At 36.0% G+C, this 72,089-nt stretch overlaps 1 protein-coding gene and 1 long non-coding RNA gene across 5 annotated transcripts; one reads left to right on the forward strand and one right to left on the reverse strand.

Annotated features, from left to right (window-relative positions):
- The first annotated feature begins 13,304 nt into the window (after positions 1-13,304).
- Positions 13,305-50,127, forward strand: ESP1 (hydroxyproline-rich glycoprotein family protein). Of its 4 annotated transcripts, none has more exons than XM_006842236.4 (7): positions 13,305-13,730; positions 29,619-29,745; positions 29,843-29,920; positions 36,889-36,927; positions 37,019-37,537; positions 48,365-48,616; positions 49,532-50,127. In XM_006842236.4, the coding sequence occupies exons 2-7, from the start codon at positions 29,623-29,625 to the stop codon at positions 49,649-49,651; spliced, it is 1,131 nt and encodes a 376-aa protein (XP_006842299.1). In that variant the 5' UTR covers positions 13,305-13,730; positions 29,619-29,622; the 3' UTR covers positions 49,652-50,127. The 4 variants fall into 4 exon arrangements, with proteins under 4 accessions (XP_006842299.1, XP_088712122.1, XP_088712123.1 ...); XM_011624279.3 differs by having other exon boundaries at positions 13,499-13,730; positions 29,649-29,745; XM_088855996.1 differs by lacking the exon at positions 48,365-48,616 and having other exon boundaries at positions 13,307-13,730.
- A 7,291-nt stretch (positions 50,128-57,418) lies between these two features.
- LOC148779034 (uncharacterized) lies at positions 57,419-60,960 on the reverse strand. Its single transcript, XR_016047704.1, has 2 exons — positions 60,002-60,960; positions 57,419-57,653 (listed from the first exon to the last, which is right to left on the reverse strand). It is a non-coding gene; the product is annotated as an uncharacterized LOC148779034 (long non-coding RNA).
- Between the last annotated feature and the right edge of the window lie 11,129 nt (positions 60,961-72,089).

The following is a 72,089-nucleotide window of genomic DNA, read 5'->3' on the forward strand; positions in this document are numbered from 1 at the left end:
TGAAGAAAATACCTGGGCAAGTTCCGTATGAAAACCTAAATAGTCTTTCAGAATATATTAATATAATGAAAAGACAAAACCCTGAGGCCACTAAGGAATAACTAAAAAGACAACTGCTGGAAATTCTTGAAAAAAAGACAGACGATGCAGCCATGTCTTCTCAAAATGAAGAAGAAGGATACAGAATGAGCGATGATGAATTCTCCCAGAGACCAGAATAAGAAACCCGAGGCCCAAAAAGCCCGATAATCCAAAAGATTCTTATAATCCTGCACAGTACTCCCACTTACCAAAAGCAAATACCTACCGACAAAATAGTGACAGCCACCAATGCCTCCAAAGATACCGCCTAATCTACTTAGCAGGTGCCACCTGTCCCTGTCGACATTACTGTAGCATACATGATAGCTACCAGTCCACCTGTCCCTACGGACACTAGAGACGCAGCCACCTATCAAAAAGAAGATAGCTACCAGTCCACTTGTCCCTATCAACACCAGAAAAGCAGCCACCTGTCAAAAGAAGACAAGACTAATACAAAATCATGCAATGCAATCTGGAATTCGGCGATTATAAATAGAAGGAAGGCCTCCCAGTGAGGAGCAGGCTGGGGAACTCGTCTTCTCTTTTCTCTAAGCCTTTTCTCTAAGCCTCTCTCTTGTGTATCTTAGTCTCAAAAGTTTTCTAGGAAGGCTATATGCCTGTGCTCTTTCAGTTCTTCATATTTTCCACGTAACTGTTTCGAATCCACTTCTCTGTAAGATCGCTACTCTCTGTTCTCTGTAAAATTTTACTATTTCTCGTTGTGTCATGGTACATTATAAACCACATAGAGTGATATTAAATGTGTGGCTGTAATATCACCTCTCTTCCGAGCTTTTGCTATGAAGAATGGAAACTATTTACTAGTTTCTGTATCTGTAACCAGTAAGTCCTGTAACCTTTTTCTATTAATAAATACTTGTTCTGTATTGATTGAGATGCAATTAAAATTTATATTTAGCATTAAGATACGAGGAACTAAGTACACTAGTTGGATAACTCTTGATATCTCTCCTTTTTCTGTATTTGCTATAATCTTAGTTTTATTATATTTAGGATTGGTTAAAATATTTATTTAGATGAATAATTGAGATGAATAATTGTTAGAAAATAGATTGCTGAATTTCTGAAAATAGACTTAAAATCTGAAGATAGACTGAAGATAGATTGTTGGGACAATTAGTGGTATCTGAGCCATTTGTTCAGTTGGTTATAAAATCCTAAGAAGATTGGCAACTTAATAAAAATTTTCATTAGAGAGTTAGTCCGAGAGTTGAGACTTTTGACACCCAGTCTTTTACTGTTAAGGCCAGGAGGAGCCATTGAGCTAGTTGTGACATAAGAGGTTGTCTAGGATTCTCATCCGTAACTCCAAATAGAAAATTTCATTAGGAACCTATCCAATAGGACTTTATCCCCAACAAATAGTACATTAAGGATAAAAAAATAAGGAGGAGATACTAATTGAAAACATAGAAAAATAAATACAAAATTGGAATATACCAAAAGTTCCTATAACAGATATATATAAAAAAGGAACCTTTGAGTTTAAGACAGGATATGCTATTAAAACCGGAGAGCAAAGCCTCTCTGTTAATAGCGAACAAGAAAGCTTTCACTTACTATCTAACAAAATGATCCAGTCCCATAAGAATAAAGATTATAAATATCTACATGTAGGCCTAATACAAATAGCTATTAAGCCTCTTACAAGGTTAGGATTAAACAATTCAATATTATTGTGTTTGCGTGATAGTCGACACAATAAGTTTACTGACTCAGTATTAGGAATAGTTGAATCAAGTTTATGTAGTGGTCTAGTCTACTTTAATTACTTTCCAAATTTTTCAGTTTTTCTTAGTGACCCAAACCTACTCAAAGTACTTACACTAAACCTGAAAACACAAGGATTTGACATGAACCCAGGGTCACAGAATATAGCATTAATATATGGAATTTGCTATAAGGTTATGAACACGCTTAGTCCGAATGTATTAATATTGATACTAAAGGACAAACAGTATTTTTCCAAACCAACATGGAAATATCCAATATTGTAATACCTAAATCTATAGATTGGTCCCAAATAAATTTACCAGAAACCTGGTCCATTCATAATGAAAATCAGCACTATAGGACTCCTATAAATACAACCCCAATACAAATAATTGAGTTCCCAGATGGGGAGATTGAATTACAACTTAATAGTAATCGCAGAACTAGATTAAGTATTTCAGATGACAATAAGATAAAACCACAAAAGAAAGTGTCTGCCCCTGCAAGACACTCTACTTCAACAATAGGAAATGAATTTATAATACATGGGCTGACTAGAACAAAGGACAATAGTCACATACCTGAATACAAAGCTACAGATGCTTGTTCTTCTAGAACTGAGCTTACGTATTTGGACTTAGACTTCCAGGTCCTGACACTACAAAAAAGACAGAGGGTAGACTTAGAATTCATAAAAAATGACTACTTATCAGAACAAAATGAAAACATAAAAAATTGGTACTTAAAAAAAATTTCAACAGAACTAGTAGATGCTTGTCGTAAATGATATAATAAGTTCTTAACAAAGTATAAGCAAAATATCGGGTTCTTTGAATGGCTTAAAGCAACCCTCAAAGAAACGGGATATCAGATACCTAATTTTGAAATAAACACCCTTGAAAGTCAATATCAAACCTTTTATACAACTAAAGGAGAGGAGGTTCAGAGTATACATCCTCTAGAATGGGCTCTCCAAATAAATGGAACATTAAAGGGAAAATTAGAAACCCAGGCATCTCCCTATAAGGTAATCCCAAGTGAACATACTCATAAGCTAGAAATAATTCCACATATAGTAGAACAAAACAATTATACTAATATGTATCTTCAATCTCTTGGAAAACAAGCTACTATGATAGAAAACATTATTAGCCAACGTCAAAGAAAAATAGAAGAAAAAAAGAAGGCAATAATGTTCAAACCACCTCCAACAATAAATAAAGACCGATTTAATCTAAATGAAGATAATAAAGATTTAATGAATGAATTAGTAAAATGACTATCACAGTTAAATTTGAAGGAATCAAAGGGGAAAAGAATAGTAGTAGAATCAGAAGCCCTGGTTCTTCAAGAAGAACCAATAAAACTCGATGAAATAGCGAACATAGAACAAGCTTTTAAAGAGGAAAATATTGAAATTAACATAATAGATTATGGAGAAAAATTGAGACCTACATCTCTCGCAAGAATGTACCATACTAGACCTGCACCCATAGACATACAATTTGAAGAAGATCTGATTTCTCATACAATGTCATACTCAGGAAGAACCATAGTTAATTGGAATATAAATGGAATGTCAGATCATCAGATATTAGATACCATGAGACATATGACCATGTATGCTACAGCATGTAAAGTCTCAGGCAGCCATGATCAAGATGTTGCTAAAGCCATTATCTGTGGCTTTACTGGCTGGTTAAGGAGCTGTTAGGACTTCCATATGAGTGAAATTACTAAAAATCAAATATTAAATGCAACTCGTCAATGGGTTGTAAAAAATGAACATAATCAAGATATACCGCATAGTGAGAGCGATGCGGTGAATATACTCATATACACGATAACCCTTTATTTTGTAGGCAGCACTGCCCTACTAGATGCCAGGTCTGAAGATTTGCTTTCTAATCTTAGATGTCCCACACTTTCTTATTATAAATGGTATAAGGATGTCTTTTTCTCAAGACTCTTATTAAGAGAAGACTCCAGTGCTGACCATTAGAAAGAAAAATTCATAGTTGGTCTTCCTTATCTTTTTGCAGAAAAGGTTAAGAATAGGATAAAAAATAAAAAAAACGGAATAATCCCATATTCTCAGTATACATTAGGAGAACTTTCTGCAAAAATATGTGCAGAAGGATTAGCTCTTTGTACTTATCTAAAATTAAAAAAGCAGCTAGATAAGCAACGAATGACAGGAAAGAAAGAATTAGGAGATTTCTGTGAACATTTTGGTTATAATATAATTCCTTCATCTAATAAAGACTACAGGAAAAAGAATAAAAAATAAAGACCTTCAAATAAACCCTCGAAAAAAGACCAAAGGAATAAATTTATTAAAAAATTTGCCCTTAAAAATAAATTTAAATCAGGGAAAAAGAAACTTCCAGTTTGTTATAGATGTGGAAAAGTTGGCCACTACAAGAGTACTTGTAGAGTAAAAAAGAAAATAGATGCTTTAGAACTTGAAGAAACTATAAAAGGTCAAATATATGACATTATCCAAATTAATGAAACCGATATGACTATTCAGAATCCGATACAGAATCATTAATAGGTAAAATAGAAGATGAAAACTTCCTATGGAGTAGTTCGGAATCAAATCAAGATTCAGACTCTGATGTAAAAATGAATGATTGCTTCTGTAACACCCTTACTAAAAAAGAAAATTTGATTCTTAACCTCATAGATAAAATCTCTGACCCAAGAGAAAAAAGAGAAGCAATAACTCAATATATACAAGTAACTAAAGCAAAAAATAAAACTCCGCAACTAGTAAAACCTCATGATGATTATAGTCTGTCTAAAATACTTAAAAGAATAAATAAAAGAAATAATACAACAAAAGAACCAACTATAGCAGAATTAAAACAAGAGATTAATGAAGTAAAAACTGAAATACAACAATCGAAAAACAGAATTAGAATACTAGAAATGAATACTGAATTTTCGGAAGACAGTTCTGAGGAAGAGTTAGAATTTGATGAACTACTTTCTGGTAGTAAAATTGATAAAATTGAATCATCGGGTGAAAGCCATTTAAACATAATAGATAAAGGTTTTACCTAAAAATGGTATACTTTAGTACGAATAGTGGTAAAAAACGATTACCGTTTTCAATCTCTTGCCCTTATAGACTCTAGAGCCGATCTAAATTGCATAAATGAGGGATTAGTACCAACAAAATATTTTGATAAGACTACTCAAATACTCAACACTGCTGATGGTAGCAAGCTTCTAATAAACTATAAATTAACAGATGCAGCTGTTTGGACTAATGGCAGTTGTTTTGACACACCTTTTATCATGGTCAGAGGATTGAGCCAAGCAGTCACATTAGGAACTCCATTTTTAAATCTGCTCTATCTTTTAAAGATAGATAATACAGGAATAGAGACAAATCTAAATAGTCATAGAATTAAGTTTGACTTTATAGACAAACCAAAGGTAAAAGGAATTAATAATGTCAAACAAACTATTAATAATAAAGAAAAATTATTATGCCATCTAAAAACTGAAATAAGGTATAAACAAATAGAAGATGAGCTGTTACTCCGTGAAGTTCAAAAGAAAATTGAAAATATTAAATTCCAAATAGAAGAAGAAGTCTACAGCGAATTGCCAAACGCATTCTGGAACAGAAAGAAACATATGGTAAGTTTGCCATATGAAGAAGGATTTACAAAAAATAAAATTCCTACAAAAGCAAGACCAATACAGATGAATTCAAAATTACTAGAAATATGTAAAAAAGAAATAGATGAATTACTTCAAAAAAATTTAATAAGGAAAAGCTCATCTCCTTAGAGTTGTGCGGCTTTCTATGTAGAGAAAGCCTCAGAAAAAGAAAGAGGAGTACCTAGATTAGTAATAAACTATAAATCTTTAAATAAAGTACTGAAATGGATAAGATATCCAATACCCAATAAAAGAGACCTACTAGATAGGCTACTCAATGCTTATATATTCTCAAAATTCAACTTAAAATTCGGATACTGGCAGATCCAAATAGATGAAAAGGACAGATATAAAACAGCTTTTAATGTCCCTTTTGGTCAGTATGAATGGATTGTTATGCCGTTTGGCCTTAAAAGTGCCCCTTCTGAATTTCAGAAAATAATGAATGATGTGTTTAATCCCTATATTAAATTTATGATTGTCTATATAGATGATGTTTTAATCTTTTCAAAAAATCTTCATCAGCACTTCAAGCATATCAATGCCTTCCTGAGCACAGTAAAAAATGCAGGTTTGGTTGTTTTTGCTAAAAAAATTCATTTATGCCAAACTAAGATTATATTCTTAGGGCATAATATATGTCAAGGAACTATCATCCCAATTGATAGGGCAATAGAATTTGCAAGCAAATTTCCTGATATAATCTTAAATAAAACAGAGCTTCAAAGATTTTTAGGATGCTTAAACTATATTTCTGATTTCCTTGAACAATTGGCAATTATAGCAAAGCCTTTATATGAAAGGTTGAAAAAGAATCCTCCTAAGTGGACCTATGAGCATACGCTTGCAGTCCAAAAGCTCAAGAGTAAAGCTAAAGAACTTTCTTGTCTAGGATTATCCGACCCAGATGCTTTCAAAATAATAGAGTGTGATGCCTCCGAACTTGGACTAGGAGGAATATTAAAACAAAAAATTGGCAATACAGAACAACTAGTCCGTTATACCTCAAAAGCATGGAATACTACACAACAAAATTATTCTACTGTTAAAAAAGAAAATTTTTGCTATTGTCCATTATGTTACTAAATTTTAGAGTGATATCTTAAATACTACCTTTTTAATACGTACTGACTCTAAAGCCGCTACAGAAATCTTACAAAAAGATGTCAAGAATCTCGTCTCTAAGCAAATTTTTGCCCGTTGGCAAGTTATTCTTTCCTCTTTTGATTTTACTATTGAACACCTTCATGGTCCCTCTAATTCTCTTCTTGACTTTCTCACTCGCGAATTTTTGCATGGGGGGAGAGATCTTGCAGCCAGCCAGCAAACTAGCCGGTAGCAAATATTAAATAGGAATATACAAAATAAAGGTTTTTTTCATATTTTTATTATTTTTATTATTTTTATTAGGTGCGCCTCACTAAGATGTACACACGCACCAAATTTCAAATCATTCGGATCAAAAAAAAAATTGAAAATTGAAACACTATCAGATAACTGTGTCCATGCAATGAAGTTTGGATGGTGAGGGTAAGCGAAATCATTGTTCATTTTCACCTATATGTGTTTTGTAGTATCTTCCATATATATATATATATATATATATATATATATATATATATATATATATATATATGGGAAAAGATAAGATTAGCTCACTTGTTCATATGAACATATGAGCCCAACGTCCCAGATTGATTCTAGGCTGATTTGACGATCACGGGTGTCTGATAGTATTTGAATTTTAGTTTTTTTATACAAATCTAAATCACTTGAAATTTTAAATGTGTGTTCATAAAGAATAGGTGAATCTTCAAAAAATATCAAAAAAATATTTTACATGAAGTAAATTGACCAAAATACCCCCAAAATGCTTTGAGGGTATTTTAGTTATTTTGTTATTTTCCAAATACTTGTTTTTATATTTTTATTAAGTGCACCTTGATGAGAAAAACATACAACTAAAATTTCAAGTGATTTGAATTCGTAAAAAATAAAATAAAATTCAAGCACTACTAGACATCTGTGATCGTCAGATTGGCCCAGAATCAATCAGAGCCGTTGGGTTCATATGAGCTAGTGAGCTAATCTTATATATATATATATATATATATATATATATATATATATATATATATATATATATATATATATATATATATATATATATATATAAATGATAAAACTACAATTATTTATAACATGCGTGTTTCTTTTCTTTTTTGGGGACAGATGTACAAAGTATGTATTCCTGCCTATAATTCACTCTGCGACAAAGTTATTACATAAGCAAATAATATACAATATTATAATACATATTAATATTTTGATTATGATAATCTATTTAGTATCATAACTTTACTTTGTTTATGATAACAATTAGAATGACATCTTATTTTAATTTATTGTAGTTATTTAATAATCATCATCATCATTTAAGTCGTTTCCAATTTAGTTGGGGTCGGCTACATGAATATTGGTCCTCAATTCATCTCTATTAAAGGCATAGTTATATAATGATAATTGCGTAAATTAATTGAGTAGTATCACTCGTCAATAATAATAAATTATAGATTTGATTGTTTATTTAATAATTTATTATTAAATAACTACTTAGTATTATCAATTAAGTATCAATATTTCAATGAAATATTACTTAATCTATTATGATCTTATAGTGATAAATATATAAATTTAAGGATAAATAATGAAACTTTATATTTTTATATTTTATATGAATTGATAGTATTCATAAAAAATAGTTAACATGAATATAATTAATTAATCATTTTAATTCTATTAAAAATAACTTAATAATCAAATAATGCCTTTTCAAATATATTATTTTAAATGAAAATTTATTCAGTTATAACTATATCATATCACCTGCAATGCACATGTATAACACAGTTAACGTAAGGGCCTTTTAATAGTAAAATTAATGAAAAATAAGATATTTAAAATTTATAGGTTAATAAATGTCCAACTCTTAAGATTACCATTGGTAATGTTTGATGCATTGAAATAATAAAGTATACGCTGGAAAAATATTAATAAAGTATACGATAGAAAAATATTTCAAATGTTTGTGTACGTTCTACCATAGAAAACATATAAAGTATACGTCCCCATAGGATAAATATATTTGAGTTGGAAAAATTCGAAACAGTATTGTTAGGCCTCAACCTTAAACAATCGAGTTAAGGCGCACCTATAAATCATGTCGAAAGATTTTTCTTTTTTTGCGTTAAAAATACTTGTGATGGTCTAAAAATATATTTTCAATAATAAAAAAAAAATAAAACTCCTAAAATTGTACCGATCAAGCATATCTATAAATAAATCTAAAAAATGGACTGTCCAGATAATGAGTTTAATGATGCACTATTTCATATCAATTTTTTCATATCCATAGATCTCAACGCACAAATAGTCAATTTTTTTTTGAGGTGTGCCTTGCTTTCTATAGTATAAGGCTAGCACCTTACATAAACATTTTCCATAATTCCAAGGAATGTTTGCAAGACACCTTATTTTCCCCATGATTGTTTTGTTAAATGCATCATTGGATTCAATAAGGAGCAATTTTCTTTACTTCAATATTCAATCCGATAACTCCCAAGAAAGCTTACTATGTGCCAAATTTTATTATTTTAAAATAAAAAATTATTTGAGAAATTATATGGGCTTCCCTGTTAGATTATTCGGTTGACCATCAATGGCGTGAAAATTAAGAGTTTTATGGACTAAAACATTATGGTATTGTAACAAAAAGTCACAGTCAACATTAACATAAGGTATGCGATATTGTTGCTTATTGTTTTTTTTTTTTTTTCAATTTACGTTTTCAAATTTGATTGGATTTCTCTAATCTTTATAGAATATATTAAATTATTTTTGGTCCTGCTAACAAATTGGAGAAGTTTTACTAGAAATACTAAAAAAACCAAAAAATATTATCCCAAGTGAGAAAAAAGGCTAAAAAAATAAAAAATAAAAAAAAATCACGAAAATGCCTTATAGGCATAATAATTTCGCAATTGGTATAAAAGGCCCCAGAAACCTGCAAATAAAGTAAAAGAACCTAAAAAAGGCCGAATCAACAATAAAAAACCACTCCACTTGAAAGGCCTCATGAGCAAAATTGGTTATTAAACGGTTTGGCAATTCGTCCAAAAGGCCCATAAAAACTACAGATAATGGGAATGTCAGGTTGTGATCCAAAAGTGTAGAAATCTGGGTTGATATTTTTAAGAAATTGTAAGCAAAGAAAAATCAAGGCTTGGTCCTCCAAGTAACAAACTAAAAAAAAATTCACTAAAAAACTTCCAAAATTTAATCAAAATAGTTTAAATTACAAACAAATCCTAAAAATAATCAAGGAAGCTCACCTGTGATAGGAAACCCTACGTAAAAAAACTCAAGTCTTGGTCCTCCAAGTAACAAAGTCAAAAAACAAATCGCTAAAAATTCCCAAATATGATGGGTGAACATGCTGATCAAGAAAATTAAAAAACCTATGCTAAAATTAAATAAGTTGAAGAAAAAATGCCGTCAAGAGGTAGGTTGTGATAGGAAACCTATGTATGAGAGAGGGTAAGAGAAATAGGATGACCTAGAGAGTGCAGCATAGAGAGAATGAGAAGAGAGAGTAGAACTCGGCTATAAGTTTTAAACATTGCATCTTCGCCAACCCACGTACAAGGGAAACAAAAATAAATAAAAATAAAGAAAAATGAGCTTAGCCAACTTTGCAAGAAATTGAAAGAGTAAGAAGCTGATTTAAAGTGCTACCAAGGTCAATTGCTTTGCCTTTGGAAGGAATGGCATTAGAAAGAAGAAATTAAAAAGCATGTTTTTGCTTTGCCAAGGGATAAATCCTCAGGTCTTGATGGATTTTCGGTGGTTTTCTTTCAAAAAATTTGGGATCTCATAAACTAAATTTGATGTTTATGGTTAATGAGTTTCTTTCAAAAGAAGTAGTGAATAAAGCCATAAACTCAACCTATATTGCTCTGATCCCAAAGAAGCAAGGTACAACAGGAATGTCGGATATCAGACCTATCAGTCTTCTGACTTGTCTGTATAAATTTTTAGCAAAGTTACTGGCATATAGACTTAAGAGAGTCCTTAATTTGGTCATTTTTGAAACACATTCGGCCTCATTAAAGAGAGAATTATCCCAGATGGAGTCTTAATTGTACAAGAATATTTCATTCGAGAAAGTTGGAAAGGAAGCCAGGAGTATTGCTTAAATTAAATATGGAAAAGGCTTATGACCGGGTCGATTGGAATGTTTTGCTGGAGGCGTTGAGATGTATGGGTTTTGGGGGAAAATGGAAAATGTGGATAAAATGGTGTATTTCTTCGATGCATTTTGCAGTGATGGTTAATGAAAGCCCGAAAGGCTATTCTAGGGCCTCAAGCGGATTGAGGCAGGGAGACCTGCTTTCTCTATTCCTTTTCACAATTGTTGATGAAGTTATGACTTTGATGATAAGGAATGTAGAAGGGAGGGGAAAATTTTATGGATTTAAGGTATCTGAAACATCTCTTTCGATAGTGACTCATTTGCGATATGAAGATGAAACTTCGATGTTTTGTGATGCAGAGGTGGATTAGATAATTAATGCAATAAGGTTTATGTGTTGTTGTGAAGAGGTGCTCGGCTTCAAAGTCAATTTTGAGAAAACGTCCTTAGTGGGGGTAGAGTATTTGAATGTAATGCTAAAGCGGTTGGCTTTTCATTTGGGATATGAAGTAGGGAAGTTTCCAATTAGTTATCTTGACCTGCCAATCTCATATGGAAAAATGCCCAAGTCGGTGTGAGATCCGATTTTAAAAAGAGTAATCACAAAACTAGACTTGTGGAAAGTTAAACATTTATCCATTGGAGGGAAGAGTTACTCTAATTCAGTCATCGATGGCGAATTTATTGGTATACCAAATGTCCTTTTAAGTAATATCGAGTTTAGTGTCAAAAAAGATTGAACAGATGATGTGTAACTTTTTATGGGGTTCAAGAGATTTTGGCAATAAATATCATTTGGTAAGTTGGGAGAGGATTTGCCTACCAAAAAGAGAAGGTGGTGTGCGAATTAGAAAACTAAAATTGTGAATCAAGCTTTGCTTTCTAAATCGTAGTGGAGATTAATGAGACATGATGGGATGTTTTGGAAAGATATATTAATAGCCAAGTATGGAGTGGACCAGCATAATCTTTGGATAGGCAGCGGGAGAAGGTATGTTCTTAAATCACCTATATGGAAAAGAGTTCTTCAAAACAAGTTTTTTATGATTGGTGGTTGTAGGTGGATTTTGGGTGATGGGGAAATATATCTTTTTGACATAGTAAGTGGGTGGGAGATTGTTGCTTGAAATCAGCGTATCCACTGGTTTTTGGAGCGACAAATCAACAAGATATCATGGCGTCTCAGATCTTTAATTGAGATGCAAATGTTTGGCCTTTAAACTGTAGGTACAATATAGTTTCAGACTAAATGATTGATCAATATACTTCGCTACTTGGGGATATTTATGGGTTTATGCCGCACAGAAAGAGGCAAGATGAGCTGCTTTGGGAGGCTAAGAAGGACGGTATTTTTTCAGTTAAATTAGCGTATAGTTAGCTGTTTCATAATAGGATTTGGTGGAGTAGACCATTATTGAAGAGAATATGGTGTTGGAAGGTCCCTTTCAAAATTCAAAATTTCATATAGATTTTGTTTCAAAGAAAGTTGCTTACTACGGATAAGATCATAAAAGGGGCAAGATTATTACGAATGTTTGCATTCTTTGTAAGGAAAATGATGAGAATGGAGATCATCTTTTCCTTCATTGTCCTTTCTCTTCTCACATCTGGATATGACTTTTTCAAAAAATTGGACATACGATGGAGGTGCCGAGTAGTCATATTAATATTTTGGGTAGCATGGAGTTGGATTATTTACCAATGGTGGGCAAGATGATTTGGGAGATGGTAAGAGCTATTGTTCTTTGGGGGATCTGGATGGAGCGCAATAGGAAGACATTTGATAACAAATCTCTGGAGGTGGAATTAGTTAAAAAAAAGATTCAGCATTCAGTTTGGAGTTGGTTTTCCGTGACAAAAAAAGGATTTGGGTGGTCAAAGCGGATGTTGAGATTAATTTGCATAATTTGATGCTTTAAAAAATAATGAAAGTAAGACCAAAAGGTAGGTGGAGCTTACCTATGCTAGGGAGTATTAAACTTAACTTCGATGGAAGCTCATTAGGAAACCCAAGCCTATCTGGAGTTGGAGGAATTTTGCGAAATGCATTTGGAGATGTAACGGCTAATGAAGCGGAATTGGCTACATTAGAGTATTTAGAGATTAGATTGTGAGTCAGAAGAATATCAAAATTCCATGTATTGTTGAAGGGGACTATCTGAATGTGATAAATTGGTGTAATAAGATATCTAGGCCATCATGGAGCTTGAGGAAGAAATGGTTAAATATTATGGATATGTGTGAGGGTCTCCAAATCTCATTTCAGCATGTGTATAAGGAGGCTAATAACATTGATGATGGATTAGCAAAACAAGTGATGTCTATACAGTATTTGTTTATTTAAGATATTTTTCCTTTCTGATTGGCTATAACCTTTGACTGATTACTAAAAACTTTAGTAACATGGTAAAAATAAAATAATAAAAAATAAAAAATAAAAAAGATTGAGAAGCTGATTCAAGTCTGAAGATCAAGATCTGAGTAGAGCAATTTAATAATAAAAAAATCAATAAGAATTCAACAACCTTTATAAGAAAGTATTGGATACCAACCACGAGTGAAAAAAACACCCTAAACATAACTAAGACTAGAATCTCCCTTCCTCCTAATGAATCGTTAGGAAACCATCTATACCCCAAAACGAGTTTTTAAAAAATCTAGTTTTGACTCAAAATAGGGTTTGGCTCAATGAAAAGGCTCCAAAAGAGTTTCCACGTGTCTCCAAAATGACATGGAAGCATGATAAAGATTTACCCCCAAAATACGTGGATTACTTTTATTTCAGTTTTTGTTAGTTCCCGTGTTTGCAGAGCCCTCTTCCGCCACTGAGAAGCAGTTCGCAGAGCCCTCTCTCCGCCATCTCTCGCACATATTTTTATTAAGAGCTCGAAAAATTTATTGTTGGTGGGAATCAGTAGGTCGAGCTCGATTGTTCCTGGGTTTTTTCGAGAATCACCAACCTCCCATCCTCCATTAACATCAGGTATGGTTTTTTTTTTCTATATACCTATTTCTCTTGCTAGGGTTTCTCTGGGAGAAATTCTAGGTTGCCCCTATTATGGAATCATAGAGTTTCCTTATTTTTTGGCATTATTCCGTTTTTCTGTGTTTATTTGTTATTCATTTGATTTTATGAGTTCCTTCTCCATGGTCCTGCTTTTTGTAGAAGTCCCATTTGTAAATTGTGAATTTTGGCAAAAGCCCTAAATTTCATTGGACCGGTGTTTGTTTGTATATACGGTTTCACTTCTGCTCATTCGTTCTATCAAAATGTTTTAAACTTCTGCTGCAATATAATATTCTTGTTTTCTGTATATGTTTTTGTTTTTAAAAAAAGAAAAAAAAAGGACAGGGTGTCTGGATTAAAGGAATTTGTTTAGTGGTTTTGTATCAGCCCCTTTCAATTTATTTGGTTGAAAATCTATGTTTTACAGTGATTTTGAGTTATTTTTATGATTTTTGCTTGCCATTTTGTTTGTTTCTGGAGATACTAGGGATTTGGTGTTGGTTTACGGTGGTGAAAGCTGTAGGTTTCCTTGTTATTCTGAATGTATGATTCCTATCATCTTGCTTAATTGATTTCCAAATAGTTTTGTGTTTTTTGATAGAAAGTCGTTTTGTTGTAAACGTTAGGACTAATTCTCTATATGGGCATGTGTTGCTTGCAAAGAATCCATGGCATTCCTCTATGCATCCTTAAAATGTACTCCCTTCTCTATATGGGCATGGTATTACATTTTGGTGTTTCTTAATTTTTATTATTATTTTAATTATCTTCTGTTTCTTAAGCATATGTGTAATTCTATGGGCTTAAAATTAACTGAATATTGCATTACTGAATCAGTGATAGCTTTGATTTATTTGGCTAGTTTCCTTTTTGTGGTATATGAATTGCTTTCAGTGATGTGGTAATGCATTTTGGTGTTTCTTAAATTTATTTATTTATTAATATTTTTTATCTTCTGTTTTTTAATCCTTTTTATAGTTCTATGGGCTTAAGATTAGCTGAATATTGCATTATTGAATCAGTTATAGCTTTGATTTATGTGGCTAGTTTCCTTTTTGTGGTATATGAATTGCTTTTAGTGATGTAGTACCTTGATATTGCATTTTGGTGTTTCTTTTTTGGTGAATACCTTTTCTGTGGTTTATGTTAATACTCGGAGGATGGAACAATTTGTTTAAGTTCAGCGGGTATTAATTTATGGTAAAAGCAACATTATTGGCATTTGGCAACTCCATATATGATTTCCATGCGGTGTTCTTTATTGACAATTTCTATCAGAATTTTTGAATCTGGTATGGCCTTTCATACTGTTCCATGCTTTGTTACTCATTCCATTCTTGTTTATTAATGGATGTGTTTCTTGGTTTTGCCGATCAATATTATTGATTTTATTTCTTGGATTAATGTTCAATATGTTGGTGTGAAGTATTTATTTGCTTTACTTGAGTTATTGCTTGGATGGTGGTTGATAGTGGCAGTCTTAGCCAAAGACTTTTGGGTTGCGATGACTCGGTTCTCCTTTTAAATTTTTTTCGATTCTTTCTTTCTTGATGGATAACTGCATGGATATGTGGTTGTTGTAAACTTGATCCTCGTGTTGTTTAAGTGTGAGAATTTCGAGAAATTGTTTATACAGTTTTGTGCTTTTTCTTTCTTTTTGGCAAGACTTTGGACGGCTATCCATTATCTTTGTTGGTGCTGCTCCTATTGGCATGGTGCATACCCTTTAGATTGGCTTTGGCATGTACTTTGTGCTTGTATATATGATTGTGATGGTTCTTGTGTCTTGTTTATTTCCATGCTTGGGATAATTAGTGCCATCATTATCGGTGAACAATGATTGACTGCATCTGGAAATATGATGCATGTATAACGAAGTGGTGGTTCGAATGCTGTTCCTAGTTGTAAGTGTGGGACCCATGTGCCCTTCAAGATGCAATTGCATCTGAAAATGAAGGGTGAACAGAAAGATGCATTGTGTGGGTCTGTGGAATAGCTTTATTGTCATGTTTTGATCACCCAATTGGTTTTCTGATCCTAGGGATAGGCAATAATTTTAGTAAATATTCTTAAAGTTATCTTTGATCCGATTGGAAAGGCAACTCAAAGCCTGTACATAAATGTGTGGCCAACTGATGGGTGCAAGATTCTTAATTGGGTCAGCTATTCATTGAGGGCTCTTCTGCCAATATCACTAGTTGGTTTGAGCCTAGCAGATAGTGCTTTGAGCCTAGCAGATTTTGTGGGTGAAGTCGTTTACCCATTATGATGGCAAGTTTAATCTCTGATGAACTTTGGCACATGAATTATTTGATGGTGGATATGTAGAAAGCTTGTGATCTCTAAATTGTGATGAGGTGGGTAATGGCAATGTGTGGTACTAGATTGAACAAGAGGAAGCATGTTTGGGTTTTGTCAGTAATTATAGAGTACGAGGCGGTTAGAACTTTAACAAATCTTGGTTCCTAGATTGAGTCATTTAGAATTATTTGTTGTTATATACTTAAATTGGGCCACACATATCATTAACATGTGGCATTACTTAAATTGAGCCACACATATTATCAATTAGATGTAGCATGCTTAGATCTGGCAACCAAATTTGTATCCATCCAACAGTGAATTGTTTTTCTTTTCAAAAGGCAAACTTGTGCCTAATAGAGCCAAATGACAAGAGTGCTCTTAAGTTGTTAGGTCAAAGTTTGTATGGCTGTTGCTTAGCTGGTGGATGGGAATTTGAATTCGCTGATAAAGACTGCTGTGAGCTACTCCTGGTGAGTGAGAAGGTTAGAATTAATGATCATTGTCATCTTTTTTGTATTCTAACATGAGCGTGTCCTAGTTGTAGTGCACACCCCATTAGTATATTGGGGATAATTGTAGTGTCGTGCATTAACAATAATTGATATCCGAACCGTCTAATTTATTTATTACATGATGGATAACTTACTCCCAAAAAATAGTTTTAATTGGCCATGTATTACTACAAAATCATGAACGTTAAGAATCAACTGCTAAATTGCATTAATAGAAAACAACCAAGAACTAGTTTTCATCTTCATGGTGCCAAACAAGGTGACGTACCATCATATATATATATATATATATATATATATATATATATTCTGGGTTCTTCCTGCAACCAGCCAAACAACATTGTGCTCAAAACCAGCTTTTATATATACTAGAATCAACAAAAACAGGAATTAGTAAAAACTCGATTTGGGGTATACAGGGTTCCCAAACGACTCATAAAGGAATGAATGATGATTGAACTCATCTATTTCCAAGATGAAGTGCAAAAACACCACCGACTCTTCTTCTTCTCCTCCTCTTTCTTCATCTTCTTCCAAAAAAGAGAAAATAAAAAGAAAATAATAAAAAAAACACGAGGAAAGAAAAAAAATCCGTCGGCCTGAAAATCCAAAAGAACCTTGAGCGTTGGAAAAAAGGTCACTAGGCTGAACACCTGAAGGGGACCATCGGGGCGATAAAAAAACAAAAAAAAAGAGGAAAAACAAGATCTCTCTTTTCATCTCTTCTCCAATATCTCTAAAAATTCTTCTGAACTTCTCTTCCTAAGTTGGAATGGTGTCAGAAAGCAAATTAATATGAAGGCATCAGTCTAAGTAAACAAGAGCCTCGACTATCTGAACTTCAAAAGGATAGGTAGTGGAGGAATAAAAATTGGAAGTACAAGGAGATTCTAAGCACTTAGGGGTAGTATCCAATATTATCCAAGACATCGATTTGCTTGGAATACTTTAGAAAACTCTCCCTTGAGTTGTGACACAAGATCCAAAGATCGAAAGATGAAGAGTACTTGATGATTCTTTGTCTTGAAGATCCCAAGCAAAGGCTCGAAAGCTCGTATCTGGAAAAAAAAAGGGCTTCATGGTAGCATGAGCCTAAACTGCTTACCAACCTATCTTTCAAAATTCTCTCTTTTAAAAAGAGCACTCAATTATTCCTTGTCCTAAAGGTCCCAAGCAAAGGCTCAACAAGCTTGTATCCAAACAAAAAAAAAAAGGGCTCCATGGTAGCATGAGCCTAAACTGCTCACCAACCTATTTTTAAAAATTCTCTCTTTTAAAAATTTTTCACCTATGTGTTCGTGATTTTGTTGGTGGTATAAGACCAATGGGCTAGAAACGTAATCTTTTAAATCTTTTCCATTGTATTAAAACTCATGGGTTTAAATGCATGAATATCTCAATACAAAACCATAATTCATATATTGTAGTCTACAAACATGGTTTATACACATTTGAATAATAAAAATTCAACCCTAATAGGTCTCTTACAAATCCCTTACCAAAAAATACAATTAAACTCAATACAATATCCAAATACTCACAATGTACATCTCGACAATATATTACATGAATTGCACTCGTAATTCCTCATTATATCAAAATTACATGATAATTCCATCTTCATTCTTTATCCTGAGCATACATCACAATGTCTCATACACATCATACACTCGATCATAATAATCTAATGAGATTTTAATTCACATAAACAATGAAGCATAATATTAAAGTTCATACCGCAAGATTAAAGAACAATCTCAATATTTAAATAACATACAAAATTCTATCAATCATGAATCATTAAATAACTGTAAATATATCAAATTAACATGCAAACATGCATGGGGGAAGCCATGGATCGAACCCCTTGTGCCTGGGCCACGAACGGGCCTTTTGAGGACTTAATTTTGTCCTATTATCTAAGGAACAGGTGATAATAATGACTCAAAGAGATCAATCCAATGGGAAACAAATGATCACTTTTATTTCATTTAATAGGGATCAAATCATGAGAGTGACACGTATCAAAATAGTCCTTCAAAGTTTTAGAGAGACACTACACAAAATAAGGAAGTTATGGTGAAAGTATACCATGTGGTCCATAAGGGACCACAAGAACTTTTCAACATTAGAAAAGAAATTCAATGGATTCTATTATATGCTCAAATATGATGAAATAAACTTCTCATCAATTGTATATTCCTAGTAAAATTTTTAGAAAAACAAGATCAAGAAAATCAAGGTGAAACTACTCAAGATGATGGAGTAAGCAAGCTGGTCTACATATACCATATGTATGAACTACACTATTGCTTTGAGACTATTCAAATATCAAGTTTTCATGACCAAAAGATGAAGAAAGCTGCTGTAAATTAAGAATTACAGCAAGCTTTGATAATGGAAATGATGTAGGAAATGAATTATATGAAGAAAAATCAATACCTTAGTGAAGCAATATTATGAGCTTGATCTCACATATGAGAGACTACTCCATCAAAAGGTTTCAACCCATGGCTCAAAAATGAAGAACACAAGAATGGGGGTGTTGATCTTAAGAGGGCTGTGGTGGCCTAGTTTTTGTCAAGTGGGCTCTCTCTCTCTTTGAAGTGAAACTCAAAATTAGGGTTACTATTAATCCCATAAGTTATATTTATACTTAGATCATAAAGGTGGATTCGATCTTGATGCTTTAGATTAATGGTACATGAGAGGCTTTTATCTAAGCCACTCATTCATAGCTTATCACCAAGATCATTGGATGAGCTTTTGGCACCCTTTAATCCTTCTATAGTCATTTTACCTTAAAGCCCTTAGCTCTATGTTTTATTTCCCATTAAGTCCAAATTCATGTTTACACTTATACCTATGATTTCTGAATAATTTGTGAGAGTCAATAAAAGACAAGGACATGAACATAAAGGTAATATGGGATATCCATACATGTGAATAAAATATCTTATGACACCATCAATAGGATTTGAACAACACTAAAGTTTCACATGGGTCAAGCCATATAAGATATACCCACATGCCACAAAATCATATATGGATAATAACATAAATCAAATTAATTTTCAAAATCCCATAACTTCATACATGTCAAAAAGGCACATGTGAGCAAAAAAAGACATGTGACTTAAATCAAACTTAAGTCATAACAATATATAACACTAACAAGATAACATGTATAGTACAATACCACCAAAAGAGCTGATGACAAATAGGTCCCCAAGTGGATGACTCAGCATGATGTCATCCATGAGTGGGGAGGTGGGGGTGCTACGTGGCATCCATATGGCCACTTCCTCATAGGATGTCATTGTTTGGTATTTATGTCAAGCAAATTTGAAAATCACATTTTTGATTATTTAAAAACTCTAAAAAATTATCCAAAAATCCAAAAAATTCTCCAAATGATTTTTCAACATTATTACACAATTTCTCATAAATGTAAATCTTTTCTCATCAATTTTAGATTAATTTGGGCTAAAGGTAAATAAGATATCTAGACTTATAACACTAGTCTGAGTCTTCCATTGGGCTAACCTTAGTGATGGTCCATCGGTGTTTCAAGCCGACCCAACGGACCAATACTCCACATTTTATGATAGGAACACATAATTGGTCACATCAAAGTCGTTAAGCTAGAGCTTCCCGTCACCGGGGGTTCAATAGATTACTGGTGTATCATTGTGGTACATGTTACTCTAATACAGGGGTCCTCTAAAAGCACATGTGCACTAGCTCTTCTAAGTCAGATAATACTATAAAAGAGTGGCTTCCTCATACGATTGTAGGTGCACATGCCGTGGAACGGTCTCGTGTCAGGATACGGGCTCATGTTTCATGAGTTGACCATTCCATCTAGGACGAATACTCTTTCAAATACTCGGGTTCTATTATACCCAATTAGATTCGCCGAGCCTTGGCTATCGCATCAATTATGAGGCATTCTAATCAATATTGTTTTGACTCGGAGGTGACCTACACGCCTCCACGAGAGATCACTCTATCAAAATGCAAGCTCTCAATGCCTCATAAAACTCGGGGTATATGAATCTGGACCCTAGTGTGCCAAGCACCCAGATTCAATCTCTCTCTAACTCCCATTAAGCGTAAGACTCTTTGTTTCAAGGCCTTGAAAGGCCACATAACCAACATATTTCAATAAAAAAAAAAAACCTTAGTTTCTTTTTTAAATCGTATGCCCGAGTACCTGGTTCTGTTTTCAAAATTTCTCTCTCTGGTTTCAAAATTGCTAAAAATATTTTTTAAAAACGAAGGAGTTGGACAAGCCCGTACATGATGTTACCATGTTTTCGCCTTTTCTGAAAGTCTTGAAGGATGGACATCGATCCTTAGGAAACCCATCTTTAGGAAGAACAACTTGTAGGTTTTCCCAGAACTTCAATCTGAACATGTGGTCTTCAGAATTTAGAATCAAAAGGTGAAAAGAAGTTCAGTTAGCCTGAAATTCACCATCAACATTTATCTTTCAAATCAAATTGCCATTCAATTGAAAACTAGTCCCAAAAAAAAAGGTCTAAAGCTAAAGGTGACTACATGCCGTCCCAGGTAACATTGGGGCGACCTCAGCAAGAGTAGTCACTGGCTCAAAAGATAGCATGGTTCTTGTTGATTGTCACTTCAGATCCTGATTGTCAGAAACCTCTTAACGCCACTGCCTCCAAGGTAGCGTTTTGCCAGTTCGATGTCTTACAAATAAAAAATATCCATTGGTGTACCACCTTCCAAGAAGGTGTTGGTCATTCAAAAGGATGACCCCTCAATATTTCTTTCCATTGTGTCTCGGTTGTCTACTTGTTTGTCATTCACCCGACACCCCAGGTGAATGCCAAAGAGGGACAGTTGTAGACACTCCCCCTCGAAATTCTGGCAAACGAAATTCTTAAAAACCCTGATTCTGTGTCCTAAGGACCACATAAACCCTAGTAAACCATAGTGAACTTAGATCCAATTTAGTTGTCCTAAACTCATCGAAACTCCCACGCTGTAGTAGACCCCAAGTGCCTTCCAAGGAATGACTCAAATTGGACCCTCCATTAAAAAGGTAGAGCTTCGGGAAGTAACTGGGGTTAGAATTATCAAAATGCCTATGTGCACAACACATAGCATGTCGCACACTGGTGGCACTGGCGGATGGTTTGAGTCATCCAAATCAAATTTTTACTAGGAATTTTAAGTTGGTTTTAATCAGGAATATTCCAGAAAATCTGAAAATTGGCCTATTCCTAATCAAAATAGAACTAGGAAATTAGTTCCAATTAATTTAACCTTAACCATCCCTAAAACCTATAAATACCCCCTTTAAAATCTGAAAAAGTCACTTAGAAATCCCCAGAAAAATCCTTAGAAAATTCCCAAATAATTAGGAAATTCCTAAACATTTTTAGATAATTAGAAAAACCCTCTGGAAAATTATAGAACAAACCCTAGAAAAAAAAACAAAATCCTATAAAGCCCTAGGAAATTCATCCAACATACCTAGGAAAATAGAAAAAAATTCTACAACCTTGAGAAAATTAGGGGAAAACCTTTAGAAAAGTAGGGAAAATCCCTAGAAAACCTTAGGCTAAAGCTCCTATGCCGATATCCTCTCAAATTCTCTGCAAAATTAAGATCAAATCCTAGGAACAAGTTCTCCTAGATCCAAAACAAAGCAAGAGAAGCCATCAAAAGCTGTAAATCAACCCATGGTTCTGATACTGGCCCCAACTTCAGGTTTTTTAGGTATGTGCTCTTTTTCTATCTTTTATTTATTTACTTTTATTTTTTTCTTATTTTTTTTCTGGATGTTTCTTTATTTTTTAATTTAGTTAAAATTTAGAAGCTTTTTAAGGTCTCGAAACAGATTCGAAGCTGGCACTGGTAGTAGGCTCAAAAGAGAGCCGGATCTGCATAAATCTACGATGCTTCTAAGCCTATAATTTGAGCGACCCCACTCTCTCTTCTGATTTCTAAAATTGACTCATTTTGCAAGAGATTTGAGTTGATCTCACTCAAAGACGAGTGCAAGTCCTAGTGAAAACAAAGATATATAAGCTTGCTCACAATTCGTTGCTATTGATTAGGAGCTTTGAGTAGCTCTAGCCTTTCTCCATCAAGTTTATGATCGACTTCTATAGGAGTATTTGTAGGTTTATATCCCAACATTTCCATTTGTTGTAATAAGTCCAACGCATATTTTCTCTAGGAGATGACTATCCCTTTCTTTGATCTTGCAACTTTTGCTTAAATAAGATTTAAGTTCCCCAACGCCCTTCACATCATCCCCTGTCACAACATTATCATCAACATGCATAATAAGGGCAGTAATTCCAGCAATATCCTTTTTGACAAAGAGTGTATGATGGGCTTGACTCCTTCTGAACCCAAATTTCAGCAATGCCTCACTAAATTTTTTAAACCATGCTCTAGGAGACTGTTTAGGTCCATATATTGTCTTCTTTAGCTTGCAAACCTTTCATGTCTTCTCCTTAATCTGAAAACCAGGAGGCATGACGATATAGATTTCTTCTTAGATGTCTCCATGTAATGTATTCTTAACATCTAGCTGATAGAGTGGTCACAATTTGTTCACAATTAGTGAAAACATGATCCTCACAGTGTTCAATATGGCTACAGACGTGAAAGTATCTTTGTACTCTATACCAAGAGCTTAGGTGAAACCTTTTCCAACCAATCTTTCTATGTACCTTTCAATGGTACCGTCACCTTTGTATTTTACAGTGAATATCCATCGGCATCCTACAACCTTTTTCCCTTTAGGAAGGTTAATGATTTCCCATGTATTATTGCACTCAAGTGCTTGCATCTCGTCATCCATGGCAGCTTTCTATTGAGGTTTTGAAAGTACTTCTGCAACACTAGAAAGTATTCTAACAGCAGACAAAGTACATATGAAGGCACAATGAGAGGGAAACACATAATTGTAGGATATGAAGTTTCCTATCAGATGCTGAGTTCAAGAACGTGTACCTTTGAGAATAACAATAGGTAAGTCCAAATTAGGATTCTTTGAGAGGGTGAAAAAGTTACCAAGGTCAGGAACATTTTCTAATTCCGAGTTAGCATTCGAGGTATGGTCGTTTAGAACTTTGGTTTGTACCATTTTCTTCCCTTGGTATAAGTCTTCACCTGCTTTTCTAAATGCGCACCATTCCTTTCATATAAACCACTCTCTTCAGATAAAAGTGGTGTGGGAATAGGAAGGGTACAACTTATGTGCTCTCTTCACTATACTGTATCTTATTCTCCTCTTGAAAAGGGCACTCATGACCTTTAGAGGAGAAGTATGGAGCATCTTCAAAGAAAGTGATATCCATGGAGATATAGGGACCTTGGTAATAGTATCATATTACTTATACAATTTTGATGAGATGGATACCATAAAAACATGCTTTAACATCAAGCTTGTCCCTCTTTGGACCAAGGATGTGGACAAAACATACACAACCAAACACCTTGGGAGGTACACGGAACATGGATGAGTTGGGATGAACAATTTCAGCTGGAGATTTTCCCTCAAGAACATGAGAGGTCATGTGGGTTAGTAAAAACGCAGCCGTGAAAATTGCTTCGGACCAGAAATTTTTTGGGACTTTCATTCCCAGTAAAAGAGCTCGGGTGACTTCCAACACGTGTCTATTTTTTCTTTCAGCTATACCATTCAGCTGAGGTGTGTATCGACATCTTGTTTGGAGCTCAATCTATTGATGAAGAAGATAATCTCTGAGTTTGCTTGGCACATACTCCCCCCTTCTGTCAAACTGCAAGACTTTAATTTTTGCATCATATTGAGTTTTAACCATTTTGTGATAGTCTTGGAACATATTAACAAATTTATCTTTGTGTTTCATTATATAGACCTTTATAAATCTAGAACAATCATCCACAAATGTAACAAAGAAATGAAATCAAAGCACATATGCAATTGGTGAAGGACCCCAAACATCAGAGTGTATAAGAACAAAAAGAAAATCACTCTTTTTATCGATATTGAGAGGAAATGAAGTTCTACAATGTTTTGAGAACTCACAAATGTCACATTGCAATTGAACTTGACCCAAAGACTGAAACAATTTAGGAACTAAAGAGCGCAAAATAAAATATGATACATGACCAAGTCGGGTGTGCCAAAAATACACCCTTTTTTAATTAACAATTGAAGATGTGGCTACTGTAATCAAGGCATGTTCATGAGTCTCTAAAAAGTACAACCCTCCATTTTCATGACCATGCCCAAATGTTTTCCTCGTCACCAAGTCTTAGAATACATAGTGCGAAGGGAAAACAATTAGACTGTAGTTTATGATCTTTGTGAGATTACTAATTGACAGGAGGTCACTAGAAAGATTGGGAACATGCAAGGTGGATGACAAGTTAACAGAAGGAGTAACATGTTCCTTTCCCTTGATTGGAATAAGAGAACCATCTGCAAATTTAACTGATTCGTGACTAGAACAAGGGATATAAGAGGAGAAAAAAATCAGACATACGTATGTTCAGTTGCTTCAGAATCAATAATCCAAGTGATTTCAGAGCTATTTGCGGAGATATAATGTGTTGATGCAAATATACCTGATTGTGCAATGTGAGACTTAGTGGAGAAAGAATGGACTCGAATGGAAGCATGCTACTTGAGATCCAGGAGCTGTCTTTTAGGAATAGTCACCCACTCTTATTGAGGTTTAAATGAGAATTGGGGCAGTACTTTCACTGATCTTATTGTTGTTGAATTTGCCCTTGAAAAGTTTCACCTTGGGCGTCCAACTTGATCCCAACGTGTTTCCCTTTTGTGTCGAGTTATCCCACAGTGGGTGCACTTTAATTTGTCCTTCTCATCACATGTGGGGTTTCTATGACCACGTCCACCACCTCGGCTTTCGCCACAGCTCCCAAAACGTCCTCCAGCTCAATTACCATTAAAACTTGTAAATGTGACAGATCTTCCAGTTTCACCCGTAGACATTGCCATTATCTTGCATCGAGATTCTTCACGCTGAGGAAGGGAGAAAACAATATCAAGTGATTGCAAAGTCTCGCTACTGAAAACATTTGCCCTAATTGTTTCATACTCTCCATTAAATCCCCTCAAAATATAATTTTTTTTCCTTTGTTCCAGTCTCGCTCTCAATTTCTTTGCACAAGAAGAACACTATATGCGCTGATGTTGGCTTAATTTATCCCAAAGACCATGTAGATGAGCATAATAGTCTCCCCGTGACAAGTCATCATGTCTAAAATCACTGATTTGCTACTCCAATTCATAAACCCTTGCAATATTTCTTTTGGGAATAGGACTTAGGGATTGCCTCCCATAATTCCTCATAAGTATTCCAGTTCATAAAGGATTGACTCATATTAGGTTGAATAGAAAGCAGTATCCAATTCATAATGGCCATATCTTCAGCCTCTCAGTCTGCATATTTAGCATCCGTTAGGTTAGGCTTTTCCACAAGGTCATCGATGTATCCCAATTTTTTTTCTGCCAAAAAATGGTCTAACTGATCTGGCCCATTCTAAATAGTGGGTTCCATCATATCTATTGTGGTGATTTGGGGTCCAGATGATTCCATATTTGATGCCTGTAGGGACATTTTCTATTATAGTTATGATCCGTTTACACGCTCAAATCTTAATCAACAATTGAGATCAAGTTACGCCCTTGATCTCTTTAAATAAAAAGGTTTACACGTCTAGTTACCCCCTCATATCTGATCACACTTCTTTTTTTTAAGAAAAACGTCAAAACATTAACAATACTTCTTTGCTTGGGGCAAACAAACCCTAATCCATCCAACAACTAGGCTTTCGAATAAATACTTGATCGGCATTCAGAATCATTTTAAAAAAATGAAAATAAAAATGATACTCACCTCCATTGGCATAGATACTGCTAAAAAAAAATTAGGGTTTTAGGGTATGATGATGTCATCTAACCTAAAAGATGATGTTAATCCTAAACACAATTCGTGTGCACCTTTTTGAAGATCGACATGCTGCTACACTATCGTGCTACTATATCATCCTTACTAATCGTCTGGCTTTGATACCGAATTGAAATTAAAGTAGTGAAGAAAACAGTTTGGTAGGATCTAGAGAGAGAAAGAGAGGAAAGAAAATAAAGATGAAGAAGAAGAAGAAGAAGGGAGAGAGATGTGTGAGAGATAGAGAGGGAAAGTGAGTGGCTTAGAGGTTACTTATGACCTTTATCCCTTAATGTTATAACTCATGTAAGAGATAGAGAGGGAAAATGAGTGGCTTAGAGGTTGCTTATGACCTTTATCCCTTAGGGCGCATTTGATAACAGGAAGTTACTTACTAGAAGATGGAACTTACCTGTTACTATTCATGTTCCGTGTTTGATAAAAAAAAGGGTAAGATATACAAAGAATTTCAGTTTGCTGTTGCTCTTCCCACTTTACTCATAAAAAAAGTTTCGTTTAAAACACGGAACTTAAAAAAAGGAACATTCTCCCGATGGAGGGAAGTCATGGCCCCGACCTCTCTCTCTTCTTCAACACCCTCACGCACTGCAGTCCACGCCTCCTCCTCCTCCACGCCTACGCCTCCGCCTCCGCCTCCACCTCCGCCTCTGCCTCCTCCACAACTGCTTCTCGTCATCAGGTACCCCTCTCTCTCTCTCTCTCTCATTGAAAACAACATCTGGTTTCTGGTTGTGGAATCTTCAAACCTCCAGAGATCATACCCATTGAATTTTTGGGGGATTTTATGGATATCCAATATCAGGGAATGATTTTATACCAACTTCAGCAAATTTCAGAGTTTGATGTCTCTGGGTTCTATTTTAGATGCCAGTTGTACAAAGATTTTATGTTTTGGGGTCTTTTTCTTTTGATGCCCATTTCCAGGAAATTCCTTAATTTAGTGTTTTGGGATTTCTTTCAGACTCCCAATATGAGGAAATGCCAGTGTTTTGTCTTTTAGGGTTCTTCTTAGAACCCAATTTCAAGAATTTGCAGTGGGCATTTGTTGTGGTATTTAAGGGCTTCTAATATCCAAGATTACAAGAATAATAGCTTTTTCATATAATTTTTAGTAGAGTTACTAACAAAAATAAAAATACAAGGTTAGATTCTTTGAGTTCGTGCTGGTTAGCAACTTAGTATATGGGACACACCATTGGAAAGAGGAATCACTAGGGGCATCTGCTTTCTACTTCTCTCTCTAACATTCCTTTACCTGTCTAATGTGTTGTGTTAATTAATGCTATTCTTCCCATTATGCTCTGAGCACTTACGTTTCCTGTTTGTGGGGCATTAGCAATGAGTCAATCTAATGGTGGGTGTAAAGCTGGGAAGGCTCATTTGTTCCTTGTGTCATACAAGAAATTACCAGTTGTTTTTCCAGTCCTTTCTAATTCATAAGTTTGGGCAGGCTTGCATGTTAAGAATATTTCGATACTTGGAAAATGGCTGGGCTTTATCTGGTCAAACTGTCTATACTTCATTAATGTTGATACAATTGTAACTGATTATACCTATGTTGGTTATAAGAAAAGTGATATGATTGTAATTGACGTTTATAGTTGAATAGGTTGTTGAAGTGGATAGTCAATTAGATGCTTTGAATGCATAAATGAAAAAATCAGATTGTTTTTGGGGAAATTATGAAAGTATATGTATATACTTGAGTAATGAATAAAGTGTAATTCATTTTTAAGATAATGGTGGGCTTGATTGTAATTGATGTTAATGGCTGAATAGGTTGCTGAAGTGAATAGTTAATTAGATGCTTTGAATGCATAAATTAAAAAATCATTTTTTTTTTGGAGAAATTATGAAAGTATATGTGTATACTTGAGTAATGAATAATGTGCGTAATTCGTTTTTTAGATAATGGTGGGCTTGATTGTAATTGATGTTAGTGGCTGAATAGGCCACTGAAGTGAATAGTCAATTAGATGCTTTGAATCCATAAATGAAGAAATCAAATTGTTTTTGGAGAAATTATGAAAATATTTATGTATACTTGAGTAATGAATAATGTTTAATTTGTTTTTTAGAACTTCCTAATCTTCCAGCACGTTACCAAACACAAGTACTTAGAACTTCTTTAACATTCCAGTAGGTTATCAAACGCAGAAACCCAAAACTTCTTTCTTCCTAGCAAACAGGAACTTCCGATTTCTAGTTCATAACCAGTTATCAAACAGGCCCTTAACCTTAATGACAACTTATGGACAATACTGCCCTTATTTAGATACATAAGACAAGCAAGGACTAAATAAAAATAAATGACAGTTCTGTCTATCAAATACAATAAAGCTTAGTCCTTTTATTTCTAACATGAGGCGTACCCAAGGGATTGGAGGAGCACTTCAATTGCCACAAATCTAGTAGACTTGCTAGATTTGTGGTGGGACCGTTATAGAATTGCTACGTCTGTGATGGTTCAAATGGCTCTTGCACACTCAAGAGGCGTACCCACGAGTTCGTGGAACCCTTGAACTGCCACGACTTTATTAGAGCTGTGGCAATACCGTCATGGTTTTGCTATGTCCATGACGGTTTAAAAGTCCAACAATGCAAAGGGCCAACGGGCTGGGTGGGGTTTGAATGAGCCCCATGAATGTATTATGTCCGTGGCGGGGGTAATATTATTATTTTTAAAAAAGCTAACAAAATATGGGTATAGGTGTATTAATCCGAGATTTTAGTATAACTGAAATATAGAGAACTTTATGGAATATTTTTTATTATCTTCCTTTAGATGTTCAATCTTTAAAAAATTTCTATCCAAAATCTCTTTAAAATAACTTAAGGAGAATGAACTCATTTAAATGATGAAGTGGGTGACTCATATAAACCTTGTCCAATAGATAATCAAGCCCATGATTCCGACGCCAAAACTACATCTCTGGGCGAAATTTTAGAGATGCCGACCCATTATAAACGTCATCTAAGTTTTGTAATTTTAATTTTGATCTTCAAGAATGCTGCAAGCCAGAGTCTGTGTAGAGCAAGTATGAGAGAGCTTATTTTTTTTGGTGCACTGAAATTAGGGCAATGATGGCTAACAATCTCAGTTTTAGTACAACTGCATCTCAGAAACAGGGGGATGCCTCCATGACTTCTCATCTGGCTGGCATGTCAAAGAGCCAGCTCTATGATATCATGTCTCAGATGAAGGTAATGTCTTTTGCCCTCTTTTCTCCTTTCTAATGAATCACTGCAAAACCTAACCCTAGTGTTTTTGGTGTGCTGATTGTGAAATTTTGCTTTCAAGGCTCTAATTGAGCAGAACCAGCAGCAGGCTCGACAAATCTTAGTTGCGAATCCTCCATTGACGAAGGCTTTGTTTCAAGTATGTTGATTATCTTCTTTCATCTCGAGATATTCTTGGTATCGAGTTACTCTTAGTGATTCATGTATGTTATATATTACAGTAGTTAAACATACTGGCATGTCCTATTGGTTGCAACGATAGTTACGAAACTAAGTTATGGTGCTGGATAGAGATATCAAAGGTAGTATCTCACACTAGCATTAATGCCAGCGCTGCAGATATTAACCAAACTGTAAATGAATGTGATTGATCTAGTTCCAAAGTCCTACTTTGTAGTTGGCCCATAACCGCGCATTGCCTTGTGTGGGATGTATTTGGAACAGGAAAGCCAAAACTTAATGAGTTGGGCTTATTAACCAAAATTTTCTTTAGATTGGTTAAGAATAAGAAAATGATTTCATATTTTTACCTATAAGGCTTTATATTTCCTTTCTTAGTTAATATTGAACAATTTCAATTACGTGATGGATTAAAGGACAGGACTGATGAGTTGAATGCATGTCGAGTATGATAACATACAATTACTATGTTCTTAGAGAAGAAAAAGAAGGAAAATTCCAATTCTTATGGCTTACTGGCTTAATGTTCGTTGTATTAGAGAGATCAGAGACTAGCACTTGATGTGGCATAGAAAGAAACTCCACTTTAAATCCTGTGAGTTCTCAAATGCATGCTCAATTAGGATGAATCATGTTCAGAATTTTCTTCCTCACAGAGAAAGGGTGTATGGTTTGCATGAAACCCTAACTCTGCTAGACAGACCACACCTTGTATGCGAACAGTCTTCTTCTTCTTGCATCTACTTCCACTGACCTAGATTCTCCAGTGACTTTCTGAATTTGGTTCTAATACAATGTTGGAGGGTGCAAAGGTAGAAGTTGATGGCTTTTGGAGGGGGGATGTAATGTGAACCGTCTACATCTTGGGGAGATTCTTACATTCGGGTAAATGTTATTGCAAAGAGTCATATAAGTACAAATATAAAAGGAATGGTGACTAAATGCCCTTCGGTTGTATGACACATTGTATTATAAATATGCAAAGGATGGCAACTTAATTAACATTTATCGTTGTCCATGTATGTCACATACGCATGACACAAGAATCTGAAGAGAAAAGTTCTAAGGGGCAGGTGATCAGAGTTCCACTGCCCTAGATTCTCTAGTGACTTTCTGAATTTGGCTCTAAAGTAGAAGTAAATGGTTTTTGGAGGGGGGAATGTACAATGAACTATAGTTGTTGGAAACGTTAGTGATTCCGAATCGTTTATGGAATCGGTATCGCAGAATCGCGTGTATCAGAATCTAGGAATCGTTGTCCGTACGATTCAAATTTGAGAAAAACGATTCTCACTATTTTCGAATCGCGATTCAAAAAATTAGGATTCGTGTTTCCTATTTGCAAGAATCGATGCCCCTTCATGTTGGAATCACGTTTCATACCTATATGGAATCACACATGACCCCACTTGTTTCGATGGTTGCTGGAATCATGATTCGATTAGATTGGAATCGTGATTCCTAAAATATGGAATCGTAATTCCTAAAATTCTAAAGTCGTTATCCCCATCAACTTGGAATCAACATTCTCACCATTCCGGAATCGTGATTCTCCCCATATTGGAATCATTCTCCCCTTACTAGAATTGCGAACCAATTCCCTCTAGTATATGAGAGAAGTATTCATATTGAATATGGTTCTGTATATACTCAGTCCAAGACTCCAAGTACTAATGTCAACCTTTATGTTATCTTTGTGGACAATCCCATACAATGGACTCGGTCTATTGATAACCCTATTATGCCTACAAGGTCTGGAGCTAGTCTATGACATATAAGGAGTGAGAACAAGGGCGAGCTCCCTTTATCTCCTTTCCTAGAATTATAAAATAAGTACATGACATAGTAATTCTTCTTTGTTAAATGTAGTTTTGAGTCTTTTGACTTTTGACAATTGAGTTATTCAATTTTTAGTCAATTTTTTTGATATTTAATGATTAATTTAACCTAAAACACCACACAGGGCACTTCGCTCATATCCTTATTATCTTCTTATTCTATTTAAAGAAAAGCATTTTTATCCTCTTATTCAACTTGAAGAAATGACAGTGCCGATCATATATTAAACATTATTACATTAGTAGTTTAGTGCCCACACCATTTACCAAACATTATTAAATTTGAAGTAACATATTTTTTTAGTATTATTTATTCTTGGTAAGAGTTCTTAAAAAGTAACATGGAATGAAGGATGGAAATTAGTAAATAAGAAAATAAAAAATTTAACATATTACCCATATTTTAAAATTTGATTTTATTGCCATGTGCAACAACTTCAAATTCTCTCACGCTCTCATACATGTCGCGCTCACTCATGATTGAGCACACATCGGAGGGTTTCTGCTCTCCCTATGCTAGTTGAAGTTCCTATTCTCACATTTCTTTCATGTTATATTATTTAGTTGAACACTTGAAGTTCCTATTCCCACTTTACTTTCATGTTATATTATTTAGTTGAAGACTTGAAGTTCCTATTCTCGCATTACTTTCATGTTATATTATTTAGTTCAAGAATTGAAGTTCCTATTCTGACATTACTTTTATGTTATATTATTTAGTTCAAGACTTGAAGTAAAAATTGAACGCATTTAACATGGGAAACAAGATGCAACTAGAAATACTAAAACTATTGAAGTTTAGTTTGAACACATTTAATGAGGGAGACGAAATGTAAGCCATTACAAATAAAAAAACTTATTAGTGTTAAGTAAAATTTGAGAAAATTTAATTTTGAGGAAAAATATTATTATTTTTATTTGCTCGACTGTGTTCGCATGTTCCTATTGAATAATCATGTGCATGGGGTAAGAGTGTATTTATGTTAAAGGATTGTTGTGTAGCAAGGAATCGCATTGTTGTGTAGCAAGGAATCACAATGTCTGTGATATAGAAACTTGATTCCAAACAACATGGATTCACTATTCCAAAAAATTTCGAATCAACGTTTCTCATAAGTAGAATCACCTTCTTGTGTAGCTAAGAATCATAAAGTCCTCGATATGGAATCTTGATTCCCGTAATCCAGGAATCGAGATTGCTAAACTAGGTGGAATCGCGTTCCTAAAAAACTGGAAACGTGATTCCTTTCTTTTAGAATCGACTTTTGCCCGGGAAAATGCTGAATCGAGATTCCGAAACGGAATCGCTACCCTCATAGGCAATTCGGGTAACTATACAATGAACCCTCTACATCTTGGGGTGATTCTTACATTCGGGTAAATGTTATTGCAAAAAGCCATATAAGTAGAAATATAAAAAGAATGGCGACTAAATGCCCTTCGGTTGTATAGCACATCGTATTATAAATACGCAAAGGATGGTAACTTAGTTAACATTTATTGTTGTCCACGTATGTCGCATACGCATGACATAAGAATCTGAAGAGAAAAGTTCTAAGAGGCAGGTGATCAGAATGCATCTTAAACCAAATCATTCCTTGGTCCTTACTAGTTGATATCCTTGATGTTGATCTTGTGCTAGTTCTCTGATAGAAAAATTTGAGCAGTTCATATCCATTTAACTAAGTACACAATTGTCAGCAAGATTTAGTACCTGTTTCCAGAATAGCGCTTTATTAGTAAAGCATTAATGTAGGAAAGCCAAAATTTGAGGCTAATGTCTGGAAAATCTCCCTATGGACTATACATCTTGGAAGCTTTTGATCACTTGTTATGGCTGGAAGTCATACATTATACTCTAACAAGTTTCTTCTTGTTTATTTGAAAAAGGAAAGGTCTTCTCTTTACCTAGAAATGGCCTTATGATAAAAAAGGTGTTTAGCCAGAAAAAGAATAGTATTGGAAGATAATCAGTTCCAGAATCATTAAGATGGGCTAGTTCTTAGAAAACCAGTCTAGGTCTAATTAGTTAGACTAGTTGTGCATGGGATCTAACAAGCTATATGCACTTTCTTGGTTTTTTGGGAAGCGAACAAACTACTTTAGGTTTGATTATTGTCCAAACCAGTCAAACCTTCTACTCCTTTACTTCTTTATGACAGTGGTTTTATAGTCAAATTAGGAAGCATTGCCCCATCTAATGTTGATGTTATGACCTACTCTCTGTAGCTTTGAAGTTTGAAACAGTTTATGCTTGGTTTTGGGAACCACTTTCTCCAAAATGGTCATTGTATTCTAACATGCAACAACTCTTCCCTTCCTATAATTCTTAGCAAGTCTATGACTAGCCCTTGCTTTTAATATGTGTGCACTTTTCCCTCAAGTTAGTGGCAAAGAAACTCCATAGTAATCAGGTGTTTTTGAACCTAAATTTCAATGCTTTTCATATCGACTGAAAGCTGTATTCTCTTCTATTTATAGTTCCCTTTAATTTCTCAAGGAAAATTAAGCCCCATGTTCACTGTTAAAACTTTCCTACCTAAAGGACATAAGCCCTCCCAGATTCCCACTGAGATCTTCAAACATTCTCCTTTCAAAACCCTTACAAATACGACAAACAAAAAAACTGTGACTTAGTCCATGTTACTCTACCCACATTGTCCCTATTCCACCTTTTTCACCACAACTTTCTCTGCCTGTGCTTGACATATATTCTTATTCTGTATAAGTCAATTGATTTCCGATTTGAGCTTTCCGTTTGTAGTTGTTGATTAACAGTTATTGGGGGGTTCTCAATCTCCTTTATTACATGTCCTCATTCCTTGCATTGATCCAAAGAAGTCTTGGTTTTCCTTGATCTGATGTATCATAGAGATACAAATCTGAGATTTGAAGAGACAGTGAGACAACTTAAAATGTGGAATTCTAATTGAAAATTTTAGAGTTTAGTGTGAGTACCAACAATACGAGACAACTAGTTTTGTGTTGGATGGTAATTATTATACTAGTCAGTCTTGTATGATAATTATTTTACTATATTACACATTTGTTACGTGCCTCCATGGATGGACAAGTCTTGAAAGCGTAGGATGTGGCATCTGCTACTGCGAAAGGTTTACAATCAGAGTACACTGGCAGCATAGATAATATTAATGAACCTGCACTGACATTTTTTAGCTTTCCATGTTTGTGGTAGACACCGGTTGCCTATAGTTGAGGTCGTTCATTGACATGGTTAAAAAATAGATGGCAATATTTATGACAACATCTAAGTCAATCACAGTTATGCATGACTCTCAACTGACAACCGTGATGTGTTGCAATGATCCTCCTGATTTCCTGTGGTATGGCACCTTCTGTCTATCCTAAGGGCACCTGTACTAATATCTCTTGTTGTTACATAGTCGTAGTTCTTTTATAAAAAAATGATTTGTTATTCTTTGGCTACATAACCATCCATATGGTGCTACTTGATGTATAATCCAATGTTTGAGGCTGCTAGGTCTGGATTTGTCGAGGATGCAGATCCAAGGGTCAGATCCTAGTGAGACTACCATGAGATCAACATTTCAGCCAATCTAAAACATCACACTTGAGGGAAATTTGACATGTGTGATAAATGATCTGAACCAGGCTTAAGCATAGGGGATTTCACTTGGTTAATTGATGTGATATTTTGAAGACAGATTGGAGGTTGATTCTGTTTCAAGTGTGAAACATACAGAGAAAATCCTAATTATGATGGGTATATATTTTTAGTTCGCTAGTGTCTCACATTTTCTCAAAGGGGTAGATCTGGTTCTTCCCTTCCTGCTCATCAACATCCTCAAGTTCATTTATCCAAGATGATACCTAAAATCATGATATTTTTCAAGTTGGGGCATGTAGAGTCAAGGGAGGCTTCTTGGCCAATGCACATTTGTGGAGGGCTGGTTGCTGTAGGTGCTCAACCCCATTCCATCTATTAGTTTAGCAGTGATTTTATTCTCCATTGCAAAGATCCAAGGTAATCTTTGTCTCTTTTCATATTAAAATTCTATTATTGACTTGACTGTTCAGGAATTTCAGACTTCTTAATTTTCTTTATTGTTGATTGCCGATCATTCCAATTAGCTTGGAAGTTGTACTGTAGTAATTGAGGGTTATGCTCTTTAATTGATTAACTTCACACACCTGTGCGGCATTTGAATTTGACATACTGCTATTATTGAAGAATAGCCAAAGATCTATGTCAAAAACATGGGAGAAGAAGGTAGTGCAGATAATCAATGAAGAATCTGCTGCCTTTATCCCAAGTTTCTGTTGCCCATTAAAATTACCTCCAACTTAATCCTGGGGGACAAGTAGAAGTGCTAGAGATACAGAAATGGGTCGTTCCATGTAAAAGTCTTTTCCACCTTGTTCATAGAGGCCAATCAAGAACCTGATTTCTGATCCAACTCTAGTGTGCTAGCGATGGACCAGGTGTATGGAACTGGAACCAACTCCCCTCCTTAGTTAATCATTCTGCACTGCACTAAATTGTGCTTTGTTTTGACTTTTGAACCAATAAAAAAAATATTTATCAAACAAAGAAAGAAAAATGAAATCTAGATTCTAATAATTTCCTACCAGCTTTTGGAAGTACACAAATTTCCTTTACATAAAGGCATGCTTACACAGATGATCCTGATATCGAATCATTTGAATGGATGGTGGGGATTATGGATGCTTGCACCTTGCAGACTCTTCATTCTTACTTTATCTGCTTTCTGATATTTATCCTTGTCTCAGTGCCTTTTTTTCCTACAATATGATTTTATATTTTTGTAAGACTTTGGAACCATTAGGACTTGAAGTAGGGCTTTAGTGGCTAGCAGTTGACATTAGCAATTATACATCTCAAATACGACCCTTACCACTGAACTACAAAAGAAGAGGAAGAATAGGGGGGAAAAAGAAGAAGCCTAGGAACCATTAAAAGTAATAGAATAAGAAGGAATGAATGCATATGCTGCTTAATTTCAATCTCCTTCACGACTCACACTTTAAAGTTATTATTGCTTTTTTGATGCATGAGGTTTGAATTTGTTCTTCATACCCTTGGTAGGCCCAGATTATGCTCGGTATGGTGCAGCCCCCACAAGTGGTAAGCTATCCACTTCACATTCATTTTCACTTTTCCTATTTACTAAATTGTTCCTAATTTCCCAAATTGAAACTGTTTTTCTTTTCTTTAGATGCCAAACATCCAGCAGTCAGTACCGCAGCAGCCCCAACAATCAGCAATGGCAGGGCCACAGCCCAGCCTTCAAGCTCCACCAAACCAAGGTCCTTTGGGTTCCCAAAATGTGACAAGACAAACCCAATCATTACAAGCACCCATAACAACCCCTGCTTCTCAACCACCAGTTACCCAATCCGCGCCATTACATTCCTTGCAAGCTCAGGGAGCACAACATAGTCAAAGTCAATTGAGCGCACAAATGCCCATGACATTTCCACAACCTACCCATGTCCATAATATCCCTCTTCATTCAGCTCCACAACCCTCCATTTCTGGACCTCAGGCTTCTGGTTCATCGAGCCACGCTGCACAACAATCTTTACAATCCTCATCTGGAGTCCTTCCTTTACAACCACTATTGCCTCAGTTTCCAAGGCCACCAATGCAATCTTTTTCTCATCAAGTTCACCCTCAGCATGGCTTCCAACCTTCCAGTGTGCCTCAGCAGCTTCACTCACAGCCTATGTATCATGTAAGCTTGCAAGTTTATATGTTTAACTCAATACTTTTTTGTTTGTTTCTGGGGGAACTATTCTATGGTTCACTGAATTGTGGAAAAAACATCTATTTGATCATCATTGTACATTAAGTGATGGAAGCCAGTGGATCCCACTTTTCCTTCGTCACTAACCATGGCTTCAATGTTTGGCACTGACCCAATGGAGTAGGAATTTTTTACATGACATTCATATAAAAATATTTACGTGGTTGCTGATATCATGAAGTTAGGAATCATCATTAGGAGATGGATTCTATTTGTTCACATTTTCGCTGTGCCCAACTACTTTGCAAGTATTGTTTTCTTGGATTTTGATATGACTTTCTGTCTTTTATGCTTTTGGCCTGACTTTTGTCGGTGTGGTTTTCTATGTCTCGTTCACTTGTATTGATGCATATTGCATCTAGGAGGAGTCAGGACTAAATTGTCATTTTTTTTATTTGTTACACTGGTCAATTCCTGGAATTGTTTTGCTTGTTAGGGAATCTTTTGTAATTTGTCATTCCTGGTTATTTTCGGTTTAACCAAGACATCTAGGATAGAGAGTGGGTAAGGTGAAGTCAAAGTGAGTTATTGGTGTTTAGTTCCAATGTGTTCCATGCAATAAAGGAACTTATGCTTGTTGTGGAGTTCCCATGGCTTGTGAATTGTGAGTCCTTGAGTCGAAGGTGGAAGGTTCCAACACTTGGAAATTTGAATGCATGTAGTTGCATGCAAGTTGATTTAATTGTTAGGGGAGTAGGGTATAGGGGCAGGTTAGTCATCTTCTTATTTTTTTAGGGGTATTTTGGTCATTGTCTAGGGCCAGTGGGTTCATATATATTGTATACTGCTGTAACAGAGGCAGTAGCTGTTGATGAATGAAATGAGAGAGAGAGAGAGAGAGAGAGAGAGAGAGAGAGAGAGAGAGAGAGAGAGAGAGAGATTGCTCAACTTGTGAGTTGGAGAACCTAGGAGACAGATTACCCAACTGTGAGTTGGAGGGCCTCTACTAGGTCTAGCAGCGAGACAAAAGGCTGAAAGTCCTTAGTTCCTTTATTTCCTTGACGGTGCTCGAGGGAATTTTCTCCTTAATTGATCAACTAGCGTGATCGTCAAGTTACTGTTGCAGAGTCAGTCTTGGATCAGCCTAGGTTGTGAGCCTCGACAATCACGATGCTGGACGTTGTAGAGGTTGTGGTCGAAGGTTAGGTGCTTAACACTGGCATAGGTTGGCTGAAACCGTGAATGAGTTGACAGAATCAGTGGCTATGTTGAAGCACGATTGAGATCAGCATAGATAAGGTCTAAATTTCTAAGGGCTCAGTTGATAGAGCCATCTTTTGCGGTTTCTTTGGTGAACAACATAACTCGCAGTCTGAGTTGCTGACAAAGGGATCAGATTTGGCTCTGATCATAGTGTCAGGTTGTATGCATGCGATGCTGAGATGACGACTCAGTTATAAAAGTGGACCTACATGAATTTTCGGGTAGCCTTTCCCTCAAGAATTATTGGACTAGCGAAGTGCGGTGGAGCGATTCTTTGAATGGAAGAACTTCTCAGATTCAAAGAAAGTAAAGCTAGTTGCAATCAATCTACAGGGGGCTTGCATCTGTTTGGTTGGGATTCAGTTCAAGATGTGAGGTTTTGGAAGGAGAAAGATAAGAGTAGCTCTTGGATGAAAATGAGGGTGAAGTTGCATGGCCATTTTCTTCCTCCAAACATTGTGCAAACTGTGTACAGACAGTTCCATCTGTTGCAGCAAGATTCCAGGTCTGTTCCTGAGTGTACTAAAGTCTTTCATCTCTTGTCCTTGCGCTCGGGATTGGCTGAGATGGAGGACCAGCAAGTGGCAAGGTATGTTTCGGGGTTACAACTTCAAATCAAAGATGAACTTTCTTAGCAACACTTGCCCCAATTAGAAGTGATGTATCAGGTGGTGTTGCGAGCTGCAGAAAAGCCACATGGAGGCGCTAGCTGGAGATCAAGCGTGGGGACATCACTAACCAAGAGGATGATGCCACCAATGCTGGGCGTTGCTGGCTTGAGTACGGAGAGAGCTTCGGGTGATCAATCAGGAACTGGTCTTGCAGTCAGCGCTTGTGAGTACAAGTGAATGAGCAGTCCTATGTTCGTTGTTTTTGATGTAATGAGGTTAGCCCTAGACGATGCAGGAAAATTTGAGGGAATAGTAACATCGGCAAGAAACAAAGCCGACACATGCATAATTTAAAGAAACCTAAGGTTTCTTCTCTATACCCCATGCTACGATTCTAAAAGCCTAAGTTTATTTCTTTTTCAATTTCTAAAATCATGTGAAATGACCCTTTTAAGGTCCCACACACCTCTTATATATTATTATTTAATGTTCCAAATACAAAAAATGTCCAAACAAATAATACATTGACACATATATCCTAACTTAAACTTAAAATTCGTAATGACAGTTTTACCTTTGTGAATAGTACTTATGAACAGTACTCGTGAACAATAATTGTGAATAGTACTCATGAACAGTAATTGTGAATAGTACTCATAAAGTAAATAAAAAACATAAAAAAACTAAAATCTCTAAAAACCCCTAGAAATAAACCCTAAAACTAAAACTATTAACATACATCCTTTAAAATTGAATAAAAATTAAAATTAAGAATAGTTTTTTGCCTCCATCATTCTCCCCTGGTTGGAGAAAACTCGTCTTCGAGTTTTGAGGTGTGTTAAGATGAATTCAGCATCAAAACCACCGTCAACCTTTTATTTTCCTTGTCAACTCAAATATTATTCGTGGTAAAAAGAATTCCTGATGAAACGGATCCTGATATGCATATTTAGGAATCAAGGCAAATTTATCAAATATGGATATCCTTGAACTCCCATTGAAAATTGCGTAGGAAAATTCAAACCCAACTTTTTGGTCTTTAGAGATTTTCTCGACATCTATTTCCTTTCTTAAATGAAATTAGGGCCACAATTTGCAGTTTGTTAGTTGACCACATTTCCACTGCGATACTCCAATTCCAATACTCTAAATTTCTTGAATGCTCTACCTCTTCGCTATTAATGAGATCTTCAAAGGCCATGATTTGGATCAGTCCTCTTGCTGCCTTCCCTCCATGTTCTTCACCCTCTTCCAAAATGTCTTCATCATCATCTTGATCCTTGTTATAGATTGGATCTCCTAAGAGATCTTGTTGTTCATCTGAGTATATATCGAAGATTGGTGGTGAACCTCAATCTACAACTTGTTGATTTTAGATACAACTTGCATCAAGATCAATAATCTCATCCTTCGAATTGAAAATCCTAGAGTGATTTTCCCCACGTTTAGGTCTTTTATCGCTATCCTCATCATTCAACTCCACACGCGATGCGGAGTGCGAAAGTGAAAAGGCTTGTACTTGAGATCCTCTTGGGCTGAAAGATTACCGTCTTGTCTTTCAAGTTCCTCAATTCTCTCATCTCTAGGATCACGGAGTGGATTTGTGAAACCCCCCCTTGCACGACCCCTTCTTGCTGCCATTGGATCGCTGAAATCTCAAACCCTAGGCAAATGATCAACAAAAACTTGCCGAAAGCAGCAAGATCAAGGCTTTGTTGTTGATCTAGGGCACAAAACTCGATTCTGCTGTATTGTTTGTACATTGTTATAGTTTTGGGTACACTGCTACAGTACCTTTTGTGTAGAATTGGGTTATGATACCAAATTTACATAAGGAAGTTTGAGAAAGCAATAAAATCAGCAAGAAACGAAGCCAAACACAAGCATAATTCACATAAACCTAGGGTTTCTTCTCCATACCCCAAGCTAAGGTTCCAAAAGCCTAATCTTTTTTCTCTTTCAATTTCTAAAAATCATGTAAAATGATCCCCTCAAGGCCCACACACCTCTTATATATTATAATCTAATGCTATAAGTATAAAAAGTGTCCAAATAAATAATACATTGGTTCATATATTCTAACTTAAACTTAAAATTCATAATGATAGTTTTACCCTTGTGAACAATACCCATGAACAGTAATTGTGAATAATACTCATGAAGTAAATAAAAAATAAAAACCCTAGAATCCCTAAAAAACAAAAAAACCTTAGAAATAAACCCTAAAACTAAAACTACAATATACATCCTTCAAAATTGAATAAAAATTAAAAATAAGAATAATGTGCCCTCCATCAATAGAGCGTGTAAGTGCCCATCTGTTTGCTGTTTAATTGCATGCTAATCTTGCAAAAGCCGATGAAGACGGTGAGATAGAAGAGGTGGCAGTTGTTGATTTGGGTGAGCTGTTGTACAATCAGGAGAATGGTCAAGTTGAACAACGTGAAGAGATGCTTGTGGACCAAGGAGAGATGTTGGTGGTTTGAAAGGTTCTTTCTATTCCAAAAGTCGCACTAGATTATAGCTGGTTTGATATTCCATTAAGAATAAAAGATATTTCTTTCGTTTGTGATAGTGGATCTGGTGAACCAATTCGTTGAGTGAAGTAAAAGATCGAAGAAAACTTATGGACCGGAGGAAATAGATCTATTTATCTACGATCGAATTACATTTGTTGAATACACCATTGTCAATATGAATGTTGGGAGTACTATCAAGATACTCAGGCAAGTATGAATAAGGCCATGGATGGTTGGTACTTAATATATTTTATACACGTTGTGGTGGGCGAGTTACAACTTGATTATCGGTAGAGGTAATTGTGGGAACATGGTGTCGAAGGAGGCTATCAACAAATTGCAATTGTAGGACGTGTGACACCCACGACCTTATAAAATTGCTTGGTTCAAAAACGATGTCAAGGTACTGGTTAATTGTTGTCTTGTTAAATTTTCAATTGGAAATTTTTATCGAGATGAAGTTTGGTGTGATGTTGTGCCCATGGATGCTTGCCACATATGGCTTGGCCGCCTATGAGTCTTTGACAATATGATCACAAGGCGTTGCATAATGGGGAACGCAACACACTTTTTGGAAGGATGGGCGAAAGATTATTTTATTGCCATTGGCGAGATGAAGTCCCACCTACGTCCATTGAGGAGGAGGGTGTGACTTTGCTTTTGTATCGACAATTTGTAGAGGAGAGTGAGGATATGGAGAAAGTTTTCATGATGGTTGAAAAGGACTTGGGGCAGCGCTTTATGTTGCCCCACCTTAAGCATTTGGTAGAGGAGTTTCTTGATCTTATACCAGAAGAAGTACTAGCGGGATTGCCACCAATGAGGAACATACAACATTGTATTGACCTCATTTCAGGATTTAGTTTTCTTAATTTATTGACATATTGAATGAGCCCCAGGGAGCAGGAGAAGTTGCATTGTCAAATATGAGCCCATATGCGGTTCCGGCATTGCTTATACCAAAGACAAACATAATATGGCACATGTGTTGATAGTCAAGTCATCAACAAGATCACAATTAAGTATCAGTTTCCAATATCGAGACTTCATGACATGTTGGACATGCTGGTTGGTTCTTTAGTGTTCTGGAAGATAGATTAGAGGGGTGAATATGACCATATCATTATTCAAGAAGGGGACAAATGGAAGATGATCTTTAAAACAAAGACTGTCTTTTAGGAGTGGCTGGTCACGCCATTCGGGCTTGGCTAATGCACCCAACACTTTCATGCACTTGATGACTAAAGTCTTGCATGATTCCCTTGGAAAGTGTGTCGTGATATATTTTGATGATATATTGGTGTACGACACTAACCCAAAGGCGAACCTTGATCATTTGCACAAAGTGCTTACTGTTTTGTGGGCTGAGAAGTTGTATATTAATCTTAAGAACTGCAGCACAGACAATTTGGTGATCTTTGGTTTTGTGGTGTCTGTATGATGTTAAGTTGGATCCTGAGAAGGTTAAGGTAATTGCTGATTGGTCTATATACCCAAAAGCGTGTCTGAAGGGCGAAATTTCTGTGGACCTCACCCTTTATTGGTGGTTCATTGGAAATTTCAACACCATTCCTATCACAGAGTGGCTAAAATGTGAAGCTTATCGATGGCTCCCACATCTTACTAAGGCATTTGAGGAGATTAAGGTGAGAATGATGCATGCATTTGTCATAGCTTTTCCTGATTTCACTAAGGCATTGAGTGCTGGTCTAAGAAGGGTGAGGACTTTAAACCTCACCCTTCTTAGACCAACACTCAGCCTTGAATGCCTTAACCGTTTCCAAGAGAATAGGATTCGCCTAGCCACATGGAATGTTGGAACGCTTACAGGTACGATTATGGAGTTAGCGGATACAATGAGACGAAAGAGAGTAAACATAGTTTGTCTATAGGAAACTATGTGGAAAGAGAAAAAGCTAAGGAAATAGATATGTATAAACTTTAGTACATCGGAAAGGATAATAATAAAAATGGCGTAGGCATAATAGTAGAAAAAGATTTAAAAGATAAAGTAGTTAATGTCAAGAGAGTAGGTGATAGGCTCCTATTAATTAAACCTATATTAGGAGAAGAGATAAGTAATGTAATTAGTGCATAAGCACCACAAGCAGGACTAAAGTATAAAATTAAGAGGCAACTTTGGGAGGACATGGATGGACTAGTGCGACATACCAATGGAGAGCAGATTCTTTTAGGAGGGGACTTAAATGGACATGCAAGGAAGGGTAGTAGAGGATATGAAGGGGTACCTCAGGGATATGGGTCTGGTGAAAGAAATGGACATGCGAAGAAGGGTAGTAGAGGATATGAAGGGGTAGCTAAGGGATATGGGTCTGGTGAAAGAAATGAGATGGGTGAGGCTATTCTAGATTTTTTGTTATTAGGAGAACACTTTTTTTGTTATGCTTATATATAGTTCTTATAGTATCCAAATACCTGACCATTTGACCACTTGGTGCATATTTCTTAGAAGTGCTCAATTAAAAAGCACTTTTAATGAAAAATGGTTTGTATGAAGCCATATCAAACTAAAACAATGTTTCAAAAGTACATATCAAACTCCAAATTACATGTTAGTCACTTTCTCTGGCTTAGCCATTTTTTAGGCCAGCTAGGAATACCCTTTCCCTTCACATCATGTTTCTCCATAGTCATTCCCTTCTGGGCATCCCTCTCTCTTCGCGATCTTAAATTCCACCTTGATTCCTCATGCAAGGCCAACACATGGATGTGTACTTCAAACTGGTCATCTCTTTGTTCATCTCTCATTATCCTCCTCGCTCTCCCTTTCCTCATCTCCACCATCTCCCCCCTCGCTTTCGCTTTCCACATCTCCAGCATCTCCCTCCTCGGTCTCATTTTCCTCCTCTCCACTATCTCCGTCCTCGCTTTCACTTCCCTCCTTGCTGTCGCTTCCTTCCTCTTCGCCATCTTCCTCCTCGCTCTCGCTTTCCTCATCTTCACCATCGCCCAGCACCATCTCCTTAGCACCTGTCTCTACAGAAGCGTTCTTCAATAGAAAATCATAGGGGGTTTGTACATAACTTCTGGATTCCCCTGTTAATACTTCTCCATTAAGTGTAGCTTATAGCATCTCTATACAGGTTAATTGCTGTAAGTAGACAAAAAAAAAATAATAGACCATTAGTTTGAATACATATTAAGTCAATAAAAAAATACACAAATTAATTAGTATACTAATCTCCTGTCGTCATCGTGACCTATGGAGGATTGTACACGTGATTGTGGCCGTGAGTGGGGGCACATGGGGATATTTCTATATCTGTGGTAAACCCGTACCAGGTTATGTACTCTTCTGTAGGTATTCCACCATATTTATACACAGTTGCCTTGACAACATTACGTTCTCGTTGCCGCCAATCACTTATCTGTCTGCTCAACTCTTCAATCCAACTTGTGGGGTGTATACCGATAGTCTCCCTCCTATCCCATTTGGGAGGCTCAACAGGAATCCCTTGCACCTTCCCAAATTGTCGCAGCACACGATCTGTCATCCAGTACTTTGTGATGTTGAAAATTATCATGTATGGTAGGCACGACGTGGTTTCTTTACTGAGCTGATCTAACGGGTTGTACTCCTGATATGGTTGGCAGATCGCCTACAAAACAAACATGGCACAATAAACACTTATTCGTAATTGCCTTTGATAGATTAACTACAATTATATAAGCACACGAGCAAATCACTAACCAAATTAAATGAGATGTCATCAAACTTTTTTAACAAATCTTTGTGGCGTGGTTGTTTCTTCCACACGCAAGCTTTAGGCAATTCTTGGGTTGATCAATGTACGCTTGGTGCCTAGAGCTAGAAAATGCTCATAAATCCAACGTTGCACCAAAAATATTAAGAAGCCAAAGAAATTGTAAAGCTATAACTATAGACTATAAAAATAGTGAGAATTACTTATAGTAAGGTTGCTGACCCACCAAAAGGTTGCTGACCCACTAAAATGCATCATTTTCTTGCCCACGACCTTAGATAAGAAACAATACAAGAAGGACAGTGCGCCAACACCCCATGCATACTTTCCTGCATCTGCGAAATCTCTAAACAATTGCAAGTAAATTGTAAGCGTCGATCATTTAGATGAATCAACAAATATAGTTGTGTCGACTCATCTAAAGGTTCGATGTTTACAATTTACTTGCAATTGTTTCGAGATTTCGATGAGGTGGAGAAATATGCATGGGGTGCTGCGGTGCTTGCCTTCTTATACCGTTCCTTATCTAAGATTGCAGGTGAGGAAACGATCCATTTTAGTGGGTCAACAATCTTACTACATGTAATTCTCATTGTCTTTATAGTCTTATATTTATAGCTTTACAAATTTTTTGGCTTTTTACTATTTGCTTCTTACTATTTTTGGTGCTAGATCTATGAGTGTTTTCTAGCTCTGGGCACCAAGCATACATTGATCAACCCAGGAATGCTTAGAGCTTGCGTGTGGAAGAAACAACCTCGCTACAAAGACCCGTTAAAAAAGCTTGATGACATGTCATTTGATTTGGTTAGTGGTTTGCTTGTGTGCTTATATAATTATAGATAATCTATCAAAGACAAATACGAATAAGTGTTTATTGTGCCATGTTTTTTTGGTACATGATCTAACAACTATATCAGGAATATAGCCCGTTAGATCTGCTCAGTAAAGAAACCATGTTGTGCTGATCATATCTGATAAGTTTCAACATTGTAGAGTACTACGACAAGTATCACTATGTCATAAATCGATATTGGCAAGTGCAACTGTTCAGTGTCGCAGATCTCGTATTCCTCAGATTGGAGCAATTTCCAGTTGGCATCTATGGCAAGCTCAAAGCACAAAAGATTGGCGTATACAAGATCAAGAAGATCAATGACAATGAGTATGAGGTGGAGTTGCCAAGGGGATGGAGTATCTCCCCAATGTTAAATGTACATGACTTCTTAAAGTATCATGGAGATTGTGACCCAACAAAGCTGAGTCCTCTTCAACCCTGGAGGATGATGCAAATTGCATAAGGAGAAGCCGGGACTAAATTGTCATTTATTGAATTTGTTACATTGGTCAAATCTGGAATTGTTTTACTTGTTGTGGGAATCCTTTGTAATTTGTCATTCATGGGGTATTTTGGGTTTAAGCAAGGAATCTAGGATGGAGAGTGGCTAAAGGTGAAGTCAAAGTGAGTTATTGGTGTTTAGTTCCAAGGTGTTCCATGCAATCAAAGAATTAATGTGGCTCTTCCATGCAATCAAAGAATTAATGTGTGTTGTGGAGTTCCATGGCTTATGAATTGTGAGTCCTAGAGTAAAAATTGGAAGGTACCAATGCTTGGAAATTTGAATGCATGCAAGCTGATATGGGGAATAGGGTATAAGGGCAGTTTAGTCATTTTCTTGTTTTTGTTAATTGGTCATTGTCTGGGCCCACAAGTGAGATTATATATATCGTACATTGCTGTAATAAATGCAGCAGCTGTTGATGAATGAAATGAGGTAGAAATTCGCATCATCTTTTGAGAGAGAGAGAGAGAGAGAGAGAGAGAGAGAGAGAGAGATTGCCTAATTTGTAAGTTGGAAGGCCTCTAGTAGGTGGAGTGGCAACACAAGGCTAAACGTCCTTAGTTCCTTTCCTTGATGGTGATAGAGGGTGTTTTCTCCTTGATTGATCGACTTGCTCCATTGTCAAGTTACTATGGTGGAATCGGTCTTGGATCACCCTTTTCCGGGTGCCGATTTTGCACCAGGTATTTATTATTTAAGTAAATATGAGAACTGCACCTGGAAAAGATGCATAGGTCGTGCTTGTGGTCCAGAAACATGAAATATCAAGACAGTAGTTGCCCTTTCAATGCCATAAAAATCAATTTTAATCCCAATCTAGTCAACATATAGACAAAAGATGAAAAAGAGCGCTGGAGGTAAAACATCCATTTTAAAAAGGTTCACTTACAATGAGCACACTGAAGTTATCTCCCAGCTGTCTGATCTTACAGCCGCTGGCTGGTTATGTCCAAATTTTTTGACAGACTTTGAGTAGAGAAATCACTCATCTCAGTCATCCCTTGTTTGATGGCTGGTGGGGTGTTCCAGCACTGTAGGAAACTTCAGCATGCTTATTGAATGAATTTCCATTTTAATAATTTACAGGTCCAGCCATTCAGGTGCTTTTCTTTTAGGTGTAAATTCAGGTTCTGTTTCTATTTCAAATTCTGGACCACCTGAATTATTGTTGCAGGTGTTCCTTACAAAGCCTATATAACATAATAGTAGTAGTGGTCGTGGTAGTAGTTTGTTTCTTTTGATCTTGATACGGCTCGCATGCTGTCTTTTGGGGTTTTTGGGCAAGATAAGGGTCATGCATACAATGAAGAGACAGTTAATTGTAATGCTTGCCTGACTTCAAATTGTTTAACAGTCAGGAATCAACCCTCCAACTAGCATTGGCGTCCCTTCCTTTCCACAAGGGCAACCCCAATTGTTAAGTCATCCACCACCACCTCCTCCTCAAGTCTATCAGACGAGTTCACATGGTGGAGTCGAGCAGAGTTCTCAAGGTGGGAGTGGAGCTCCATGGTTACCTGGACCATCTGAAAGTGGAGTAGGAGGAGGTCAACTGCCACCCCCTCCCCCTATAATGGCTGGCCAGATGCAAATGCCACGTCAACAGGTGTGTTATACATTTGTTCATGGTCACGATTTTCATTTCCAGTGGTCTTTTGCACCTTGTGCTTTTGGAAAGTTTCTCATCTTCTAGAAATGACTTCATATATTAGCAGGAAATGAGTATATTGGATTTTGTTCTATGCTGTGCAACGAGTGTTTTTTTAAAAAACATTCGGAAGAAAATGATTTGGGTCTGTATAATATATACTAATGGGTGTTGTTTGTATAGAGCCTAGGCTCTAAACAATCAAATTAGAGCCTACCTTCAAATAGTGTCGAGAAATATGGTTTCAATACTGGAAATCTTTGTGATAACTTTAAAATATATTTTCATCATTATTTATAAAGTTTAAAGCTTCAAAAATAGTGTAGATTGACAGCTATGAAAACTTGAAAATCTTGAAAATTGACGGTCCAAAAATGTGTTACAAAAAATACTATTTTCAAAACTTGAAATCGATTTTTTTCTAATATACATGCATCTTGATGTCGAGATGATCAATTTGGGAATATTTAGACATCAAAACAACCTCTTCTAGTGAAATATCTCTGATTGTTTAGAGCCTCGGCTTTATATAAACTTTTCCCTATACTACTTACTATGTACAAATAACAGAAAAGTGATTGTTAAACTTATTCTAACTACCAGCTTGAAATCACCACCAAATGGTGTAGGCAGGGATTCCTTCATAGGTTACTTCTCCAAATTGCTTGCGAATAAGTTGCTTTCCCTTCCCTCTATGCACTAATTATCCGATTTTAATATGAGTGCAAATGCTTGGATGAATCATGACCATTTGACTGATGTACCTGGTGTCTGGCTTAGCTGAGAAGAACCTATGAAAGTAAAATAAAAGAGAAATATAGCTAAGAGGAGGTGATTTTGGTGATTCAGTTTGTTTTTCTATGTTTTGTGTAGTTACAACCTGACGTGGAAAAGGCACTCCAGCAAGTCATGAATCTTCCCCCTGAACAGATCAACCTCCTTCCACCAGAGCAGCGGCAGCAAATCCTACAGTTGCAGCAGTGGTTTCGCTAGTTTAGCCTTGGCTGCCTTGTGTATTCCGAGCACTTCTTTTGGGACTTGCAGTGCACGAGTTCCTCTATTGAGTCTCTCTCTACATTGGCCCCTGTCAATCGATAAGCTTCACTTATCATTATAGTTACCTCATGAAAAGGAAAAGGTCAGAATGGTTGTGATCTCGACTCCAATCCTTCATGTGTTTGGAGTTACAGCCAACAATTCGTTTGTATTGGACATTTGGTTGACCAACATTAACGGTGATGTCTTGTTATGGGAACGATACGTTGTAAACTGAAGATGGTATATCTAACAACCTAATCCGGTTGCCTACGACTCCGGGGTGATTTTGTTAGAAAGTCTTGCCCTGGATTCACGCATTCTCATTCTCACATTGTTGTGGAGACTTTGTATGTGCCCTGATCAAGCAGCCTAGGAGATCATTACGTTGCCATTTTTTGAAATATGCTAAATCATTAATCTTTTATGCTGTAGATGGGGGTCCTCTCTCTAATGCAATTACGCTTGGTTCTTTTGTTTTTTAAATCAGTTAGGATCAATATTTGGACGCTTGTTTTTACTTTTATATTTTTTTAACTGTTTAAAAATATTTTACTGAGAAAATGGAAGTGTACAAGCAGTTTGCAATGAAGGCCAAACAAAAAAAAGGAAAAAAGTAAAGACAAAAATCACGAGTCCATACCAGCCTTAGCTAGCTAGCTGCAAGGGAGTTTCATTCTCCATTCACAAGCAAATAGACAAGTTGCCTACCCCTGAAACGAGAAAGGATCTCAGCCATCACGCCTGCCCATGTCTAACGGGTAGAATTAGGGTCTAAGCACCATTTGATCACATTACAATAATCGCCTTCGATTATCAAGTTGAGGACCTGACTATCAATATTTGTCACACAAAATTTTAGACCAAGTAGCTCCACTTCCATAGCCTGACAAGGTGGGACTAGTTATTGTCCAAATAATGCATCCCATGTCATCCCTTTATGCTCCTTCATTACTTGCCAGTAATACATGTATTCTTTTTACTCGCATCAAAATTGAGTTTGACCAACGATGAGGGTAGAGGTTACGCTGACTTCCCCTCAAACCCCGCCCCGGCCCCCCCTCCCCTCTCTCCTCATGCCAACACCCCACCCCACCTCACCTGCCGCGGCCTGGTTGTAGCTCCCAAACAATCTTGTCTATCATTTCTAGACAATAAAAGAGGCTATGCAGAAGCCATTTAGTCAACCAGAATGCAGTTGGTTGCCGTCAACAACAAAATCCTTGCATAAGATATATAGGAAAAATTACAAACCCCCCCCTCCCCCCTCCCTTCAAAATACACTATTTATACAACGTATCCCCAACTAATCTTTCTTTTCACTTTTTTCCCTACAACCACCTTTCTTTGCAAATAACCCTGCAATCCAAAAAAGAAAAGAAAAAAGCGACTAAACTACCCCCCGTCTCTCTCTCACACGTTTTACCCACGCCTCTCTCTCCTCGTTTTTATACATGCCTCTCTCTCCTCTGCCTCTTACTCTAGTTTTTCCTTTTACTCTAGTTTTTTACCCACGCCTCCCTTGCGCCCTACGGCCCGAGCTCCCTCCCTCTCTCTCTGGCCCGAGCTCTGGCAGTGAAGACAACACGCTCCGGCAGTAGAAAGATGCGCTACGGCAGCACACTTTCTGGAGCTACAACGCTCCGGCAGCACACTTTCTGGAGCTACAGTGCTCCGACAGTCCAATTAAATGCTCCGCAATGAAGACAATATGCTACGGTCATACAAAGACTCGCTTTGGCAGTACACCTTTGGGAGCCATAGCGCTCCGACGGTTGAATAGGTTGCTCCGGCAATGAAGACATGCGCTCCAGCAATATAAAGACTCTCCGGCAGTACACTTTCTAGAGCCACAGCGCTCCGGCAGTTGAATAGGTCGCTCCAGCAATGAATACAACGCGCTCCGGCATTACGAAAACGCGCTCCGGTAGTACACCTTCTAGAGCCACAGCGCTTCGGCGGTTGAATAGCTTGCTCCGGCAATACACTACTTGTGACCGCCAATTGATTTTTTTTGTACAGGAGTGGCATTTCCGTCCAAAAAATAACAATTTTTTACTTTGGGGGGTTTTTGCAAGGAAAGGTTGTTGTGGGGAAAAAAGTAAGAGAAAAAGTTTGGATGAGGGTAAGTTATATAGATAGTGTATTTTAGGAGATTTTTTGTAACTTTCCCTAAAATATAATCAATGGTCTCTCTTTCTCTATATCTCTCCGCACTACTGAAGTCCCAGTATGATTCACCCTAGTGAGAAAACTAGAACCATCTGTTCCATATTTATTGAAGAGGACAGCCTTCCATAGATGTTGTCTTCTAGTGGCCAATCTCCATCACCACTCAATCAAGTAGTTTAAGCTCCCTAACATGCAAGCCCTTATCCTTCTTTGGTAGACATACTTCCTTCCACTTGACCAAATGATACTTCTTCTTTTCTGTCCCTCCACTTCAAACTCATCCAGTTCTGGCAAACCCAGGTATTTAACTAGAAGATTGTCAAAACCACACCTATTCCCGAGGCCATTCCCTGACTTCCAAATCAGCATAATTAATGCCGGTGAGCTTAGTTTTTGCAATATTGATTCTTACCCCTGAGATAAGTTGATTGCACATGAAAAACAACTACAAATATTTCATTCGTTCAAAAGAAGCCTTCAAGAAAATCAGGGTGTTTATCAATATATTGCAAATATAAAAAAATCAGGGTATTATCAACATATTGCAAATATGAAACTATATGGTAGATATTAAAAATTGGCAACCCTTCAAGCATTCCATTATAATTGGACGTTTGGTTCTTTTTCTTTTTTAAAGAAGTTAGGAACAATTGAAAAACCATATGGAAAGCCGGTCTGGATCTATGATCTGGATTGGTGGATTGCCTGATCGGCTAAATCCGGCCATAAAAAAATTTCAAATAATTATAAAAAATTGTTCTAAATATTACCTTTTGATTTGCAAAAATAAATTGGGTAGCACATTATGGACTTTCTTTATTTGTAAAAATACGTGAATATTGAGATTCCATTTCCTGTTTGAATGTTCATTAACCGTTACCTTCACATCGCATAAAAAAAGAGTATACAATCATCATGCATATCAATATATGGTCTAAAATGGAGCATATAAATAGTTAAGTGAGACTTGGACCATTTTGTTCGTATCCGAGTCCTCTACCTGCCTGGAAATTGTCATAGGAAAAGGAGTTCCCAGTTGTGAGTTACAACCGTTGTACTAAAGTATGTTCAATTAGACATGCAGTTTTGACAATTTGACAGTTGTAGGCTACATATATCTCATCTCCTGAGTTTCCTTATGATTCAAACGGGTTTGTTTTGATTTGACACTGAAATTAAAGTTGAAAGAAGTGAAATATATCCAATGAAATAGCTTTGAAGGAGATTTCAAAATCAAAAGGATTTGTTCTTTATCTGCTGCAACTATCACGAGAGATCTGTTGATTTTGGATAAATACTATGGAGATACAAGCCTACCCCCTCGAACAACTCTCATACTCTATAAATACACTCTCTCACGCACATTTATGCAGACTGAGAAGTTGATCCGCCGGCTTCTTCTTTATCTCCGATCGTGTAAAGCTTACAAAGAGAAACATCTGCAACCCATATACTCATTTGAAGGTTACAAAGCTTAGAGAAGACCAGAAGTGAAGGAAGGTGCTTCTGTAGTACACGTATATGGGAATGATGTGCCCATGCACTTTCCTATCTCTTTTTGCATAGTTTTCTTTCTTTTGAGTCTATAATCTCTTCAAGGACGTCTCTTCAAGGACCGAACCAAAGGTGCCTAAGTATATTTTCCTTTGGGTAAATTGTAACATGGATTTAAATTTCCTAGATTTCCTCACGATCCCATTTGTATATGTAAAACCAATTTATGTGTTTTCAATGATAATGAAAGAAGTTTAGGCGAATTTTCTCTTCAAGATGTGCGCTTCTCTGGTTGTTTTTTCTTTTTTGTTTTTTCTTTTTTGGAATCTTGATGATATCAAATCTCTCTTGTATGCACATTTTGGGGAAATAGGTAGTTTAGTAGTAGGAATTATTAAGTAGTCAAGCCCAAGCTCGATTCCTACCTCCATCAGAGGTTTTTTTTGGGTAATTAAGTAGGGAAGACTGAAGGTATTAGTGAGAATGAAAACCACAACATGGTGACTAGCGTGTGGGGATGCTACCACCACGACCTTACAACATGGTAACTAGCGTGTGGGGATGCTACCACCATGACCTCGTAAATAGTTGTTAGCTTTTTGAAAGTATTAGTGGGAATGGAAACCACCACCACGACCTCTTAAATAGTTGTTAGCTTTTTGAAAGTATTAGTGGGAATGGAAACCACCACCACGACCTCACAACATGGTGACTAGCGTGTGGGAATGCTACCACCACGACCTTTTAAATAGTTCTTAGCTTCTTGAAAGTATTAGTGGGAATGGAAACCACCACCATGACCTCTTAAATAGTTGTTAGCTTTTTGAAAGTATTAGTGGGAATGAAAACCACAACATGGTGACCAACGTATGGGGCAGCGTGTGGGGATGCTACCACCACGGCCTCTTAAATAGTTTAAGAGTTAGCTTTTTTAAAGTATTAGTGGGAATGGAAACCACAACATGATGACCAACGTGTGGTGCACCAACGTGTGGTGCAGTGGGTGGGGAGGCTACCACTACAACCTCTTAAATAGTTTAAGAGTTAGCTTTTTGAAAGTATTAGTGGGAATGAAAACCACAACATAGAGACCAGTGTGGGGCAACGTGTGGAGATGGTACCACCACGACCTCCACAACAAGTTACATGTATATCTTCTCACTTAGAATAACTATTCAATTGGGAATAACTATTCGCTTGCAACTAACATAATTTTCCACTTATTGTAACCGCCCACATTAATTTAATGAAAGAAAATAATGGATAACTATCACCACTATCATGTAACTACTATAAATGACTGCACATTGAGAGAGATACACACATAACTTAGAGAGAGAAACTAGGAGACATCTACAAGGCTTTCACGTGACTCTAAGCTCCTAGATTTTTGTATCAACATTCACCACTCCCCTTTAATGTAAAATTCTTTACATCAAGTAATTTTTTGAATGAACAATTTTTTTTAAAATAGAGTGCTTTTATGAAACCATCAGCCGCTTGTTCTTTGTGGGGCAATAATTTATCTCAAATAAATCTTTGTTCTTTGTGGGGCAATAATTTATCTCAAATAAATCTTCAAACATGTCTCTGATCACATGATGTTTTATTTCAATGTGCTTTATTTACTCATGGAATATTGGATTATTGGTCATGACAATTGTTGCTTTATTGGCGCAGAAAATTTTAGTTGCCTTTTTCTTGCCCTTCACAAAGACCTCTAAGCAATCTCCTAAACCATATAGCTTGTTGTGGCAGCTTTATATTTAGCCTCTGCTGATAACAATGTCCTTGTTTATTTGATGAAGATAAAGTAGCTCCAGAACCAATGTTGAAAATAAAGCCAGAATTAGTTTTCCTATCATCCAAAGAATCTTTCCAATCACTGTCAGTGTAACCAATTAATCTAAAATTAGAAACATGAGTATACCAAAATTCATAGCCTGATTTCCCATGAATATAACGTAATACTCATTTATCTGCCCCCATATAATTCTTAGTAGGATTGTGCATAAACCTTGATACAAGACTTACAACAAATATTACGTTAGGTCTTGTATGAGTTAAGTACAATAGTTCTCCAACAAAACTTCTAAAATGTCTTGCATTAACCGCTTGAGTTCCATCATCAAGTCTCAATTTTTCATTTGCATTAATTGGTATATCAATGATATTGTATCATGACGTGTTAATATTTTCAAAAGGTCTAAGGTATACTTTTATTGAGAAATAAAAATTCCATACTCCCTGTCTCACCTCAAGACCCAAAAAATAATGTCAAAACCCTAAACCTGTTATTTCAAATTCATACATAATCTTTGAATTCTTCAATAAGTTACAATGAAGATTCAATGCAAGTCATGTCATCAACATATACACAAACAATAAGAACTTCATCCATATATTTTCTTCTTCAAATATAATGTTAGCTCATCCACAATTCTTTCATGTTTGTTTTGAGGAAATTAACTGTCAATTCTACTATACGAAGCTCTTGGAGCTTGTATAAGGCAGTAGACAACCTTTTTTATTTTTTATTTTTTATTTTTTATTTTTTATTTTTTATTTTTTATTTTTTAATTTATAGAAATTTTTTCCGTTTGACCCTTCAAGTTGAGTTATATAAACACCCTCTTCAAGTTGTTCATTCAAAAAGACAAATATGACATCTAGTTGATAGACAAGTCACTACTTTTGAGCTAATTCACTGCTTTGGAGCTAAAACTACTGTAACTGTCCTTACAACTTCTAATCGTACAAAGGGGGAAAAATATTTCAAGGAAATTAATACCTTATTGTTGTGCACATCCTTTTGCCACTAGTTCAACGAATAAACTGAGGTAGCCACAATTTAGCAAACTCCTCAACAATAATTTTCTTTGTCTCTCTACCCCTCTATTTTGCTCTCATGTATCAGGGCAGGTGAGTTGTTTACAAATACCAGATCTTTGCAAAAAGAATCAAACTCACTCCAGATACATTCACCCCCCATGAAGCACGCAAAGTCCTTATATAAAAACCACTTTGCTTTTCAACTACTGCTTTGAATCTTTGGAACATTTGAAATGCATATGATTTTGTTTTGAAAAATATGCCCGACACGTTCTATTAAAATCATCAACAAATATTAAGAAATATTTGTTGTCATTAAGGTCTTGCTTTGCACCAGGCCACATACATTAGCGTGAACTAACTCAAGTGGGCGTCTTGCACGCATGCCTTTCCTACTGGAAATGATATTTGATGTTGTTTTCCACAAAGATGAGCTTCGTAAAGTTTACCATACTAATTTTTGGTATGCCATTCACCATTTCTTTTTAATTTAATAATTTTAATCCATTGAAGTGAAGGTATCCACATCTTATATGCCATAAAGAAGATTCATTTCTAACACTTGCAATCAAGGCATGATTTTCTAAGACGAAAATTCAAAAGGGAATATTTTATTTTCAACTATTTGAACCTTTAAAATGGTCAAATCAGATTTTATATATATATATTTAATGAAGTGGTCTATCATCAACAAATAAAATGGAACAACCTCTTTGTGCCAATTATGTTAGGCTTAACAAATTATGTGCAAGATTTATGACAAATCAAGAATTATTTAACCCCTTAACCTTACCAGATGCAGTTCTTAATACAACGATTCCCTTACCTTCAGCTAGCACTTGCTCAGTTGGACCTGAATCTTCATAGTTTCATTAATATTTTGAAAAATATTCCTCAAAGCTAGACGTGTGGTTACTGCACCCAATATCCAAAAACCATTCATTACAATTTTTTTCCATACATGCATGCTAAATATAAATTATCTCATTTGGTTACTTTTCTTCCACAAAATTGGCTTGCTCGTTTGGCTTAAAATACCAACATTCACTTCTAAAGCGGCTTTCTGTCACAACCCTGCTCCCTGGAACCCCCCTGCTGTACTTGCTGAACGGCAGCAGGGTGTGGACCTGTGATCGAGGGTCGAATGCCACTCAGGTGGGAGTGGGCAATCAAAGCAAACCACGAAAGAAAATAAAACTTCACGTATCACACTTGTATATCAAAAGCTGGATAACCAGTCCTCAGACTGTAAATACACTATACATAAATTTTTCTAAAGTATTACAAAAGAGTTTCGAGCATCAAAGGCCCAATTCATTACATAACTTCCAGAATTAAACAAAAACAATGGCCAAGCTGCTACTCAGAAACATACAATAGACAAAAACTTCTGCAATATAACTTGGCTCCAACCTCTAGTCGTGATCTCCATTCCACCTGTCCTCGATCTGCTGCTATCAATCTACGAGGATGGAAGTTGAAGGAATGAGCTATAAAGCTCAGTAAGTAGATTCAAATGCCATGTGTCACTATTATATCTAGCAAGGTGTCGTGTATGATTCTTTTTAGGGATGAGCAATTTCAATGTAGACATCATGTGAATTAGCCATCTATCAAACCATTCCATCACGAGTATCATAACTATAACTCAACAAGCAATATAAGCATAAGCAACATTAACAAGCATGAACTCACTCCTTAATTCACCTACTCCCGAAGTAGAGGTTTTATACATCAGGCCAAGCCAAACACATTACTTAGGACTTCTACCATCTCTCAAGAGGGAAGACAATGATAAATGGATGACCCATTTCGTAATGCCCTCACGTATACACACAATCCCCAGCACGCTTTAGGGTTTTTGATAGGCGATAACCTTGCAAGACACCACTCCTTATACCAGCGTGGCTAGAAGCGTTACACCGTTAGAGTGCCAATCACTATGAATGGGGAGCGACCACCCAAACATCATCTACCCTGACTCCCGTCCTATCATTGGGCGAGCCGGAGAGGTCAAAAGTGGGCAATGCAATACGCTCAAAGTACTCCAACAAATCTCATATCACAATATGGTCATGCAATACTCTCAAAGCATACCAATCAATCACATATCACAGTATGTTTATGCAATATGCTCAAAGTATGCCAATCAATCACATATCACAGTATGGTCATGCAATACGCTCAAAGCATGTCAATCAATTACATATCACAGTATGGTCATGTAATACGCTCAAAGCATGTCAATCAATCACATATCACAGTATGGTCATGCAATACGTTCACAGTATGCCAATCAATAGCATATCACAGTATGATTATATCACATTACACTACCAACAGATGACCCGTTACATAGTGCCTCTTGTCAGATCACCCTCTTATCAGAGCATATTACGGCCATGCAATACACTCAAAGCATGCCGATATAATCACATATCACTTAGCTTGCCTTAGAATCATGTACACATATCATTAACGTAGCATTTATCTCAGAATGATGCACACATATCACCACAGAAAGTGTATCATAGTCAAGTACACATATCATATAGCAGACCATATAGGTCTTATTCCCATAATATTAGAGCATATATCAATATTCACATTACTATCATATCATATTACTATCGTATTACATCACTGTCACATCACATTACACTACCAACGGATGACCCGTTGCATAGTGCCTCTTGTCAGAGCACCCTCTTATCGGAGCACATTACGGCCATGCAGTACACTTAAAACATGCCGATAGAATCACATGTCACTACAAAACATGTATCATAGTCATGTCTTATTACAGCCATGCCCTTCAATATTTCATATGCATTCAATATTTCATAAGCATTCACTTTTTCATTAGCATTCACTACTTCATAAGCATGTCTTATTCAAACCATGCTCTTCAATATTTCATAAGAGAGAATGAATTTTAGTGTGATAGTCTCTTAGAAAACAAGCATATTTTCCCTTCCATAGGGAATTTGTTCATGCTTCCAAAGCCATTTTGAAAGTAGATCACTCATTTCTCATTCAAAGTAGTTTGAGCTCATTTGGACGTGATTTGGTTAGTAAATAGTTCATTACAAAAACATGTAATAGTTTTAGAATTTCCCTGCAATCACAACAGTGACACCTTCATAGAAGAAGTAGCATAGCTCCCAAACCATAGGGAATTTCGACATGGTTCCAAGACCATTTTTGAATTATACTCACTCATCCTTTATTTAAAAGTAGTTTAACATTATTTGGACATGATTTTGTTAGTGAACAGTTCATTACAAAAACATATAGCAGTTCTGGAATTTCCTTGCAATCACAACAGTGATACCTTCATAGAAAAAAGAACATAATTTTAAAACCCTAGAGAATTTCGATATGGTTCTTAAACTATTTTTGAAGAATACTCACTATTTTTCATTTTAAGGTGGTTTGAGCATATCTGAACATGATTTGGTCAGTAAAAGGTTCATTACAAAAACATGTAAAGTTCCTGGAATTCCTTTTCACAATTCTGGCATGTTCTAGCAAATGGCTCATAACTTTCCAATCAAAAGAGATATGGATATAGGGTTTTTTCCCCCTTAAAATAGATTCAAAGGGGTACATTCCCATACAAGTTCATAATCATCAGAAATAATTTCAGTGCTCAAACAATTACTCAAATGAGAGTCAAAATCCTGGAAAACCAGAGTGCACAATTGCAGAAGCATCATACATATCTCTGCACAAATTTTATACTTAAATCAAACAAGTTGGATCATGCATCAAACAAGGCATGAAACATGGGATCTTAGATCCACTTACATTATTACAATGATTCCAAAAGCACGCTCAAACAGGCTAAGCTTCAAGGGTGTGTTAAGGGTCCCAAGTCTCCAAGGCCAACAAGGTGGGCGTGTGAGGGAGAGGGAGAGCCAAAGCTTGTGGAAGGTGAGAAGAGGGGTTTTATAATCATAAAAAAGAAGAGGTAACAGCATGCAAAAGCCTTGTGTCACCATAAAGACATGCAGGTGCCACCTAGCACACAGGTAGCATGCAGGTGGTGTCTAAGCGGCTAACATGGGCCACAAGGCACTCATTAAAAATCCCCCTTTAGGCATTCACTCACAACAGAATAGTCACGGTGGTTGATCATATGCACACACGGCGATTGATCCTTATACTCACGGTGGCTGATCCTGTGCATGCACGACGACTGATCCTTACACTCACAGTGGCTGATCCTGTGCATGCACGATGGTTAATCCTTACACTCACAGCGGCTGATCCTGTGCATGCACGGCGGTTTACCCTTATACTCACGGTAGTGTCTTCTGCTTCCTGTTGTGCAGGATGGTGTCTTTTGCTTCCTGTTGCGCACGGTGGTGTCTCACGTGCATGATGACACTCTCTATTTGCCGTGCACGGTGATACTCTCTCTGCCACAAACACTCTCTCTCTCTCTGCCGTGCACAACAACACTCTCTTCTAGGTCACTCGTGCCGACGACTACTCTAAGCCAAAAAAGTCTGAGTCCTTACACTTTCTCTCTCTAGGTTTTTCCCTTTTTGGAGGCTCTCTCTTAAAGGCTTTATCTTTATCTGATTTTATCTCCCTCCTTGGCTTTTCTCTCTCTAAGAGGCATTACGATAAACACACATAAACACTCTTTTTCTCCTCTCTCTTTTAAGAGAAGGATCACTATATCTCTCTCTTCTTTTCGCTTTAGGAGAAAAAGGTTCTCTGTGAGAAGTACATCCAAAGAAAAAGTCCTTGATAAAATATTAGGGAGAGACAAAACTAATACTACGTAAAGGTTTCCCTTTTATATGGGATAAGATTTTCTTTATCTAAAATCTCTACATCATCTCACCACGTAGTTGTCATCATATTTTATGTGGAAAGAATCCATATTCTCTCTCTCTAACGAGATAAGATAAAATAGTTCATAACAACCTACATCGGTAGCTATCCACTTATAATAACCCAATAGGTTGTGATCACTCAATACCCCCATTTGTTGGGACATTATCACCGGTGCCCCTCTTTAATAGAAAGGACACCTAATAATAAGTACCTTGGCGTAAACATAATTTTTTTTAGGATAAAATATGAGTTTGGGAAACTTTTTTTGTTTTAGGGTAATTTAGTGGGGAAGACATGTCCCTACCCGTTTTTCATATAGATTAGGGAGTTAGCTTTTTTAAAAGTGTCAATGGGTGGTGTCAGCAAAATTGAAAACCACAACGTGGTAACTAGTAATGGGGGTGCTACCCCCATGACCCAGCCTCTTCCCTAAAAAAATTATAGATTGGGGAGATTGTTCCCGATTGAGGGGATGGAGATTCCATGTTTCAAGAATGGAAACATGGGACATTTCTAGGAGTGAGGCGTTTCCATTATATAAAGGTAAGATACTTGATAAATATAAGCGAAGACAAAAAGCCAAAATAGAGAGAGTAAAAACAGGGAAAAGGCGAAAAGGAAAAAAGATTGGAGAAGTGGAAAATATAAATAAATCAATATGGATTTTTTCTATCTTTCATAGTGGCAGGTATTTCTCATATTTTGACAATGGCAACTGTTATTTGTGTTATATTACGATTTTTGTGTAAAATCTCAAACCCGTATGATGGCCATTGCATCGTTATTCGAAGAAAATGGCAAGTAGATTTGTGCACATCCATTTTATTTAGGGTGACGTTTGTATAGAGCCTAGGCTCTAAAGAATCAAATTAGAGCTTATCTTCAATTAGTGTCGAGAAATGTAGTTTCAATATTGAAAATATTTGTGATAGCCTTAAAAAATATATTTTCATCTTTATTTATAAAGTTTAAAGCTTAAAAAATAATGTAGATCGATATATCTATGAAAACTTGAAAATCTTGAAAATTGATGGCCAAAAAATACGTTACAAAAGACACTATTTTTAGAACTTGAAATCAATTTTTTTCTCATGTCCATGCATCTTGATGTCGAGATGATCAATTTGAGGATATTTGGAGAACAAAACAACCTCTTCTAGTGAAATTTTTGAGGTAGGCTCAAATTTGATTGTTAGAGCATCGACTCTATATAAACTTTTCGCTTTAAATTTAAGCTGGCTGGCTATTGTTAACTATGGTAACTGGCCGGATGATATCATCTACTCTATCAATACTCTTTTTAAATTGAGGAAATTACAGATGGACATTATTGAAAGAAAGACTAATGTGATCTTGATCGGATTTTTTTTTGTTTTTTTGTTTTTTTTTTTTCTTTTCACCACTTTTCTTTTCTTTCATTTACAGGTAGTTCTATTATAATAACTCTTGCTTCAAAGAAAATAAAACTAACAAATCTAACCTTTTAAAAACCTTGATGCCATTAAACCAATTTTCTTTAAGCAAAAGAAAATATCCACAATTCTTATGTTTGGAAATATAAAGGCTATAATTAAATATGACAAGAAACAAAAAGAGAGTGTCGATAATTACCTCAACCGGGCTTACACACCTCATACCGAGTCTCCTCCTTTTGATGGTACTCAGGATCTATGATCGGTCTCTTGATTCTCCTACATATGACCAAAACTCTCTCAATGACATATGAATCTCGATCTAAAATCAACTACCTAAGGTTTCAATGCCTCAGTCTTGCTCAAGCATTAGTTTGATCTTTAGATAGATGAGAGATATATCAAAGAGAGAGGGAGAGATCTACTAGCAAGGGTTATATTTCCATGAGCCTCATATCAATCTGCGAAGTAGGCTTGATAAATATAGTTATTCATATCTCAATGGAGAACACACAAAGCTCTTGAAAATTCAGGATAACCTCTCTTTAATTCAAAGGTTCTATTTCTCTCTTCCCATATATATTTCTCTCTCAAATAAATTTTAAAAATAGACTCATAATTGAAGTCTACAAACTAAGTGTGGGCCATAAAACATTTTGTTAAGAATGAAAATAAAATCATGACTTCCAAGTCATTAAAATGGTTTTCGTTGCAGAAAACTAGACTTGTGTACCCTTCAATAAATATACCATATCTTTCAAACCACAAGGAATTTCTTGATGAAACTATTTTTATTTATTTATTTTTTTAAAGTAGACTCAATTTGATGATTTACATTCAAATTTCAGCTAGAAATAAAATTATATGGTTGGTGGAAAAAATCATGGAACTCAATGGATAGTTCCTGGATTTTGCAGGGTCAGAACTAAGTCCATAACTCTCAATTCTCTTAGGATCTCCCACTGAAATTTTGCAGGTACATCATACTCTCAAAGACATACAATATCACTGAAGTATGAAATGGAAAAATTTATCATTATAGTCTTCATATCACTGCTTTAAAATAGCTCAGAATACCCATTATGCAGAGTACCTTTTTCAGTGTTTGAATATTCCAATAATTCTTAACTGTGGATGTATTACGTGACTATAAAGGTCATCAGCTTTCTTATATCTCATTCTCAAGCTTAATCTAGACTCACTAAAGAGAAAAGACAACTAATGACATCAATTATTAATAGCTTTGATACCAATGAAAGAAAGACTAATGTGATCTTACTGGGGAATATATGTATATATATTTTATTTTTCTTCTTTTAACTCATTTTCTTTTCTTTTGGCAAAGATCCCTTACAAGTAATCTTATTACAATAACTTTTTCTTCATAGAAAATAAAACTACTGAATCCAAGATCTTAAAAACCTTGATGCCATTAAACCAATTTTATTTTATTTTTTTAAAAAATTCCACAATTCATGTGCTTGGAATTATAAAGATAATATAATTAAATATGACAAGAAACAAAAAGAGAGTGTTGGGGATTACCTCAATGCCTTAGTCTTGCCCAAGCCCATTTGGCTTGATCTTTGGAGAGATGAGGGATAAATCAAAGAGAGAGGCAGAGATCTACTAGTAAGGGGATCCTCCCTTTTGCTATCCAAAACTCAAACCACCTTGAGCGTGCCACCTAGAAACGAGAGAGAGATGACTTGGGCATGCCCTTTTGGCTTGAGAGAGATTTTGGTTGGGGAGTGCCGCCTTAGAAAAACTTGGGAGAGATCTTAAAGCCCTAGGTATGGTGTGCTACCTATAGAGATCTTTGAGAGAGAGATAAACCCTTAGATAAAGAAGAGAAAATATGTGTAGAGGTGTGAGAGCTTCTTTTTATAGATTTTCTATGCCTTGGGGTTTGCCTCAATTATTAGGGCCAAATCTTAACCGTCGATCTAAGGAGATTCGAGGGGTGAGAGATTTGAGCCATCCATCTCTTTGATCCACTATCAAGATTCAAAGAGATGAACTAGAACCTTATTCTCCATTTTCTAGATCTATTCCCATCAAATCTTTTCTCCATTTTCTAGATCTATTCCCATCAAATCTTTATATAAAGAATATATATATATATATATATATATATATATATATATATATATATATATCTTATTTTCTATTTTAGTATATCCAATCTTTATTTCTTGGATCAAGCAATCTTGATTCAAATATCTACTAAATATTTTAAATATTCAACATTATCATGTAAGTTCGCTATACCCAAAAGATAAGCCAACAAACAAGGGGATAACTATCACTCAATCTTGGAAAAAAGTTAGTCCCTTTGGGTAAGGTGTGCCACCCTTTGGTAGGCCCTACCCAATCCCATTTTTCTAAATTGGGCCCCCATATTAATGGATTAATGGAGGGTCTCATATAATTTTAGAAAATATTTTATTTTGTATTTAGAACTTTTAAATCTTATATTTTATTTAAAATATTGAAAAATTAATTTATCTTAATTTATAAATTCAAATGACAAAAATAAAATATCAGAAGATTCATAAAAATTCAAATAAACATTCTATAAATAATATATATCATAAAATTAATTAAAACTAATTAATTTTGATGAGAATTGGATCCGTTAGATTTAGAAATTTATTAATATACGAGAGTACTCCACCTTCAACTACGGACCACGACCTTCTTAGCTTTCTCAAACTGACACTGCAGTTCTCATAACCCACGGTCCACAACAGTGACTCATGATTGGATCACCAAAGTCAGCGCATAGACTAGAGGATGTAATCCCAGTTTATGGATTCAGGTTCTCCCCTAGAGACAAAAAAATCGTGGTCCTTTAGACCATGATGCAACCATGACTCTATGGTGTATAGGGGTAATTTCTTGCACAGGAACACGCTTCACCTTCATTGGCGAATCTCAAAATGACTATCTATGTACATGCTATGCGATGATATAACGATGAAGTTTTAGCTCTATCTCTAAAGGCTATTCATCACAAGCAAGGGCCACACCGTCCCTCGGTTCTCATATGAGGATACTCCGATCTCATCAAAGGCTAACCCACTAAGCCCTTCTCGGTAGATCCCTATGTCGTTGTATCTTGGGTTTTTCCAAACTCGGCTGGCCTAGCACGTCGAGCCTAGTCTGAGTATCGACAAATCACACTTACCTAGTATGGTCCACAAGAGGACCACACTCCCACTGAGTTTATGTTTCACTATATAAAATTCTCATACAAGCTCTCATAAGGCGTTTAAAGGCCACATAAACCCAACAGTTATTCCCATCCCTTCCTCAGAACATAAACCCAACAGTTATTTCCATCCCTTCTTCAGAACATTTTTTGGCAAAATTAAAGTGAGCAACCCCTTGGTGGCTCTCTCTGTCTCTTTTTTTTTTTACCCCCCACTCCTTCCGCGCAATTACCCACCTGTTCGGCAACGATAACACCAGACCAGAGGAAAATCACACATTTTTAAAAAAATTGATAGAGCGCATACATTGTGCTCCTATCGGAGCACACTGTGCATCTACTCCCTCGGTCAAAACACCTAGCAATCTTGATTATGTTTGGTTAAAATGTTTAGAACCATAAAGAAATTACTACATGATTATTTTTAAAATAAAAAATTTGAATTTTGAATTTGTAACACTTATATATAGCCCTTCAAAAATTGGACAGTCTATGTTCAATATTGAGGCATTATTTTTTTCTAGTACATAGAGATTTTATTTAATTTTGTTTTGCTGAAATTATTTTATGGTTGTAGAGATTATATCTCAAAATTTGAGATCTAAAAAGTATCTCTAGCATGTATTTTACCTTAGGGAGTAATAACTAGTATATTCCTGTTAGAGTAAATTGCTCCCTCACTCTTCTCTAGTTCTCCTAGCTCCTCTCCCACCTGTCGGTTATTGACATTACCAGCAAGGTGGGCAATTTGGAAAAAAAGAACAGAAAAAAAAAGAAACCACCGACAGGGGGTAATTATGGTTAAAAAAATATTCTCATACAATAATAAATGGGTGAAAATAGTGTTTATACGTAATTTTCCCTTTCAAATTATTTTTGAATGTTAAAATCGTTTTACAACCTTGGTGAAAAAAATATTCCCAAAATTTGGAAACCTATATTTCTCTAGTGCGTATGGGAGCACGGGGGGGACACGTGGTGTCATAGAAAAATAATATTAATTTTATTTTCAAGAAAGCCAGGTTGGTGTGAAGGAGAGAGGTCATGCAAAAGACGCTCAATTCTAACTTGAGCTTTAAAGTCTTGGCATCCGTCAACCCTGTTAACAACACCAAAACAATGCAACAACTTCACAGAAACATAGAGAGAGAAAGAAGAGAGAGAGAGAGAGAGAGAGGTTACGTGCAATCTGCGAAAAGGGCCTTGTATGATGATCGTACACACACACTAAGCTTTTTACAGGAGATGGATAGATACATCAGAGCAGAGCAGAGCAGAGAGCTTGTAAGATCCCTGTGAATGGGATGTGTCGTCCTTGATCCATGCACTTTTTCCTTACATCTCAAGCAATCATTAACAACTCTCTTCCTCTTCCACCTAGAGAGAGAAAGAGAAATAAGCTAGAGAGAGACCGAGATTTAGAGAAAAACGCCATGAAAGATAAGAGAAATAAGCTAGAGAGAGACCGAGATTTAGAGAAAAACGCCATGAAAGATAGAGAAATAAGCTAGAGAGAGAGACTCAAGAGTGACAGATTTTGAGAAAAACACCATAAAAGATAGAGAGAGAAATAAGCTAGAGAGAGACACTCAAGAGACAAAGATTTAGAGAGAGAAGCAACATGAAAGATAGAAAAATAAGCTAGAGAGAGACAGAGATTTAAAGAGAGAAACAAGATGAAAGCTAGGGAGTAGAAAGAGAGGTCTGTCGGGCGATGATGGGAGTTGTCTAGCAGTAGGTGGCGGGCACCGCCGTCTTTTTTTATTGTGGTTAGCTTAAAAGGCAAAAAGCAACTCTGCTTTACTCTAACTAATGACACTTTTATGTCACTTTAATGGCACTTAATATTGTGAGTTTATTAGTTCTTCACAAAGTTCTTTTTTCTATTTATTTTTTACTTTTATTTTTTTATTTTTTATTATTGTTGTAACATTAAGTCTTAAATTACATGAAGAACTATTTTGTAGGGAATTAATGATGAAAAAATGACTTTAATGCCCCTCCAATCCATGGAAGGCCACTAGTTGTTTTTTTTTTTGGGTAAATGAGAAATCGATATACAATGGGACCATTAATCTTTGGTACAAGGAAGTCACAAATTATAATTTTTGGATGTGAAATTTGATAGTATAAATATTTTATAAAATAACAAATTTCTTTTGAACTTTGAACTTGATCAATAGAATAAATACAGAATAAGTTAAATGGGGATTTGAGCCCCTAACCTTTGTTGAGAATAAACTCCGAAGCATTATCACGTGTCGTGACAACAAGAATAAACGTGGTCTTCCAATATATAAACGTGGTCTTCCAATATGACCATTTGCCCTCATAATTCTTTTTCATAAAATGACTATTATGCCCTTATTCTCGGTTACCGGGGGGGGGTGTATTCCCTTTGAATGACTCGAAGTTTGTAGCTCGAAATAGAAGAGAATCACTACACCAGGGTAACTTCCAATATTTCCATGAAATGCACAACAATTTTCCGAGTCATTTTCAACTCATCCAATAAAAAAATTATGATAACTAAATAAGAACCATAAGATAAATAAGAACCATAAGATAACGTCAATGTTTTAGGGTTTAGAAAAGGGCAAAAAAAAAAAAATCTAATGTTCGAATTTCCCACTTCTCATTGGATAGTGACCTGAAAAACCATAAAAGAGAAGCGCAGCCTTTGTAACCCAACCCGAAAACCTAAGTGCAGTGGTATACCTAGGCGTTACCAGGTTGGGCCTAGAGGCATCCAAATAAATGCATGTCTTGTAGGGAATAATATTACCTAATAATATAACTTTATAAACCATAATAATAGCAATAATAGTAATAATAACAAACAATAATATCACTCCTTCACAAGAGGATAAAGGTATCTCTTTTTTAAAGTTTCCATATATTCATTCATGCGTATGTTGTCAGATTATGCATCGATACATACATGCATGTGTATGGTGGCCATGCTCACACACTCCATACATATATGCATGTGTGTGGTGGCCATGCTCACACACTCCATACATACATGCATGTGTGTGGTGGCCATGCTCACACACTCGTGCCCGTGGGGGAATTTGGATTGTTTTTTTTCTTTTTAATAGTAATTAGAAAATAAAGAGGTTGTGCTGAGGGTCTTGAAGGGGTAATACATTTTATTGGAATGCCTATGAGGTGAGATCAATAAAAGCCATTAATTCCACTTTCATTGCTCTGGTCTTAAAAGAAATCATCGAATGAGTTTCTAGATGATATCAGACTTTTTCATGAGATAAGTGAATCACCTAAGAAAATAACAAATCCACTAGTAGAACAATGATAGGCAACATTTCCAAACTTGTCATGAGGTGCCTTTTTAAAATCATATAATGCTTAGTAGAGCTTGCAAACCTGATGAGGCTAGTAGTGAAGATTAGAAGTAGGTTTATGTATGTTGGAATTATGGCCTTTCAAGTCCTTGTGTGCAATGCCAGCAATATTTAAAATCAGAGTGGAAGTGACCAGGAACATAGTGGCTACTAGAATCTTTGTTTATTGAGATCCAGATAAGATTCTTGGACCATGTTGTGAACCAAGAGGTTTGAGGGTTTTTTCCATGTTGTGAACTAAGAGGTTTGAGGGTCTTCCCTTTAGTTAGAGTCTGTATGTTTGTGTTCGCCTCATGGCGTGATCCAAGGTTTGGGGATCGGTGGATTCTGATTTTTTGAGATATTTTGTGTATTAGCCTTTTGTGAGCATAGCTGAGCTCTAAGAGGACATAAGCCTAAATCCCTTATATATGTAGCGTGCTCATAGCGTGTGTACAGAAAATTGCATTTTGAGAAGCCATTCTTATGAGGTAAAATCCACCTATCTGAACTGCATACACGTGCTGAGAGAGGACCCCCGCATCCGTAAGAGTGTATGTCCTTGGGGGCACCTGTAATCCACTTAACACTATATAATCTATCTAACTATCGGTTAGTTTTGATAGGTCCGCTCATATCTGGATTGAAGTCTGCCACTTATAGGGGCCTGTTGGGTTGGTTTGAGAAATTAGATTGGGTTTCCGAGTCTTGCCCAGTGCAGTACCATGTAGCCTTGGCTTCCTATGGGACCGTGTTTTCCCCAACATATTTATGAGAAGTGTCAAACTATGAAATTTTATGAGAATTAATAAAAAATTTATTTATCATGATTTTAGATAATTTTTAGAAATTTTATTTCAAGGGAAAAACGTTTTGTAAAAATTGTTATGTGATAATTTCAATTAGGGACGTACATACATGTGGCGTGTGGCATAGAAATAATCAATATGTGCCATACGTGTATCCCATAAAACTGCCATATCATTGCTCAATGAACATGGCATGAAAAGCCTAATCCTAAATGTGAGACCCTTGTTTGGTTGTGGCATATAAATTGGATAAGTATAAATTGCTTTATGGCAATGTGAGGCACATGTGTGGTGACATATGTGTGTTCACATGTAAGAGTGTAGTGATTCTATAATTTTCATTAAATTTGACACAGATCTCTAGAAAAGTCAAATCCCACACTTGTGTGATAACTTTTCTAGAGATCTGTGCCATATTTAGTGGTAATCATTTGAGGTCCTACACACATGGGTGTGGGAGGGTCTCATAGAATCATTACTCTTTTCAAAATCATACCATAATTATTAAATTCAAATGAATAGAAATCTTATTTTCTTTATTGAATTCATTAAATGAAGCTATGGACGATGGTCACTCAGCAAATCTCTGAATTATTAGGATCTTTATGGTCCTTTTGCAGCCCTAGTCACCAAGAGAGTTTGAGGTGGGAGGTCCTCATATCATCATGGACCGTATAGGTCCGTGATAACAGCTCTTCAAGCAAAAAAAAAAGAAAAGAAAAACATGACTGAATGGGTGTAGATATAGATTTTAACAAATTTGAGTACCTATAAATTTATAAAAAAAAATGGGGATATTTTTATAATTACCCTATCTCATTCTACTCGGATTCCAATTATTCACTTATTCAACAATATTGTTTCTCTCTCCTATTATCCAGGTAATTCCCTTCAAATTTCAAAAGACCTCCAATTAATCCCTTTAACTTTTATTGTCTTTTTAGGTCTCCAATACAAGGATCCAGCATGCTATGGGGTGGTTGTATTTGGTTTTCTCACTAGGGAAAACATCTTCCTTGGTTTAATAGAGACACTAGAAAATACATACATAGATAAACCTCCCAAACATTTTAAGAAATAAAGCAACATTTATTAATTAAGAAAATTTATTTTCAGAAATTCTTATTTTTTTCTCTTTTTATTGATAATGTCTTTATCATATAATTGTTGACTTTGTAGAAGATGTATGGAAAGAATAAATGAGTGATATGGTAGTTGGCAAAGCACTAGCTACTGAGAAAGTTATGGGTGTCTAGGACTCTAGACAAGAGAGAAGGCGACAAATAAAATCAGAAGATCAATAGAGTGATTCTTGATCCCTTCACTAACTTCATTGATCATGATTCTTCTTGTCAATTGTCTATTGACTTTGTTGCACCCGATGACTCTCCTTCCAACCTTAGGAGGACATTCTGGGGGAAAGTGATTACAGTCACTGTGTCTTTAACTGATCCCGAACTTAATATGCCTCATCTTGATTTTGCATCTCCTGACAGTGTTCCGCAATTTCTTCTTATTGAATGTCACTGCCCAGTAATATTTTCAAGACTTTCAATACTTCCTTACCACTATTCTTTCTCTTCATGAGCCCCAAGTCCTATAGTATTTAATCCATGCTGGTGCAAGCTATAATAGATGAACTAAATGCCTTATGCAAATGCTTACCTGGGATCTTTTCATTTTATTCCAGGAAAACCTTCAATTGGCTATTAGTAGGTTAAAAAAATTAAGTCCAACTCAAATCGAACAATTGAACAATACAAAGCATGGCTAGTTGTAAAAGGGGTTCACCTAAATGTTTAGGCCCGTGCTTGTATAGGTCAAATAGTGACATGTGTGATACATTTGGATTTTTCTCATCTATTTAATAATTGATGAAACACCACCACCCCCCCCCCCCCCCCCCCCCTAGCGCCCCCCCAAAAAAAAAAAAAAAAGTAAGAAAGAAAGAAAAAAAGACAAACAATTGAAAGAAATTGATAAGAAAGCCCTTGATTAAAAGGAAATTATTATTTAAGAAGTTGAAACTCCTTACAAAATCATTAATTACAACGTCTAAAAGAGCAACATGCAATTTTTTTTTTAATTCTTGAGATTAATTACAACATGCAATTTTTTTTTAATTTTTTTTCTTGGGATTAATTACAAGGTCTAAAAGAGCAAGATGCAATTTTAAAATGTTTGATGATGTATTAGCGGGATATTTCAGTATTTGCAAAACCAAAATTTTCCTTTCTCTTTAGGGGAAATTATCATTTAAGAAGTTGA

The sequence above is a fragment of the Amborella trichopoda genome, chromosome 13 (assembly GCF_054954075.1).
Source record: "Amborella trichopoda isolate Santa Cruz 75 chromosome 13, AtrichopodaSantaCruz75HAP2 v2.0, whole genome shotgun sequence".
Classification (NCBI taxonomy): domain Eukaryota; kingdom Viridiplantae; phylum Streptophyta; class Magnoliopsida; order Amborellales; family Amborellaceae; genus Amborella; species Amborella trichopoda.

Coding starts and splice junctions, on each gene's coding strand:
- ESP1 (XM_006842236.4), top strand. CDS start 29,623: ATGATGGCTAACAATCTCAGTTTTAGTACAACTGCATCTCAGAAACAG. Junction 36,928..37,018: donor TGGTGCAGCCCCCACAAGTG/GTAAGCTATCCA, acceptor TCTTTTCTTTAG/ATGCCAAACATCCAGCAGTC. Junction 37,538..48,364: donor ACTCACAGCCTATGTATCAT/GTAAGCTTGCAA, acceptor ATTGTTTAACAG/TCAGGAATCAACCCTCCAAC.